This window comes from Lotus japonicus, chromosome 4 (assembly GCF_012489685.1).
Source record: "Lotus japonicus ecotype B-129 chromosome 4, LjGifu_v1.2".
NCBI classification, from domain to species: Eukaryota; Viridiplantae; Streptophyta; class Magnoliopsida; order Fabales; family Fabaceae; genus Lotus; species Lotus japonicus.
Genome location: NC_080044.1, coordinates 21,508,369 through 21,580,457, shown reverse-complemented (window position 1 = coordinate 21,580,457; position 72,089 = coordinate 21,508,369). Strand labels below are relative to the sequence as shown.

The 72,089-nt window shown below is 37.5% G+C and overlaps 5 protein-coding genes across 5 annotated transcripts; 4 read left to right on the top strand and 1 right to left on the bottom strand.

Annotated features, from left to right (window-relative positions):
- Positions 1-5,138: 5,138 nt before the first annotated feature.
- LOC130712482 (AT-hook motif nuclear-localized protein 28-like) lies at positions 5,139-5,858 on the top strand. The gene has a single exon (XM_057562312.1). It carries the CDS (start codon positions 5,139-5,141, stop codon positions 5,856-5,858), a length of 720 nt encoding a protein of 239 aa, XP_057418295.1.
- Positions 5,859-20,706: 14,848 nt separating this feature from the next.
- On the top strand, positions 20,707-21,153 carry LOC130714755 (uncharacterized). The gene has a single exon (XM_057564703.1). The coding sequence runs from the start codon at positions 20,788-20,790 to the stop codon at positions 21,151-21,153; it is 366 nt and encodes a 121-aa protein (XP_057420686.1). The 5' UTR covers positions 20,707-20,787.
- A 15,537-nt stretch (positions 21,154-36,690) lies between these two features.
- Positions 36,691-43,104, top strand: LOC130714621 (N-acylphosphatidylethanolamine synthase). The gene is made up of 5 exons (XM_057564532.1): positions 36,691-36,981; positions 37,069-37,196; positions 39,360-39,445; positions 42,034-42,171; positions 42,440-43,104. The coding sequence occupies exons 1-5, from the start codon at positions 36,773-36,775 to the stop codon at positions 42,722-42,724; spliced, it is 846 nt and encodes a 281-aa protein (XP_057420515.1). The 5' UTR covers positions 36,691-36,772; the 3' UTR covers positions 42,725-43,104.
- Positions 43,105-50,359: 7,255 nt separating this feature from the next.
- On the top strand, positions 50,360-65,951 carry LOC130715072 (kinesin-like protein KIN-14I). The gene is made up of 24 exons (XM_057565071.1): positions 50,360-50,517; positions 50,972-51,166; positions 51,435-51,507; positions 51,662-51,793; positions 51,875-52,113; positions 52,238-52,565; positions 59,746-59,845; positions 59,936-60,117; positions 60,373-60,488; positions 60,639-60,741; positions 61,009-61,161; positions 61,269-61,415; positions 61,498-61,701; positions 62,264-62,428; positions 62,510-62,614; positions 62,727-62,867; positions 62,950-63,144; positions 63,253-63,379; positions 63,478-63,680; positions 63,791-63,973; positions 64,225-64,320; positions 64,645-64,842; positions 64,961-65,232; positions 65,463-65,951. The coding sequence occupies exons 2-24, from the start codon at positions 51,003-51,005 to the stop codon at positions 65,656-65,658; spliced, it is 3,822 nt and encodes a 1,273-aa protein (XP_057421054.1). The 5' UTR covers positions 50,360-50,517; positions 50,972-51,002; the 3' UTR covers positions 65,659-65,951.
- A 1,067-nt stretch (positions 65,952-67,018) lies between these two features.
- LOC130714412 (subtilisin-like serine-protease S) lies at positions 67,019-71,795 on the bottom strand. Its single transcript, XM_057564311.1, has 11 exons — positions 71,466-71,795; positions 71,282-71,376; positions 71,092-71,189; positions 70,825-70,983; positions 70,052-70,163; positions 69,414-69,945; positions 69,167-69,261; positions 68,827-69,069; positions 68,605-68,719; positions 68,124-68,307; positions 67,019-67,860 (listed from the first exon to the last, which is right to left on the bottom strand). The coding sequence occupies exons 1-11, from the start codon at positions 71,559-71,561 to the stop codon at positions 67,298-67,300; spliced, it is 2,292 nt and encodes a 763-aa protein (XP_057420294.1). The 5' UTR covers positions 71,562-71,795; the 3' UTR covers positions 67,019-67,297.
- Between the last annotated feature and the right edge of the window lie 294 nt (positions 71,796-72,089).

Sequence of the window (72,089 nt, the reverse complement as noted above, 5' to 3'; positions counted from 1 at the left end):
GGCGTCGGCGACGATGGTGTTGGTGGAAGTGATGGTGATGATGGTGGTGGTGGTGGCAATGGTGGTGGTGACGACGGTTGAGGGAGGTAGTTATGACGGTAGTGGTGGTGGTTGGTCATGGTGGTATGTAGTGGTGGTGGGTCATGGTCGTATATAATATTGGTAGCGATGACAATGACAGTTGAGGTGGTGGAGGTGGTGGTGGTAGTGGTGGTGAAAGGTGATGGTGAGGATGGTGGTGGCGGTCGCAGTGGTGGTAGGTGATGGTAGTGGTGATAGAGACGACGACAATGACAATGGGTGACAGTGGTGGCGGCGATGGTGGTGGTGGAGGAGGAGGTGGGGGAGGAGGCGACGATGGTGGTGGTGGTGGAGTGCGGTGGTGGAGAGTGGTGGTAGCAACGATGAAAGGTGGTGTGGTGGCGACTTATACATCATACTCTTAGCATGCCTTATCCTTCATCTATAGGGTGGATTAAATAATCCATCATTTTAATGTATAAGGGTGGATTGATGTATAAGTTTATACAATACAATGTTAGCACCAAACAATGAATAAGTCCATAATGTATTGTATAACCTTATTCTATTATGTCTAATATGGCGTGTCAAGCGAGCCCTTAATCATAATGTTGTCGTTGCCTCTGGACGACCACCAACCCTATGATTCCCAAAAGCCAAGTTATATGAGCTTCGATCATAACCATTGACTCCCCTCGAAGGGTTCAACCCTCTATGAGTTAACATCTACAAGCTCCTTAGGCTTATTCCTGGTATGATTCCCAAAAGCCAAGTTATATGAGCTTCGGTCATAACCATTGACTCCCCTCGAAGGGTTCAACCCTCTATGAGTTAACATCTACAAGCTCCTTAGGCTTATTCCTGGTCCCTTTAGGTCGCCCTCACTATGACCTCGATGTCGACGACACACGAGCAACAACCTTCTTTTTCTTCTTGGGCCCCCTCTTCTTGGTTTGACAGGCTTCGTAAGTGTCACGGAAAAACTTCCCTCAACGTCATTAGCACCTCGTTGTTGCATTAAAGGAGAACCTAATGCATCTTCACTATCGATACTCCTTACTAGTCGATCATGCAAACTGTCTTCTACTATTCCTTCAGTTTGCTCCCACTAGTTTCAACGATATAGCTGCTAATAAACCACCACCAGCATAAAAAGATATCAGGACACACCCTCTTAAAAAATATACTATTGTGGCCTACTTTTGCAATATGTCTAGTCCCTGCTTCTGTGATATGTCTGAAACCTGCTTCTATGTTATTGAAGCATGAGACACTCCATCGCTTGTGATCCCATGTTGCCCAAGGCTTCCTCAGCACATTTAATCCACTAATTCACAACATGAGGCCAGTAAAGATGTTGCGACTGCTACCCTTGAATATTCTGGAAATCATTCATTGATCAGACCCGCGTAATTGAAGCTTGTAGAAAAAGAGGCTGAGCAGTGCATGCAACTGGTACCTTAACAACCGGGATCCCATAATTTCCAAACGCGTTGACCCTATAAGCAGACCATTACCAATGCCCCCCATAATTTGAAAATTAGTCCTTCGCCATATCTTGCCTGAAATCACTCCTCAAATCCTTCATTTCCTTACCCAAAGCTGACTCCTAACAACAACCCCCCGATCTAACATATCGTCCATTAACCCTTGATTATTCCAAATCAGCTCTACTGCACCCTGTCCATCTCAACGTCCATTTCATCCACTTCGTGACAGCCATCACTGTTGATCCCATCCTTCCCTTTCATCTCCTCATCGTCCTCCAATCCCAACACCATGACGTTGCTAACCTGGTGATCTTGCTCTTAGTTTCCCTCATTGCGTTCTGAATCCTCCAAGTGATCATCATCGTCACTTGTGACAGAAACCGCTGTGCTCGCCGACCTCCTCCCTTGTCCTTGAAAATGTACAAAGAAAGGCACCTCCTTATCCACTACCATTGTGTATGGTTCAAATGAGTTCTCCCTCTAAGAAGAACATATAAGTTAATATGTTTTAATGATGACAAAAACAATGAAGACCATGACATAAAGCTATAAAGACCATAGCAGTGCTACGTGTAACATCCCTAAATCTCGAGGGTCACTTTAGTAACCTTTTCAAAAAATGTGGGTGAATTTTTGCCGGAATAAAAACATTTTTTAAATACAGTTAAGTGAATAATAGAAAGAATTACTGAATAACCTCATTTCATTAATAGTGGAAAATGTTTGAGTACACCAACTATTAAAGCAAAAGGGAAACTAATTCCTTAGCCTTGCTCGAGCTCATCTACACACGATGGCTTCAAGGAGGCGTCAAGCCCTAGAAACAAAACTCGACCTCACTGCTCCAAGTAGAGACTCAATTATCACACAACTTGAGCCCAACTCATAGTCTTCGAGATGCAGGAGTCTTCTCCATGGCATGGATAAGGTAGTCCTCTACCGAGGAGGGTGAATCTTGGTTGGGAGCCTCCTCGGTGATCCTATCAGTGTCATCCATGGAGAGTAGTGCAAATTGAGGTGAAGGATATGGAACCCTGAGAGTCCCGTGGTAGCAAGTGAGGATAAGGGATCTCCTCTGACATGTGCGCTCTCATCTCCGTACACGACCGGTGTAGATATAACGTCTTCGAACGTGATCAATATCCCAAGCCGCATCGTCGTCCATGTCGAGTAGGTACACAGTCTCATATCGGCTGATCGCACACATAACAAAACCCTAAACTCTTATCTCCAAACACGTACGCAGCAACTAGGTTTAGGTATTTTTATATAGCAGTTCTTCAACGAGCTTGAACAACCTAAGCGGCCATAACACAAACAGGAAGTAAATCTTTTCAAAACTGGTACCAAATCTTTTCAATTAAGATTTGAAAAAGGAGATATAAACTTCCACAATTCAAACCAAATCAAATCCTCTTCAGCAGATTTGATTACATTTGATAAATTTCCCAATAACACGTGGAAGCTCCTTCAACAACCCTATCTTGTTGATCACGCAAAACAATCTAAAGCTTCTATGCGTCACACACAGCAGCTCCGCAAGGACATATGTTGTACACAGATGACACAACATCTTGTCACACATCTTGATACATAAAATAACTTAGCTAAAATGTAGACAACTAAGAACATAGAAACAACATAAATAGTAATGAAAATGACAATGAATAACTATTTAACCTTGTTACTTTGCATAAAAAAATATTAATCTCATTATTAATGGATATATATATATATATGTATATATATATATATGGGTCTTTCTTTGAGTTTAATGTAATTATTGCTTTTATAAGTCATTGTTCTCATCTCTTTTATTTTTATGTTTTTTTTTCAACATTATATTTTTGTTATAGTATATACTTGTTATTATATATTAAAATTAGTAACTAGTTTTTTAAAATAAAACAAATCTTCTGATTAATATTTGAAATTAAAATAATATTAATTTTAATTTTAATATATGATAAATGGTTTTATAAGCAGTAATTAATATACAATATTATTAATGATTATATAAAATTTGTAAAGCTCAAGTCATGTTTTTAAAATTCCATTTTTATTAATATTTAAAATTTAAATAATATTAATTTTATTTTCAAATATGAGAAATATTATTTTAAAAATTAAAAATTAATATAATGATTAATATAAAAATAAATTAATAACTAATTAATTTTTTTCTTAATGTATAGGTCAAGTAAATTTTACTTGCACATATATTTATATGTATGTATATATATTTTATTTATTTATTTAAAAACTATTTACTAATATAATGATTTATATAAAAGTCTATTAAATAAATAATTAAATACTTTGATTAAGGTATAAGTCAAGTAAATTCTACACAGACACACACATATCTATATATATATATATATATATATATATATATATATATTATTTTTTGTTTTTGTTTTTATTTAAAATATTCAAACATTTGTAATTAATACTTATATTAAATAAAATTAATATTTAATTTTAAATATTTTTACAATTATTAATTAATACAATAAAATAAAGTACTATTAGTAACTAACTAATATTTTCATTAATCTGAATGTCAAGTCAATTTTAATTTACTTTTATTATTTTATTATTATTGTTTTTGTTTTAAGAAAATTCCTTAAGTTGTGATAAAAAATATTTAAAATATAAATAATAATTAATTTACTTCTAAATATGAGAAGGTGAAAATTTGAGAATTAATTAATTCAATATAATGATTAATATAAAAAACTATGAATATAGATATCTTTATTATTAATATAATATATTTGTTCTAAAAAAAATATAAAAAACTATGAATAAATAATATTGATATTAATTTATTAGTCATGCCAACTTTAATTTTATATAGATATTAATTTATTCAATTTTTTACCAAATCAAATGATATTAAATTCAAAAGATTGTTGATAAAAAAATTAAATCCAAAAGAAAAGATTGTATCCATCTTATCTACCATAACATGTGTTGTATGTTAGTTGTAACTTATTGGATTTATGTATTGAGACATAAAGATTTTAGCTTATCACACATTTTATATTTTGTTGCAAAATTTTGTGTGAGCTATAAATTTTACTACATACCGTCACGAATCAAACTCTAAAAATCTTACTTGAAATGAGATAAATTGTGCATGTGAGTGAAAGTAAAAAAAATACATAAAGTTAAAAGAGTAGAAAAATAATTTTTTTGGTACAATTAATTATTCAACAAAAAAGTACAAATTTACTTTTTAATTCATTAACTATATATTGACCATGTATTAATAAAGCTTACGATAATGTCTAATATTTTATATTATTTATTTTTCTAAATTTAATTTAAATCAATTATGATGTGATAAGTTGATGATATATAATTAGATGTCTATATAAATTCCAAGACCAATATAAACATTTGTTAAGTTTTTTCTTTTTATAATAATAATATTATAATAATTAGTATCTTAACTTCCACGTAAAATTTAATTACATAAATCATTAAACTTTTTCTATTTATAATAATAATAATAATTCATTTTCAACATAAATAGTGGTTATGAGACTCTTATAAATTGTGGTGAATACAATAAGAACACTGCACAAGTAAATCTTACTTTCTTTCTCTTAGACAACAATGGTTGATAATGGTCGTGTACCGTGTATCTCCCCAACCTCTGAGAATGGCTCTTTAGAGCCCAAACAAAACCCTACACCACCCTCCCAACCACAACCACAACCCACCAATGAGAACCCTATCATTCTGGAGGAGGAAAACACTACACCACTCTCTAAGAGACCAAGGGGAAGGCCCTCTGGCTCTAAGAACAAGCCCAAATCACCAATCATTGACGACAACCTCCATACCGTCGTATTTCAAATCCCTCCTGGAAATGATATCATTGCTTGTCTCATCAACTTTGCACGCTGCCATCAAGTTAACCTCACTGTCCTTAGTGCTTCTGGCATTGTGTCAGACATTCATGTTCGCCATCCTCATGTTCTCTATGGCCCTTCTTTGATCTACCGCGGACTCCACTCAATGATTTCTCTAAATGGAACCTACATGAATTTTCAATTCCCTTCCATCACCAATGAACCTACCTATGAGAAGAACTTCACTATTAACCTTTCGGGGAGCCATGGTACAGTTTGTGCTGGGATTGTTGCAGGGAAGGTCATGGCTGCAGGTCCTGTAGTGGTCAACGCCTTAGTGTTTAAGAACTTTGGTTGCAGGGCATTCTGCAACGATGGAAACATGCTGATTGAGGAAGGCGGAGTGCTTTCTTGTTTTTTCAATGATCAAAATTCAAGCAGTTCTACTAGCTCAGTGGGCAGCAACACAAACAGTGCATAGGTCATTTCAACATGTCCATTTATGATGTTGTTGGTGCCAATTCAAACTTGTTGAAGTGAATTTGAGAGTTAATGTTTAATGTCAACTTCCATGTGTTATGTTGTTTTCATTATATGCGTTTTCTTTTTGTGTCTTGAGTCAAACAGTGATGAGCTTAATGTAAGGTTTCATATCTTTATCAAATGAGTTTTTTATGTTGGTTTTCATGTGCATGTAGTTTCGCTGTTTCTATGCCCTTGCAAATACTTGCTGATTTTAGTGGGATGGTTGAATTATTTTCCGTACTACAATGTTTATATTATTCAAAACATATATATATATATATATATATATATATGTATATGTGTGTGAGTATAAGTGCATGGTTAAAACATTAATTGTGAATGATATCACACTACACTTCTCTATTAACCTATCAACAAAGGACTTTTTTAGGTGAGCAAGGATTTAAAGACATTGCCAATCTAAAATAAACATAATCTATATTAAAAGTTTAAAATATTTTTAAATTAACATTAACAAAACTAAATTATTATTATTATTATTATTATTATTATTATTATTATTTTAATGTAATCTTCACATTTTCACTCAATTACCTCGCTTCTAATATGCGGAAGAAAACATGAGTTGATAATCTCAAGTTCAATGTATAATAATTTCTTAGTTAAAATAGGTTATTCATTTGTAAGATGATATTAGATATATGATGATCCGAGGGTATTCTAATGTTTTCATGTGTATTTTTTTCATTTTTTTGGTCGATTCTCACTACCGAATCGATTTCTCCAAAGGCTAAAGAAAGTATTAAGCCTGCTCCAAAAATGTTGTGAGAAAGAGGATATGTTGGTTTAGGAAAACTATCACTTTTGGTTCATGAAGAGGCGGCCCCTCCGCATCCAAGACCAAGACGAATTCTTCAGAAGGTTTGACTCTTAAGCTTTTCTTTTGATGTTGCTTCTTTGAAAAAGATTTTCGACTTGGATAGAACTTGTAGCTCTATTTCTTGTCTCTGAAAATCTTCATGTTCTCCTTTTATACTGCAAAAGCTTCTTGGATAGGTTGAAAGTCGTTAGAACGTGTAGAGTGTCTTGAGTACTAGCTGTTGGATCAAACGGTCTTCTTGTCAGGTGCATTAAATGCACCGTGTCCTTTGCTGAGGCAAAATGCTACTAAATTTATATTTTCATATGGTAGGTAAAATGAGCAGTAGCGTTCCAATCCTTTACTGAAGAGAAAGGGGAAAATCTGATGGTGACAACATTGTACTTGTTTCCTCATCCAAAGTGCTTTTTGATATATCACGTGATCCTTTGCACTTGACTTTCTCTTTCAACAATGTTAGGGAGCTTTCAATTTGAATGTGTCGCTCTTTCTTTAGATATTACTTCATCCTTTGAGATAGACGATGTAGATCTTCTTTAATCACGATCTTCTCAGACAATCTGTCAGCTTGAATGTATCTTGCACGGTTCTGGTTGTGATGCTCCGACTCTTCTTCTTTCTTCAATCATTCTCCTCTTCTCTTTATCAAACAACTTTGCAGATTTGACTTTTCATTTGCTCGAGTCATATTTATAGCTTTGACCTTTCTTATCTTTTTTGGACTGCCATCTATCTTGATCAGTCTTCTCTGCTCTTGTTTAGATAATCTGGTTAATTTGGCTTTATTTGCTCGTATAGTCTACCTTTAACGTCTTCATGCTTAGCCTTGCTAGCATCTTCTAGTATAGTCTTGTTATCATCAGACGATGGGGATGTGAAGCGTACAGATTAATTCCTGAAATGTAGTTAACATGAAAACATAACAAATTCACTTATGCTATTGAAAATTGTTATCATTCAAAATATGATAGACGATGTATTCAGTGTTTGAATTCAACAAGTTGGATAGATGGTAATGCTTATTATTGTATGTTATTCTGCTATCTATTTTTATTTCTTTCCTAATTTGTTTAGTTTTGTGATATATTTTGGCTGTACCACATTCATCAAAGAGAGACGACCATCTCTCTAGGTTTCACGTACAACCCTTTAGATCGTTCTATTCGTGCTTGAAAAACGACCCCGCTCCTCATTCTCAATCTGGCGGTCCCTCTCCTAGTGATCAAGGAGTTGCTTCTTTTTTTCTTTTTCTTGTGCTCAACCCATATAGATAGAGGCGCCTATCAAAAAGATACTCCGAAGGATTCAGGATCGAGGTACCATTAGCCGAAGAAGACCCTAACTAATCATTATTATCATTAATTTTCTAAAACAGTTAGAGATTTGTTATGCTTTAGCTCACCTTTGTTGTTAAGATAGATTTTGATTTAAAAGGAGCATATCTTTGATGCCTAAAAATGCAAGAAAATTCTTATTTATACGATTTTTTCATGTGACACCCACAACTAATCATATATGTTTTGCCTCAATTATTTTATATATTATGTTAATTTAAATGACATGATCTCTTGCCTTGGTTGGTCGTGTGTTTTAACACTGCTGAAAATTTCAATAATGTTTGTTTGGTATGTTGTATAGTATACGACCTGCTAGTTTAAAGCCTCATATTATTAGGTCCGATAAAAATTTAATACTATACATTGTTTGGTCATATACTATATAGCTTTTCATTGCATTTAAATTTACATAAATCTATATTTTGTAAAATATTGCACACTACACACAAGAAAGGTGGGGGTTGAATTGTGCCCTTCAAAAACGTAAAGATCCAAACAATAGTTGATGAATAGACGATGATCTATGTCGTTTGGTGCAGCGGAAAACAAGAGTAAATGAAAGAGACAATCACACACAAGCTTTTATCCTGCTTTACCCCCCATAATGATAGAGTTACGTCCAGTCTTGGTGTAAACTGATATTTCACTAAGAGCGAGTTCCAAGGACTCCTCTTTACATGTATTCTTCAGTTTGCCTCCTCAGGCAATGTTCTATCCAAGAACATAAAGATGAAGTATAGTACCTAGAGTAAAGGGATTGCAATGTGAGAATCTAGAGAGAGAGTGCGTAACCGCTTAGAGAGAGAGTATAACTGAATTTCAAGTTTGTTATTTCTCAAATGAGCTAAGAGTCCTTTGCAATTGGTACCCGCCCCCTATTTATAGGCTTGAGGTTGGGCTTAGCGTCCTTAACCGTCCTTAGTGGGCCAGTTGGGCCTCTTGGGGGAGGCCCAACTCCTTGGCTCGCGCCCCGCCTTGGGGTAAGCGCCCCTGGGGTCTCGCCCAGTCTACAAATCCACAAGACACCGAGCTCGAAGCATGAGAGCTAAGAGTGTCTTAAAACAACTGAGGCGACAGACGTAAGAAAAACTAGCTAATGCCAAAGCCTAGTGTCCAAGAACGTTTACCAACATGACATCGTAAGTAAAGCTAAAGCTACTTTCTGATTCTTTTTACGAGCCCCTCCGAGTCCTCGAGTCCACAGGTAGACTCGTGGCGACGGTGCTTGGTTCTCTCGCCCGGCTCTAGCTGCAATCGATGTAAGTCACGGTGGCTTGACGCGTGTAGGCCACTTGTAACGTGCTGAAGAAGTGCGAAGGTCAGTCAATCTGCAGAATCCCAACCGCTGCCCTCGAAACGTCCCCTCAAATCATGATAAAGCCTGTTAATTTGAATTTTAAACCAATGAGCTTCAACTGTTGTAACTTCCCATTTAATGTGCCGCTCCCACTTCCCAAAAATCCCTCAACTGAAATCATTCCTCTGCCATCATGGTGCACGATTCTCCACATTCTTCCCACGTCCATTAGCAACCACCCACAAAATTCCCCCACGCGTCTCCCTTCGTCGACCACCCCCTTCCTATAAGGACGTTATTTCCTCACCCTTCGCTTCTTTTACAGCCTCAACTCCTAGCCACCCTCTTCGCTCAAAAAGGCCCTTCGACAAATTACTACTCCGGCACCGACGACGCTCCTCGTGCCTCCCCCCACTCCGGTGAGTCTCTAGAACCTCAAAAGTCGTTTTCATTTCTTCCTTTTCACCCCAAACTTTGTGCTTTCCCCAAATGGCATCAAGACGCCGAACCAGGAGCTCCTCCTCTGGCGCTACCGTCGCTACCCCTCTATGATTCATTCCTCCGGTCGACCTTCCCTCTCCTGGGGGAATCCCTCTTGACGAGGAGGACATTACCACTTTCCGACTTAAGACCTGGGAATCTTTACCACCCCCCGCCCTTAGGGGTCTTCCGGCAGAAACGACTCCTAACCAGCCGTCTTCCTTTGTGCAGTGGAAATCAGTTTGTGACCTCTCTTCGAGGTCCGGTGGTTTTTGCCACGAGAAGTCCCTCGACAACATTCTTCACTACGGCGGCTGCTCGGCTTCCGAGCGTCCTTGGCTTCGCCGCCCTCACCGTGACGTGAAAGACCCTCATTTTTTCTATGTGCACGAGTACATGTTCACCAATTTGGGGATTCGGTTTCCCCTTTCCCCCTTTATCTGCTCCGTGCTACACAGCGTAAACGTCGCCCCGTCTCAACTTCACCCTAACAGCTGGGCCTTCCTTCGGTGCTTCGAAATCCTCTACGACGCAATCCAACAAGAGTCAGAACCCTCTCATTTCTTTTACTTCTATGGTGTGGCCATCCAGTCATCGCCTCTTCGCAGTTGGGTCTCCCTGGTAGCCAGACCCAACCGCCAGCGCTTCAACCCCCTTTGGGCTACCGTTACGGATGACCTCGCCCGTGGGTATTTCAAAATCGTGGTGACCCACAAGTATCCCGAAGTCTTCACTTTAAGGGACGGCACCGCCCGCTTCCCTTTGTATTGGACCAAGAGGCGTCCCAGATAGTCGACCCGCCTGAGGGTTCTCTAACTCCCGAAGACAAGACTATTATCAGCTTCCTTGCCAGGCTCCCAGTCTTAGACTGCGCCCGAGTGAATGGTAAAGCCAAGATTTCACCAACTTCTGCCTATTTAGGTTTCCCGTCCTTCCCACGATTTGTTCCTTGCCCTTCACCCATTTTATAATCTCTTTAATCATGCTGACTTTTCTTTGTTGCTGCTTGATTCAGGGAAAATGAATTTTACCAGTGCAGACCTCTTGGCTGCTTTCGAGGAGAAGAAAGACGACTCATTTCCCCCCCGTGTCAACTTGAAAGGCGACAAGACCCCGTCCCCTTCTCAGTTAGGGGGCGAGGTCAGGAAACAGGCGTCTCAGAGTCCCGACAAAGAGGTCTCTCAACCGTCTCCCAAGAGGCAACACAGCTCAACCACCGTTTCTCCTACTGGCGGGGGGAATGTCCCGACATCCGCCTCCAGCGAGCCCGGCGGACCTTCCGAGACAGTTTCGGCTCCTTCATTTGACGTACGGGGCGAGCCGGTTAACAGGGGCTCCGCCGGCAGGACTGTTGCCTTGCCGCTCGCCGGGCAAAGCTCAAATCCATCCGCGGGTCCAGCGCAGTCGCCGCCCCCAGGTCACAAGCCACTCCAACCCCTGGTTCCTGGTAACCCGGGAATGCCAATTACCGTCTCCTTCACGCCGTGCAAGCTGCGAGAATGGATGATGTGGTTCAAAGGCAGGGCTTATACAGAGTGTCTGAGGGTGCTTTGGCGACACTGCTCCACACCTACCACCGCTACAAGCGGGTCATCAAAGATTCCGAAGTTTTGCGGCAAGAGGTGGCTCGCCTTCACGCCCTTAACTCTAAATCTGCTGAGGAGCGCAAGGTACTCCTGGCCAAACTAGCTTCTCAAGAGGCCGCCTTGGTTGAGCAAATCAAGCGGTCTGAGATTAGCCTGGAATTCCGAAACAAGAAGATCTCGGAATTGGAGAACATGATGGAGAAGTGCAAACAAGAAGCGCAGCTGGAGTCCGACTCAAAGGAAGACTTGCTCGTCTCCAAAGACCAAACCATCTCCTCCCTGAGTGCGGAACTTGAGACCCTCCGTGCGGAAATGGTTAAGAAAGACGAGGCTTTGATCGCCACAAAAAACCAAGCTCAATCTGACGCAACAGCACTTGAAGAGAAACTGAGATCAGAGGCGGTGACAGCTGCCGTCTTTGAACGTGGTCGCGGCTTCTTTCTTGCCAAGAAGGCCCAAATTCAGTGTCTCAACTCCCAGCTGGATCTTAGCCCCATGGGGGCGTTCAAGAAGGTCACCTCTGCAGGATTGGTTGGTCCCGAGGATCCTCCGGGTTTTCTAGCCGAGCATTTCCTGGGCGATGAAGATGTGGAGCAAGACAGAAAACATTAATATCCCTTAGATTAGATATGTAATAGCAATTTATTATTATTATTTTGAAGGACAACGCTTTGCAATCCTTTTGTCTTCTTTTAACGGGAACAATTGTTTTGATCGCCCCTTTTTCCCCTTTTTGCGCATCGCCTCTCCATGTTTTGCTGCTTGTTTTGATGTGCCTCTCACCCAGTCCAGGCAAGAGTATTCTTTTACAACTGCCTCTCTAGGCATTGAGTATCATCACCTCTCCAGGCCAAGTATTATTTCAGAACTGACTCTCCAGGCATTGACTACTCTTAAAGCCTCTCCAGGAAAAGTATTCTTTCAGCACTGCCTCTCCAGGCATTGAGTACTCATTATCCCTGCCTCTCCAGGCAGACCAAGTATTCTTTGTCCTTTCCTCTCCAAGCAGAACAAGTATTCTTTGTCCCTGCCTCTCTAAGCAGCTGAGTATTCTTTGTCCATTTCTCTCTAGGTAGAACAAATATTCTTTGTCCCTGCCTCTTCAGGCAGTTGTTAAGTATTTGAAGGACTTCTCCTTAGAAAGATCACTTCTACTACTTTACAATCTCTTCTCAATAAGAGGGATAATAGTGATATGAAGCACTAAGAATGACAAAGTATTATAGAATTACTTTATGTTCTTTTACAATAAAGAAAAAAAAATATCTCCTAAGTGCGTTTCTCCTTGTTGCAGATGTTGATGATGATGTCTTCTTTTGAGCTCAAGCCTCAAGACTTTTCTTCAGACGATAGGAATATGTTCTTGAGAGCACGTCTGGAAATACTGAATTGGGTTAGGATATTCTGATTGAATCCCAATTCAGATTTCTAAATGTATGGTGTTTGGACTTGGAAAAGCCAACTTGTGAAATATGGGTATCTATTGACGATTTTAGTGACTATCAGTAATGCCCAGTATTCTTGTAGTGTACACATAACATAGTCTTGTACCCCGTACAATTTAAAATAAATTCATGTGATGTTCTACAATAACGACGTGTGTCACCCAATTTTGATTGTTTTAGTTTCACGGAGGGTATATGTACCACAAACCTTTACCCCATAATATTTAAAAGGCTTAATTGCAACTTTGGTCCCTGACGTTTATCAATTTCACGATTTTAGTCCCCCACCTAATTTAATTACACAGATGGTCCCTGACTTTGCTGGTCGTCTGCAATGTTGGTCCTGCCATTTATTTGTTAACGGAGGAGGCTTACGTGAATGTCCAATTGGAGAGAGAAAGAAGGATTGAAGAGAGAGGAAGCATGCGAGTTGCACGTGAGACCTGCAACGGTCATCTTCTACCTTCTTCCTCCTTAAAAAACAGAGCACCGTGAGGAAGATGTTTCGAAGCTTGAGATTGAGCGAAAAGGGAAGAGATAAAGAATGAACGAATCCCTGGAGGCAAGGAAGAAGATTGAATCAGTTGCTGGTCTCTTTCTCTCTCCAATTCGACTTCCACATCAGCTAAGTGACCATCCACTAAACCTTCTCCATTAACAAATAAACGGTAGGACCAACGTTGCAGACGACCAGCTAAGTCAGGGACTATCCGTGTAATTAAATTAGGTGGGAGATTAAAATCGTGAAATTGGTAAACGTCAGGGACCAAAGTTGCAATTAAGCCTATTTAAAATGATTCATACGCTCTACAACGATGATGTGCGTGACCCACCTTTTGTTGATGGAGTTTCACAAGGGTACATGCATGTATCACTGTCTTTTACTTCTAACAATTTAAAATAAATTCACATGACGATGTGTGTGACCTACCTTTGATAGTTGTAATTTTGCGAGGGGACATGTACCACAGTCTATTACTTCCATACAATTAAATAAAGTATATCTCAAATATTTTAAAATAATCTATATTTCCTATTAATTACATTTTAAATTTAGAACTACGCATGCATTTAATTCTCTTAAAGAGATACATAAAAGCAGTGATTTATATTCCGTCAGAAACCTGAAAATCACAATTAAAATTTCAATATGCCTTGAATTTTCTCTTGAGAGATATGTGGGAGCGACGATATATATCTGGTTAGCCACCCGAATAAAAAATTTAATTTAAAAACTTTATAACTACGTAAGTCTTGAATTCTCACGTGGAAATATGTAGGAGTGAGGATTTTCCCTTCAAGCACCTTAATAAAAAAACAAGGGTTCAATATGTTTTTGGTCTTTTAAAAATAAAAAATTAATGGTTTTCACCCTGGTAAAACTTTTTCTTGAAATACATCTTTAGTTTTTAGAATACACATGCTTGCATTCCTAAAAAAACCAATACCCAAACAAAAATTAATTTCGAAGGACCAACTATTTTTTTAATAATTTTTAGTCTTTGAATTCTGGTTTTAGTCTCTCCTAAGGACCCAAACATATGTATTTTCAAAAATTGGGGATGTATTTCAAAGACTTTTTTGGAATAAGCATGCTTGCATTCCTAAAAAGACCAATACCCAAACAAAAAGTAATTTCGAAGGACCAACTATTTTTTAATAATTATTAGTCCTTGAATTTTGGTTTTAGTCTCTCCTAAGGATACAAACATATGTATTTTCAAAAATTGGGATGTATTTCAAAGATTTTTTTGAGGGACCAAAATCAATAATTCATGATTTTGTAGGAACAAAAACATATTTAATCCAAAAAATAATTTAAAAGTGTAGAACAACACAAGGCTAGTCTGGAGCTTCATTACACCATAAACTTAAGGCGTTGAAGCAGAAAATTAAAAATTGGAAGGGGGCCAGGCCCATGTGGTTTGCGATAGAATTAACCAGCTTGAAAATGAGTTACATCAAGGTGACAAAAACACTGCATTCTTCCACAAAATTCAAAAGTCAGGAGGGCCAAGGAGAATATTTCCAAGCTGAATGTGGGAAATCAGGTTATTGATGATGCCAAGGAAATTAAGGAAGCAATATTCAATCATTTTAGATCCTTTTTCACCCGTAGAACCAAGACAAGACCAATATTATCCTGCCACCTTTTACCCAAGCTGAATGAGAGAGATAGAAAAGAGCTGGAAGAAGGATTTTCGGTCGAGGATATATGGGTTGTGGTAAGGGATATTTATGGTAGCAAAGCGCCTGGGCTGTGGTAACGGATTCAATTTATAGTGCTTCAAGGATTTTTTGCCGCTGGTTAAAGATGATGTGATTGCTCTGTTTGCTGATTTCCATGATTCTGGGAAGGTTGCTCGGGGAATAAATGCAGCATTCATAACTTTGATACCAAAACAGGATGAGGGTAATTCCCTTTCTGACTTCTGTCCCATTAGTCTGATAGGGAGCACTTACAAGCTAATTGAAAAAGTCCTAGCTGCTAGATTACAAAGAGTGATGACGAAGCTAATCTCATGCAACCAGTTTGTGTTTGTTACGGGGAGACAAATTGTTGACGGAATTGCAATTGCGAATGAAGTTGCTGACCTTTTTTCGAGAAGAAGAGAGGATGAGTTATTACTTTAAATAGATTTCTCCAAAGCGTATGACTAGGTTGATAGGGATTTTCGGATAGATATTCTTCATGAGATGAACTTTGGAACCAAATGGATGAAAAATTTCATTTCCACAACGTCACTGGCTGTACTCGTAAATGGCTCCCCAACTGAATTTTTTGCCATTGAGAAAGGCCTTAGACAGGGGACCCTTTGTCCCCGCTACTTTTCAACATATGTGCCAACAGTCTATCATGTCTCCTCAATCAATTTTTAGATGAAGATAAATTCAGCGGCATCAGGATAGGTCAGAATTTTGCAATTAACCATCTACAATTCGCAGATGATACCATCTTGTTCTGTGACAATAATGAGCAGTAGCTGGAGAATTTATGCAACATACTGGTTTCACTTTTGTTTGCATCGGGATTAAAGGTCAAATATGCAAAGTCCATGCTGATTGGCTGTAACGTACCAGATGGGGATATGAGGAGGTTAGCTGAGCAATATGGATGGAGTATAGTCTCATTACCTATCCATTACTTTGGTGCCCCTCTTGGGGGTAATCCAAGGAAATTGGATTTATGGAAGTATGTACTTGACTAGCTTAGAACTCGATCAAGAAATTGAAACTCGAAGTTAATCACTCTTAGTGGTAGGCTTGTGATCCTCAAATCAATCTTATGTTCAATCTCAATTTTCCCTATGTCAGTCTTCAAAGCCCCTAAAGGGGTCATTAATGAGATTGAAAAATTGCTTCGGGCTTTCCTTTGGGGAAAGGATAGCGGAAGGAACAAAATTAATTGGATTGGCTGGGATCAAGTGTGCAAGAATAAGGAAGTGGGAGGCCTTGGCTTGGGCTTCTTAGAATGGAGAAACAAAGCTTTGCTTTTGAAATGGGCATGGAAATTTGGCACTGATATAGAGAGTCTATGGAGAAGGGTTGTAATTGCGAAACGTAATCTCGAAGAATCATCACTATTTTTTCACAAAGCAAATGCACCAGCTGGTGGATGGTCCAAATTGATGGGAGACATTTTTAAAGTTTTATCTGATGATGATATGATCTCTTTGAGTTTCAGGAATAGCTTGTTGGTGATAATAGGTGATGGAAAGCACACCAATTTATGGAATGACTCTTGGGCTACAAATGAGCCGTTGAACATATCTTTTCCTAGAATTTTCGCAATCTGTGAACACAAAGAGGTGACAGTGGCTAATGTTGGAAAATTTGAAGGTGGAAAATGGCAGTGGAATCTCTCAGTTCGAAGGCGGTATTTTGACTGGGAGGGAGATATCTATGAGGAATTTAACAGAACAATAAACGGGGTAACGCCATCAGCAAATGATCATCATTCCATTGCGAGGTTTTGAATCAGAGTGGGAGTTTAAGTGTAAGGCCCTGACTTTAATAAGTATTGTATTACTATTTGAGATAAATAATGAATGTGAAGTTTAGTGAATAATGAGTTTTGTTTGATTGATTATGTGATGTGATGAAGGTTACTTGATGGCCAAGGTATAAGGTTTTGGCCGTGTAGTGAAGAGAAAAGAGAAGTGAATGTTTGTCTTGAATTTATCTTTGATTTATTTGGAAAAGATTGAGTTTTAGAATGAGGGAAGAGGATTAGATTATTTATGTATTTATTTAATTCATTTTTATTTAGTAAAAGATGGAATAATTGAATTAAATTCAATTAAGTTTGTGAAGGGAAAGAAAATAGGGTTTTGGAACCCAAGATGATGAGTGTGGCCGCCGGCCACCTTGGGTGAATAGGAGAGGGTTTTCGCTTGATTTTATTTCTGATTAATGGTAATTAATGAGATTAATTAGGTTGTCTTGGGCTTGGGCTTGGGCTTGAAAGAAAGAAAAAAAACCTGATTCTAGTGTGTGTGTGTGAGGGTAGCCGCGGCTACTAAAGGAGGTGAGGGATGAATCCTTATTTTTTTCACACAAGCTGATCTTAGAGAGAAAATTTCTTCTATTTTCCTTAGCACTTCAGAAGAGAGAAATAAAAGAAAAGAAAAGAAAAGAAGAGAAAAGGGTGAGAAAAGGAGAGAAAGAGGCGTGAGAGAGAGAGAGAAGAAGAGAGTGAGGCCGAGAGAGAAAGAGAGAGATCAAGGGAGAAGGAAGGAGATCAAGCAAGGGCAGAGAGGAGCAGCAAGGAGTTGTCTCTTCATTCATCACCTTTTCATCATCCTTTCATACCAAAAACTAGAGGTGAGGGCAGATCTGGTCTTGGGTAGAGTCTAGGCAAATTCTTTGATGAAAAACCTATGATTTTATGTGAAAATATGCAATTCTGGGTGGGTTATGATATGGGAAATTATTTGCATGATAAAAGGCTTTCTTATGCATGAACAAGGTGAAATGTTTCTGTTTTTGATCATGCCTTTATGTGTTGCCATGAATCCTTATTGATCACATGAGAAAAGTTGCCATTTTCCCACTATGTTGCTAGATTTGTCTTGAATTACATAACATATATTGGATCTGGATTTTTTATGAGACTTGATGATGAAACCCTACTGGAATTAGGCTAGAGAAAAATTGATCCAACAAGATCAAAGATTTGGAAAACCCTAGCCTAAGTCATGGTCACGGCCGAACCTATTTGTTGTTACATTGTTGTCTGCATTTTGTCAAAAACAACCTGATGTCGAAGCAGATGCCTTGACATCTGATTTCGTGAAGCTAGGACATCAGTCCTTTGCTTGGAACGTGATGTGGGCCCTTGAAGATTTTATGAAGATATGTTTTTATAGTTACTTGAGGGTCAAGTAGCTGTTTCATAAGGGTTTTATTTGTGGGTTGTTATTTGTTGAAACAATCTTTGTTAAAAGATTTGTTTATATCTTTACTTTTGAAAAACAAAACAATATCTTGGAGATTCAGTTTTGATTTGTTTTGTTGTTGCAATCTGTTACTTCAACCCAAGCAAACCCTAGTGCTTTTGCTGCTGCTGCTGAAGTATATAAAAAGGGATGAATACCTAAAGCTTGAAGACCACCGAAGCTAATAGAGAGAGATCAAGTGTTTTAGGGTTGTTCATTGTTCTTTGTCCTTGTTTCTTGTGAACAAACTTTGCTCCCTTATTCTATAAAGCAAAGTTGTGTTCTGTGTTCTTTGATTCTTCAAACTCTGATTGTTGATTGTTTGTTACCAATCACTGTGGCAGTGATTGAGGGAAAGTGAGAGGGGCTCTCATACTTAGGTTAAGATACTAACTAGAAATACACTGGGTAGATTAGGAAGTGAACTATGAAATGTGGTGTTCATGAGTGTCTGTAATTCCTGAATCTTGAGATAGTGGATTTCCTATCTTTGGGTGAAAACCCTCCAGACGTAGGTGAAAGTTTTTCACTGAACTGGGTTAACAATTATTGTGTCCTGTTTACTTCTGTTTTTTAAAGTTTTTGTTGTTACTGTTAGTCAGTTGTCGAACCGGTTGTCCCAGCATCGCGTTCGACATCTGTCTTGTGCGAGAACCGTAATTACAATTGGCATTAGAGCAGACACCCTATTCTGTTGGGTGAGCTCCAAGAAATATATACTGTTCTCAAGGACAGCATTATGGATGGAAGAAGATCAATTTATATGCCACCAATTTTGGATGGTACTAATTATGTCTATTGGAAGGCTCGAATGATGGTGTTTCTCAAATCTATGGACAGTATAACATGGAAAGCAATAGTCAAGGGGTGGAAACATCCTATGATAGCATCCACAACTGAATTGAATCCTGAAGATAAGTGGACAAAGAAAGAAGATGACGAAGCTCTTGGAAACTCCAAAGCCTTGAATGTTATTTTTAAGGGAGTTGACAAAAATATGTTCAGGTTAATCAACACATGTACTGTGGCTAAAGAAGCACGGGAGATTCTCAAGACTGCCCATGAAAGAACATCAAGAGTTCGTATGTCAAAACTTCAGCTTCTTACAACTCAGTTTGAAACTATGAAGATGAATGAGGATGAATCCATATATGAGTTTCACATGCGTATAAGGGATCTAGCCAACTCTTCTTTTGCCCTAGGGGAACCCATGTCTGAAGAAAAGTTAGCAAGAAAGATTCTCAGGTCTCTTCCCAAGAGGTTTGATATGAAGGTAACTGCCATTGAAGAAGCTCAAGACATCAGTAACATCAAGGTTGATGAACTCATTGGTTCCTTGCAAACCTTTGAGATGTCTCTTAATGGTAGATCTGAGAAGAAGGCGAAGAGTATAACTTTTGTGTCCAACACTGAAGATGATGAAGATCAGAGGGAGAAGGATACTGATGCAAGTATTGCATAAGCTATATCATTACTTAACAAAGTGTTGAAGAGTTTGGGCAGAACGTCAAATACAAATGTCCTGGACAATGTGTCGGACAATGTGAAGAATATTGAATTTCAACTCAAAGTTAAACATGAGAATGATACAACCAAGGCTATTCATGTAAAGGCTCTCATTGGGAAGTGCTATTCTGATGCTGAGTCAAGTGATGGTGATTAGGAAGAACTAGTTGAAACCTACAAATTGTTGCTGGCTAAGTGGGAGGAATCATGAACGTATGGTGAGAAAATGAGAAAAGAAGTCAAGGATTTGGTTGCTGAGAAGAAGCAACTTCAGAGTAATAACTCCAGCTTGCAAGAAGAAGTCAAGATCGTCAGCAAGTTGCGTGAGGAGAATGAGAAGCTTCAGAGCACTAATGCTAGTTTGCAAGAAGAAGTAAAGAACGTCAATAATCTACTTGTCGAAAGGAAGCAACTTCTAATCATCAATGGTAGCTTACAAGAGGAAGTTACTCTTTTGAACTCCAAGCTTGAAGGTATGACAAAGTCTATTCGTATGATGGATAATAGTACTAATGTGTTAGAGGAGATTCTGGAAGTTGGGAAAACAGTTGGAGATATGGAAGGGATAGGCTTCACCTACAAGAATGCAAATAAGTGTGCTTCATCTGAAAAGAAAACTAAGCAACCAATGTCAGACCCAATGTCGCATCATTCTGTACGACATGTGTACCCTTAGTTCAGAAAATCCAAGAAATCTACTTGGAGATGTCATCACTGTGGCAAACTTGGTCATATAAGGCCCTACTGTTACAAGCTATATGGATATCCTTAGTCTCATGATCAACCAAGGACTAATCCACAAGTAGCTCCAGCAAGGGAAGAGTGGAAATCTAAAGAAGGAGTTAGAGTCAAGTTCTTCGGCGAGGAAGAGATGTCTCCACAACCATCTAGGGTGAATAGATCATATTCAAAGGATGTTGCTCTTCTTAAATCTCAGAGTTCTGGTGTAGATGTTATGAAGGAGTGGAGGAAGAATTTTGTTGCTGCAAGTTCTCTTGAAGTCTCAAATGCACCAGCAACTGTTCATGCAAGCATAAGTGAATCTGTAAGTGCAGATCCTAATGCTATTGTGCCTAGTGTGAGTCATGAGATATCAGTTGAATCTGTTTCTGTTCCCAATGTTGAACCTCATGTTGAGACATTAGTTGAGATTACTTCAGATGTGAATATGGAACCCTCTGCTGGAAATCCAAACCCCATTGTTGACACATCAGAACTTGATCTTCAAATCCAACAATCTACCTTGGGTTCTGAACCATCTAAAGGTTGTAAGAAGTCAGTTATTGAAAATGTCCATGAATTGTTGTCATTCTGGTCTTAGAAGTGATGGTTTGTTTATGTTGTGCACCCTTTGCCAAATTTGTGTTAAAAAGGGGGAGTAGTTTGTGGTGAAGAATCTGTGTTGTTTCTATTGCATGTTTGTTTTCTGTTGGTAGCTTTGGTATGTAATAAGTTGAAGACTCTTTCAAGACAAGGCAAGTAACTGGTTGTGTAGTACTCCAAGCTGCTACTGTTTTATGTTCAAGTTGCTACTGGTTTATTGGTTTGCATTTGTTGGTTAGTTAGTGTGTTTTTGCTGCTCTATTCTTTGTTCCAACTATGACTTTTGGAGTATGATTGTTGTTGGTATGGATGCATCATTTGAGGAGGAGTTCTGCTGCTAAGGGGGAGCTTTGGTTCTCTATGTTTACCCTCTCTGATTCTCAAGTTGTTTTAGACAAAATTTGACAAAGGGGGAGATTGTTGTTACATTGTTATCTGCATTTTGTCAAAAACAACCTGATGTCGAAGCAGATGCCTTGACATCTGATTTCGTGAAGCTAGGACATCAGTCATTTGCTTGGAACGTGATGTGGGCCCTTGAAGATTTTATGAAGATATGTTTTTATAGTTACTTGAGGATCAAGTAGCTGTTCCAGAAGAGTTTTATTTGTGGATTGTTATTTTTTGAAACAATCTTTGTTAAAAGATTTGTTTCTATCTTTACTTTTGAAAAACAAAACAATATCTTGGAGATTCAGTTTTGATTTGTTTTGTTGGTTCATTCTGTTACTTCAACCCAAGCAAACCCTAGTGCCTTTGCTGTTGCTGCTGAAGTATATAAAAAGGGATGAAGACCTAAAGCTTGAAGACCACCGAAGCTAATAGAGAGAGATCAAGTGTTTTAGGGTTGTTCATTGTTCTTTGTCCTTGTTTCTTGTGAACAAACTTTGCTCCCTGATTCTATAAAGCAAAGTTGTGTTCTGTGTTCTTTGATTCTTCAAACTCTGATTGTTGATTGTTTGTTACCAATCACTGTGGCAGTGATCGAGGGAAAGTGAGAAGGGCTCTCATACTTAGGTTAAGATACTAAGTAGAAATACACTGGGTAGATTAGGAAGTGAACTATGAACTGTGGTGTTCATGAGTGTCTGTAATTCCTGAATCTTGAGATAGTGGATTTCCTTTCTTTGGGTGAAAACCCTCCGGACGTAGGTGAAAGTTTTTCACTGAACTGGGTTAACAATTACTGTGTCCTGTTTAATTCTGTTTTTTAAAGTTTCTGTTGTTACTGTTAGTCAGTTGTCGAACCGGTTGTCCCAGCATCGCGTTCGACATCTGTCCTGTGCGAGAACCGTAATTACACTATTTTTAGGGTTTTCGGCGGATTTTTCTTATGCTTCTTGATCCATGAAATAGCTTGATGTTTTGGTATTGGATTTTGTATGATAAATATGAGAACATTTATATGTGAAAAATGTTGTTGTTTGGTCGAACCCAATGCTCCCTAGGGTTAGGCGTTTGAACTTGTTTATGTGATGGGAGATGTTTGATAAATTTTCTGTTTTGGCAAGGTTGGGGAAAACCCTAATAATATGCTATGCATGAAGGTTATTGGTATACTTATATATTATCATTTTAGTAGCCAACTATAGTGATGCGATCTTTGCTTGCAAGTAGTGAATGAGATGGTTATAGTGCTAGGGTATATGTTATGGACCATGAGAACGATGGTGCCGTTAGAGACAAACGGTTACTTGCACACGAGGGAGAAACTTTATGGATTGACTGTGTGGTCTCAATGGGATTAACCCTGACAGAGTCATGGGTTAGGGATTGACTGTGTGGTCTCCCCGAGAAATGTGGGTTGACTGTGTGGTCCCCTCGAGATTGTTCATCTGCGGATGATCGTGATTGGCCAAGGTGAATGTGGTGGTTGTGTGATGGTGAGGTCGTTAGCCTAACTGAACTATTAGATTGCTAACTGAGATATGAATATGTATAGTCCTTGTTTATTCATGTGATAATATTATGTGATTACCTGTTTTACTTGCGAGTATTGTATAGGATCTGACCCTCTATTATCTGTTATTTATTTATTCTGGGGGGGGCAGATGGTGCTGACGAAGAGTTCGGTGTATTCTTGGACACTGAAACTCCACGATGAGGACAATGACGACGCCTGGGTGGTCGACTCGCGCCAGGTGCGTCATATTTATGTCGGCAAGGCTACGATCACGGGACGCGACAACAGAGGAGTAGTCATCCAGACTCTGGAAATGGAACATGGGAGGGTGAAGGTGTCTTTTGCACCCCCTCGTTTCTATTTCCCTATGGACGCGGGATCCAGGACATCTTCTGCACAAGTATCTGAGGAGGAGCTAGATCCTTCGGAGGATATGGAGATCGCTTTGGGGAAGCCATTGGCAGCCCAGTGCACCATCGGTACCAGTTCCGGAGGCCGCTCCCATCGAGCAGAAGGCTAAGGAACAGGAAAGGCCGCGGAAGAAGCTGAGGGTATTCTTTGATCGATCGGTGCCCTATGAAGTAGATGAAGATGAAGAGGAAGAGTGGTCCGAGTGACTTTACTTTACTGTTGGGTTGAGTGATCGTTAGCATCGTACTTATTTAGTTTTCTTACTTTGGATTTTATTTCCTTTTTGGACAGTTGTTATCATACTTTGAGGATCTATTTTACGGTTATCTTTATTACGACATGATTTTCACTTAACGTTGAGGTTATGACTATCTTTTATTCCGCAAGCGTTTTGGTTAAGTTTTCAAGAGTTTCGCAATAATAGAACTTTTGTCATTAATTCAAGATTAATAATTGAATCGACGAAAACTCTTTACGAAAATTGGTTAATTGGTTACTGTGTGACACTCAAGAAATCGGAGCGTTACATTAAGCGTGAAGGAAGCTTGTAGGTGGGTAGAAGATCAAGTATTTCAAAAAGATTGGCAGGTTCATAAGGCTATTACCAAATTGATTCCTCCTAAGGTTGGCTTGTTTGTGTGGAAAGCATAGCGAAACAAGATAGCTTCCAAAGCTAATCTTATGGCAAGAGGAATGGACCTGACTGGACAGGATTTATGCGTGTTCTATAACCAGGTATGCGAGACTCCTTCTCATCTTTTGCTTCATTGTAAATTTATATGGAACTTGTGGGTGTCAATAGCAAATCGGGAAGGTTTATTTTAGGCGATTCCCAACTCCCTAAATGGTTTGTTATTGGAATGGGATCACTTACCAAAATCCTCCGATGGAACTCTATGGAGCCTCATCCCGTTTGCTCTGATATGGTCTGTGTGGATTGAACGAAATGGAATCTGTTTTAATAACAAAACTTTGAACCTTGAGAACATATGGGAGATGCAACGTACTCCTAAAGATAGGATGGTGGACCAAAGCATTGAATTCACAATGCTCATACAGTTTGGAGCAATTTTCCAGAGACTTTATGAACATTAGATTACCGACGCAAGGAAAAAATATGCGGAATGCATCGTGGACCCTTCCAGAAGCAGTCTAACGCCCCGACTTTTGGCGGTTACCATAGTAACCTGCTAAAATAAATATGCAATGTTTTCCAAAATGATTTATAAAAGCGAGTATTATTTTTTCTTCTCAAAGTATTTCCAAAACATGTCATGCCTACACCAAACTATAATCAAATTACATCTAGCCTTAAACAAGGCAAGTACCCGAAGGTAAGGACGAAAAAAACAACCTACAGAACCTAACAAGTAGAAACAGATTCAGTAAAGAATCTATTATGCAATGACACCATCAATCCGACATACTCCCTAAGATCTCCACATCGGGGAACCGCAGGAAAGCAAAGCACCGGAACCTACCCGAAAACCTCAAATATAACTTCCTAAAAACATTATGCAAGCTTTAACCAATAATGGTAAGCTCTTTATCCCAAGACTCTAGCCCTACATCCGACTCTATTCTTCGAGTCTTCCACAGTTCTTTAAGTCCTCATCTCCGGCTCGCACAAAGGTTAAACTCCATCGAAGATTCTCCACCGCCTAATAGCGTTAAGCGCCCAAACAGCAAGTAGCAAGCAGAAAAGGTTAACTCCATACAATTACCACACATAAAAGAGAAAATCATGATATTCAAACTTAAGTGCATAACATGGCACATAAGCTAGAAACTTAATTCAAGGTATATGACGACAAATATCCAACAACATAAAATTAAAGCAGATATCAACAACATAGAATTAATTCAGATATCAGCAACATAATAATATAGATTTAAATCAAGTATCAACAACCACACCAATATAGAATAAAATCAAATGATAATAACCTCAACAATATATAATCAAATCAGATGACAATAACCTCAACAATATAGATCAACTCAGATATCAATAAAACCAATATAAGTGCCCTGTAGTACAACTATGTGTTACTATCAAGACGGGTCAAATCAAAGCGTCTCGCAAGACGGGTAGTCACCTGGAACAAAAACCATTTATCTGCCACTAAATAACGCCCCGAAGGCCACTTAGTATGCCACAAAGGCCCCATAGTACGCCACACAGGCCCCACACCACGACACAAGGCCCACACAGGCCCCACATCACGGCACAAGGCCCTCACAGTACAATCTAATAACGCATATGCACTTATATCAACACAACATATAGTTAGCTACTTAGCACATACATAGCATGTGATTCAGCCTAACATCAACCATCGCAACAATCAAAAAATTTACAACAAATATCAGCTGAAGCCCTAGAACATATTTGGCAAAAGCCTCAGAACCATCAACATAAGCAAGTATACAACATAATAATACATGTCAACATTTCAATCAATTGTCAATCAAATTAAACACTTTCATCTCAAACGCAAGCAGTGCGAATAAAGCATGCAAGACTCAAATGACGCTTCTAAAACCGAGTTACCCTTACCTTTCATTTCTCCATCCAAGCTCGCCATCGCAATTCGATCCAAAAGCAGTTCACGAACTCAGCAAGTTCTCAGGGGCATCCTCCTCCGTTGTGAAACCTCACCGCTTGCTCTAAAACCTCTTTCCTCAGCTCAACTCATTCCAAACCTGAAGCAAAGTATCATTGCTTAGTCGCTAAAAAACAATACAAACTAATAACACTAAACAAAACCGGAAGAAGTTCTCGAAGCTTAAGAGTTCGACATTTATGCACGAATGGGCAACATGACATCTGTTAGCTAAAACACTCATAACTCGAGCTATAGAACTCAGAACGACAAGAAACCAAAGCCAAATTTCAATAACTGAGAGAGCTACGATATAGGTCATGCCATACAGACCCAAAAATTATTTTCGGACACGGTATAGCTCCAACAAGCTTTGGCCACAGCCAAAAGCAAGGGTTCCCAAAATTTTTCTTCGATCTAATAATATTTCTAGGTATTCTTAGGTAATATCTAGGGTAGGGAAACACCCGGAACAATCACGGGAGCTAAAACTAGAATATGGGCTTTTTGGTCCAATAAAATTGTCCGAAAACTCAAAGTCGATATTTTTTGAAACAGATTTTGAATAGCGATAAAAAATGCCTTTAATAACAACTAATCTCAAAGACACTAAGCAAGATCAAGACGTTTTGAATCAAAAAGCAAAGGTGGAGTATAAATGGGTTTTTGGTTCAGATTTCAGATCTACGGCGACTCGGTGAAAATTCGAGCGCACGGATCATGAATATAACATGTTGGGTTAGTAGGGAAGGTATTTGAAAAGAAAAATCGAGCTATCAGACATTTTGACACTTTGCTCCAAACTTTGAGCACAGAAAGACATGGAAAAACCTAACAGAAAGAAGAAACAGAAGTAAGATTAAGCATCCTTACCTCTGCACCTACGTGTAGCTTCAGAAATCAGGACGATCTGGCAAGAAATAAAGATTCGGCTCCATTCCCTCTCTCTCTCTAGAACCCCACGGCCACACTAGCATAAAGAGGAGGTTTTGGTGATTTTCACCTTTTATAGGAGAGAGAAAATGAGGAAAAAGAAAGATTTCTAGGGTCTGGTCATTTTGGTACTTTCATCTGCTGATTTTCAGTAAGTATTCGGCGAAAGAATGTCGAAACTTATTTTGAGGCGCATTCAAATGAAGGAAAGGATTTAAACACAGTATGAATCAAAAAACGCCCAAAACTACTTTTTGCAATGGACGTCGGATGAAGAAACTTCCTTCTGGAAAAAAGATTGCAAACGTCGAAAGAAATGAGGCAACGCGGATGGAAACTTCGTTAGAAGCTCCGAATAGAAAAACTCTTTATTCAAGGTCTTAATTAAAGTCCCTGAGAAAATAAAGTCTAGCTTTGACGGACTTCTGGGAAGCAAAACCTAACGTGCGTACAGTCCAGGGTTTTGTATCGAAACACTGGTCATGGGAAAAATACCTAGAGGTTCTTATTCTTCCTTCAATTCTAAAATTCTCTTAAACAGTGCTCTAGGAGCGGATATAGCCTTTTTCGGACACTCTCAACCTTAGTCGGGTGAGAATATGGCTCATGCTATCACTCAAAATGACTATAGTATCATCCTTAATTATCATATAAATAATATTCCTGACTCGCAATAGGGTTCGAGTCAGAAGAATAACATAAAATAATAGAATATAAACACCCAATAATTTAATATGACGAAAATAAATAAATAATCTAGTTATTTATTTTGAGGTCTTACAAGCAGAAATTTGGAAGGTGAATGTTGATGGAGCTGCAAGGGGAAGCCCGGGTATTTGTGGAATTGGAGGAACTCTCAGGAATGCTAGAAATGAAGTCAAGGGGTTCTTCTCCAAAAACATGGGGATTGGCTTCGCGATTGAAGTTGAAACTAGGGCAATTCTTGAGGCCTTGTCATTATGCCAGCAACATTGTATCCAAAATATTATCATTGAACGTGACTCTTCTTTAGTCGTCGGTTGGATAAATTGCAGAAGGAATAGACCGTGGAAGCTGTCTGGTGTGCTTAATCAGATTGATATTCTTATCCCCCTGGTTAATTGCATGGAGATTAGGCACAAATGTCGCGAAGCAAACACTGCCGCGGACGCTTTAGCTAAGTGTGGTTCCAATACTACAAGGCCTCTACGCTATCTCAATAGCTCCATTGATGCTTAACGCCACTGGATATGGAGTTGCAATGTAGTCCAATGGAATTATGATATGGGTTTGGCATTGCCATGAAAATCAATCTGCGTTGGGACATGCTTCGGTGCATTACAGAAGACATGAAATTATGCTGGAGTTACAAATGAAGATATGTGCTAATTACTCAAACTGGAAATGTTTTCATTTGCATAGATGTGTAGGTTTAAGAAGTTATTCAGCAACTGCTAAGTGTTTAATCCCAGTAAATGTTAAGTGCCTTTTTTGGTGTTGGCTCTTGTATGAGTACTCTTTTTCCTCCCTAGGTTTTTTCCCACTAGATTTTTCCTAGGAAGGTTTTAATGAGGCTCGTTCATGAGTCTCTCTAGTCACCAAAATAGCACAAGGGTCTTTAGAGCAATTAGCTTGGGTTTGGTTTGGGGTTGGCTCCTTGTCTTGTTTTTTTACTCAACCTACATGAGAGGATTGTTCTCATGATTCTAAATTTTCAATAAAATCTAATTTCTTTCTAAAAAAAGAATTATTAAAATCTTCACAACTAACTTAAAGTCTTAGGATATATGTATTAGGAGTGCTTGAATCAACTTTTCACTTTTCCCTATGCATAAATCAACTTCTAAATTTAAACTGATTTTCGCAAGGTAAATCTTTCAAATAAGTTTTTCAATGTTTTTCTTGAACTAAATAAATGTTGGTAGCGAAATCTATTTTATCTTAAAAATTTAGCAATGGTCATGACAATCCACTTTCCCTTTTTACTAGGGGTGAGCACCGGTCGGTTACGGCCGGATTCGGGCTCAAAATCTCCCAACCGACCAAAACCGAGGGCATGATATTGAGGACCGATTCCGCCCAAACACAGCTTCGGTTTGGCGGGTCTCGGGTAAAGCGAGTACATGGGTCAGTCGGGTGGGTTCGATCGAATCTATAGGAGATGAGTTTCTCAAACCTTTACCCAGAAATTGTTCAATTAAAACGAAAAAAGAAGTAGATGATGGCAGATTGGACGGTGCCATGGTGTTAAGATGCGAGGTTCATGACGTTTCAACCCTCTCCAGCACCAACTGCGGCGATGCAATGGTTTTCCTCCGGTAAGCTTCAACTACACAGATCTACTGCAGTGTTGTAATGGTTTAGTTCATCTGGTGAGCATCATCAACTGCACCGTTTTAAGTTTTAACACTCCATCCATGATCGATCCTCTACTTGGTCTTCATTATCAACTGATCTACCTCAAGTTCTCTCACAACATCCCCATCTTCTTCCTTGTTTCCATGGTATTCAACTTGTTATGTGGTATTCAACTGGTTGCTCCCACTGAAATAAACCACCGCCACCGTATGCAACAAAGTGGGTTTTTGACTTTTTGTTTCCTAATATATGGATTCTAGGTTCGGCCTACCTTAAAAAAAAAAGGTTTAGCCTCCAATATTAATTATTAGGTGGGGGGATTTTTAATTCTTTAGCAATTAAAAAGAGTTAATTGGACATTTGAAAAGACAAGGCTGCAACTCTGCAGAGGTAGTCTTGGAATATGGAAAGCTGTTGCGTGTGTCCTTAATTTGTGACAGTGTGCTACTGCTAGTGTGAGACAGCTGTAGGTTACAAATTTAAATTTTTATAGTAGTATCGTATTAGTATAGTATTTCTTGGGCGGGTTCGGTTCCGATGGATTTAGTTTTCTAAATCCGAACCCGCCCGTGTAAACCCATAGGGAACCGAGATAGTGACCCGTGTAACTGTGAACCCGTTTTGGACCGCCCGTTTGCATGTGGTTGGGCTCGGTTAAACCGAGTCCGGTTCGGACCGGTTTTTTTGAGCAGCCCTACTTTTTACTACATTTGCCTCATATTTTCTCCACTCCCCTAGGTCCACCAACTATGTTCTTGATTGGAGTGTGTACCGCTTGATTTTTGATTGACTTGACGATTTGACCTTAATCTATTAGATGAACTTGCATCAATAGAAAGGTTTAGGAATTCTCACACGGTTTTTCTCTTCTCTCCCGAGTAGAGTTCTTCGATCGTAGAAATTTGAATTTTAAGATTAATTTGAGTTTAAGTCATTAACTTGGGATTAACTAGGTACAATGTCTTTCATGTTGCATACACTAAACACTGACATATCGACTTATAGACCAAACAAACTCATTGGGGGCCACGTAAGCAAACCCAATTGAAAAAAATTGACGTCTAACTAACAAGTATATCTATTTCTCTGGTTTTTCTTGAAGCTTATGTAACACCCCGATTTCGGTGGCGTCACTTTAGTAACCAACAATAAACTTAATGCGGAAAAACGTGAATATATTTTTTTTTTTGTCGATAATGCAAACAAGACTGAAATAAATAAACCCAAATGCGAAAGACAACAGAACTAATATACAATATATATAACAGCCCCCGCTGTAAGTAGCAACCTCGTCACGAGTAACCTCCAGTGACGGAAAGTAGAAAGTGTAGCGCCCGTAGGCAATATATACAAACCAACAGGAAAGGTTAAGTGTCCGCAACACAACCTTCAAAAATGAGAATAAGTTGGCCCAATGGCCTGAAAGAAGACCTCCTAAGTCCAACCAACTCTCTGTGATTCCCGTAAGGAAACCACACAAAAAGCTATAGGCGGGAAACTACCCTGTCCCCAAGGTAACAAATGACAGTCAGAGCTAAGACTCTACTCCTACACTAATCCTATCTCGAGGAGCTCACACCAGCACTCCAAACTATGTGCTAGCATGATCGTCGTCTGAATCAGAATCCAGAACGACCAAGTCTATATACACTACCCGTCCTCCTCTCGCAACCGCGATGCGCTCCGGTGCTGGACTCACGGGCTTAGGGCCCGATCCATGATCATCTATAACAGCAACGGTGGGTGAACTGGACTCTGCAGAAGCCCCTCCCACCGGCTCCTCCTCTGAGGGATCCTCCTCATCCGAAGATAACGGTGGTGGTGGTGGTCCTCCTACTCCTGGTCCGCAATGCACACCAGGTGGCAAGTTGAAACTGACAATGCATCTCCACAGCACTCCTGACGTCAAGTATCCTACCCTATCTACATGGTCCTCCATGATCCGCCCCGAGTACGTCGCTCGATGGCTAGCGGGGTCAACCACCCACGAACCGGGGTCGTCCTGGTCTATCATCTCGTATCTAATCCCCCCGAAGGGTGGACCATTGTGAACCAGTCCGCTATGGACATCTGACAAAAGGCGTTGTCCGCCAAATCACACACAGAAGACGCGAAGGTCAACTCCAAAGAATTATGTAGATAATAAACCCAATAGGTACAGATAAGAGATAGCCACTTAGGCTTATAGTTAGAGATAACATCCTAGGGTTGCATACTCCACAATGAATGTAAACAACGGTAATAACAAATAGCATGCATCAAATAGGATTAACAAGTATCAATCACACACAGCAACTAAGTCAGTATGCATGTTGCATGAAATGATATGGCGGTTAACCCAGTTAACCAAATGCATTCCGGAAGGGATGGACATCAAACAGATCAGCCCTAACACCAGCCACGGTGGGACCATTTCGGCCCGCGTGCCTCTTACACCAACAACAACGGTAGTCAGATCAGCAGTAAACCCGAAGGTCTGCCATTTCGGTCTGCTACTAAGAGTCGCCTACAAGCGCTCTTACGCGGAAATCCGGTCTTATGACCATTTTGGAATCCACCGAGGTCCGAATTCCGTCTCGTGTTAATACCTCATTAATGTTGCATGAATGCAGGATGATTAGTCAAACAACGTCTCCGACCTCACTCGACACGTCGCCACGTGTTCTAGCTAAATTAATGTCTCTAAAAGCTTACCCTAAGGTAACAGTCGATTCTGCGACAAAAGACACTTCTTCACAACAACACATAACTCATGATGATCTCCAAATCATCCGACTCATCTCCATCCGATGATCACAACTGCTCAACGAGCAAAGAGTATCACATACTCGGAAACTACCTGTTTCCCGGACTTATCCCCCGGATAGCCCAACAACACAACTGCTCCCAGAGCACAAGAGTATCAACATACTCAGAACTTACCAATCTCCTCAACACTTGGATCCGACGACACTTCTCGTTTTCCAAAACTAAGATTTGACTCCTAAGCTTTCCTTCGAGATTATTATCATCATTAAAAGGTTTAAAGGTTGTTTAATGTCTTATGAGTTTTCTTTACAAAATAATATCCTTTTAGTCTTATCGCAAATCTTATGAGTTTTCAAACATCCCATAATCCTAATTAACTCCCCGAGAATGTCTCGATCCATTACAACCATAACAAGGCCCGAATCTCATTCGTCCTATCAACTTTCCCCAAAATCTCAAAATAAAATCGGCATGACCTGCCCGCTATTCTCACTACTCAGAATCACAGATATGAGTGAAAGACATAGTTAAATCAACACAGCCAACATACATGTCATATATCAACACATTCTAGAATAATCACGTAGCACTTAGCATATAAAACATGCATCACACATCCTAGATTACCCACATAGCACATAACATGTAAGTCAATCTCAAAAACAGTCAGTAGATGAATCATCTACATTGTTAGCCGAAGCCTCAGAAAACACTTTTCCAATCAAACACAAACAAGTGCATAAACAGTAAATCAATGTCGAAAGCATCGACCCTAAGCATTAACTAAAGATTCAGTGAGTAGCCCTCACCTGCAGATTCTCCAGGGTTCTCCTCGAAAGTTCCTACTCAATCGATGCCTTGCTCCTCAGGAAAATCCTCAAAAGCACCTTTAGAGTAAAACCACAGAATTCCATCAAAAACTATCAGAAACTCAGTAATCAATACTCACTAAGACTACACGAAGTAGTACATACTCCGAGGTACGATAAACTAGCGCGAAAGGACAAGTTTTTGAAAAAGAAATTTTCCTCCTCCCCCCTTAGGGTGCTCGGCCACTATTGGTAATTAGGTGGGTCGATTTTTCTTCGATCAAACTTGGTTCCTAGGTTATTATTAGTCGTAACTAAGGGTATTCTAAACTCGGAAAAATTATCGGATCGAAAACTGTCGCAGGGGTATTTTGGTCAATATTTTTAGCTCAGAAATTCAAAACTGAAATTTCGAAAAGTAAATTGGATGGGGACGTCACCAACGACGTTTATGACAACTAATCCTACTAGCACTAAGCTAAGGCGATAGTTTTCAGCCCAAAGGACGAAGCTTTGCCCCAAAATGGGTATTTTAAGCAGAATTGAAACTCGACGGTAGTTTTTCGAGAATCGGCGGAGTATTATTCGCTAAACATACTAAGAAGAACGTAGGGAAGATGTTTAGATAGAAAAATGAAGTATTCAGGATAGTTTTGCAAAAACCTCAAAACTATGAGCACAGAAAGACATAGTGAAAAGCTATGGAAAAGACGATCAGAGGTAAGGATTAGCGACTATACCTCGGTACCTTGAAGTAGCAACTGTTTAATCAACGATCAAGCAAGAAATGAAGAAAATCTCTTCTTCCTCTTCCTTCAATGAAGCTCGCGGCCTTGGAGAGAAAATGGTGGAGTTTTGTGATTTTTTCTCATTTCTTGGCTATATATAGAGGTTGGAAAAACGCGGGAAAATGAAAGTTTCGCGATTCCGATTTTTCCGGCTTCATTCTCCGTGAATTCTAAGATAGGTTTTGGCGACATAATTCCAAAACTCAAAAGAGGTTTCCTTGTATTTTAGGTGACTAATGCAAAGTCGGTGTAAAACTATTTTACCCGATAAGTTACTTTTTGCATTGAATGTCGGAAGAGAAAACTTCCTTCTAAAGAAAGGTTGAAATCATCAAGAGAAATGGGTGTACGCGTGTGGAATCTTCATTTGAAGCTCCGAATAGAAAAAGTCTTCATCGTCGGTTGATTTTAGGGTTTTTGAACTATCAGGGTTTTAGTTTCGGCAAACTTCCGAGGATTGGAATCGGACGTTCGTAGATCCTAGGGTTTCGCCTCGAAACGATTGTCGTATAAGGAATAAGAGAAGTTCTAACATTTCTCTGAAGATTTTTGGAATTAATTTCCATCGTGACTCTAAGTGTAAACGAGCTATTTGCTTGGGTTTCTGCCCTAGGTTTAAGCGATTATCAATCGTGTTATAACTTTTATCGACTTCGATACACTCCTTAGACTTTTCCTGAACTTTCTCCTTCATAAATTTATTTCATTTAGTAAACTCTTGTTCAGGTTTTCCCTTCACGATACGTCAAGCCTAATCGTAAATGGAAATCTCTTCCACTTATTCTAAGCTTAAAAACTTGGGTCTTACACGATTTCAATCCCTGATCTTCAAAACGAGCGATTTGAATCCTAACATTTTCAATTTGTGCAAATCAGGTCTCTTCGTCTGATTTCCGTCAATTAGATAACGGAAAAGGCTGAGATGACATTTTTATTAAGAAAAAATTATTAATTTTATTCCACTTAAGCATTAATTTTTTTACCCTTTTTTTTCCATACTTCTCCTTCTTCTTCAGCTGATAAAAAAAAAATCTCTTTCTTCTTCAAGCTTCATCAATCCCTCTTCTCCTCCATCTTCACCAACTTCCTCTTCAACCACAAAAGCCCCAAACTCAATCCCTCATCCTCTCCTCCCTCCTCCCTCTTCACCACTGCAAAATCCAGAAGCAGAATAATATAGAAGACCCAAAACCCAAAAAACGTTTTACTGAGTGAAAAAACCCAGAATGAAAAAATCCAGAAATACAACTTCAACCCAGATCCCTCCTCATCTCTGCCCAGAATTGATCTTACTCCTCCCTCGACAGCAGAACCACCACCACGACACCATCTCCTCTGCGAGAACCCCCAACCTCCGAGCACCACCGCCGATGAGGTCGACCCCTCCATGTTCGCCGCGGGCCAGAGAGCACATCCCGTTGGGAACCACCGCGCCATCGGTCACCAAGCCTCAACCCAGATCTGCATCGCACTGCCTCAAGGCCACTGTAGCCCGACCATCGCTCTGCACCGTGTACCACACCATGAGGGACTTCTCGTGGAGGATCTTGGGCCGGATTTGGTGGACCGAATTTGGTGAATCCAAGGTTTTCCATGTGCTCACCCCTTTCCATTGGCTAGTAAGCCTTAATCCTCACAAGAGGTTGCAGCCTTGGAATTGGGAATTTTAGGTGAGAGGGAGGGAGAAGATGAAGCGGAACGGTGGTGGTGGGGTTGATTTGTGGATTTTGGGTTTTTTTTTTTTACAGTATTTAATTTTAAGTTTTTATATATGTTTTAGTTTCCCTTTTATTTATTTATTACTTACATGGCATTCAAGTGGAGCCCAATGTCAGATCCACATCATTTAATGAGTGGCACATATGCAATTTCTGTTATCTATTTGACGGAAATCAGATGGAGGACCTAATTTGCACAAATTGAAAATGTTAGGATTCAAATCGCTCGTTTTAAAGATCAGGGATTGAAATCGCACAATCATGATACTTAATGGATCAAAAGTGCAATTAAGCCTAGTTATTTTTTTCGTTTGGTTTGATTTGTATTGTCTTTGTACTCTATTCTCACTTAGTAGAGTTTGTTCCTAAGCCTTTTTATTATATTTATATAATGACTTTTTTTTTTCAAAAAAATATAGGAATAAAATGTAGGGGTGTAACCAGATCGGATTGGTTCGGATTTTGAGTGTTTAAATGTCCGAACCAATCAAACATGCTCGGTTTGGGTTGGTTCGGATTTCATAATTTTTACTTTTAAACCTGAACCAAACCAACCCGATTTCAATCGGATTGATTCGGTTCGGATGGTCGGATTTGAAATAACAAATATTATTTGGAAATATGCATGAAAATTATTCTAAAAACGTGAAAAATTATAAAAAATGTTAAAAAATTCAACATTTTTAAAGAACAGAACATTAAATAATAATATAATTCATATAATCCAAATAAAACTAATATCTCTAACACAAATATAAATATGTAATGTAATGGGCTGAAAGTGTTTGAGTTAAATATAAAAAAAATTAAATTACTTGGGTTGGTTCAAATTGATCGGTTTTTCAATCTCTAAATCCGATACCGAACTGATGGTGATCGGATTCAGTAAAAAAAATCCGAACCAAACCAATGATCAAATCCAATCCAACCAACCATGATGTGTTCAATTCGGATCGGTTTGATCGGATTCGCAGATCGGACCATACCCACTTAAACCCCTAATAAAATAGATCATTTTAAAGTAGAGGACCCAATTACACGACAATGAAAAATGATCGAACAAAAGTGCAATTAAGCCAAAATTAAACAAAGAATAATGATTTGTTGACACCTCAAAAATGAGGTGGAATGAAATGGAGGAAGAGAGAGATAGGAAGAAATGAAAAAAGTAAGAGAGAGAAAATAAAATATGTGATAAATGATAAGAGGAGAGAGATAGAGATAAAAATAAGTAGAAATGAAGTGTATAAAAAAGGAGGTGTGTATATATCATTGTTGTTAAACAAAAGTTTTGAGGAAAAAATCAAATAAAAGCCGCCTTTTTAGTTTACGTTCGCAAGACAGCTACCAACCTCGCCGGGGAAATGGGGCGGACGATGGAATGGGCGGCGAGGGCGGGGCACTTGCGAGGCATACCCAGAAAAATGGTGATAGCGGCGGTGGGATCCTTCGCCAAAACGGTGTCGTCTCTTCTCAACACCACCACAGTTCACAACGCCGACACTCTCCTCCGCCTCGTCCGCTCCAGACCCGCCGGCGTCCCCCTCATCACCGTCAGCAATCACATGTCCACGTTAGCCCCACCTCACTCTCTCTCTTCTTGCATTCTGAATTGATTTTTTCCCTCAATTGATTTTGATTATTATTTGAACTTGTGCAGTTTAGATGATCCAATTATGTGGGGTTTCAAGGGTTTTCCCATCTTTGATACGAAGTTAGCTCGATGGGTTCTCACTGCTGAAGATATATGTTTCAAGAATGCGGTCTATTCCTATGTTTTTCGGGTTGGTAAGTCAAATGTAGCATCCACCATTGTAATTCAACTTGCAATTCTTGTTTTTTTTTTTTTTGTATAAGTAAGATATTGAAATTCGCAATTTTTCGATTTGATTGAATTTGATTCATTATGTATTGTACTGGTATATTGCACATTTGCACTTAGCATTTAGACATGTCTTTCGCAATTTGTTGGCTTGCTTGAATTTGATTTATTATTTGTGGTACTGGTATTTTGCACTTAGCAGTTAGACATGCCTTTGTGGTTTCTTTTTCTTGTTGCATTCCGGGAACGTAGTGGAGTAGCTTCCCTAGGTACTGAACATTATTGGTGAATTAATGGAGTGTGTTTTTTAGAGGAGTGTTAGCAAGGCCTGTTTTTGAAGAACAAAATAAGTTGACAATTGAAAGCATCAAGATAGGTACTTCAACCACTGACGGAAGAAAAGGGTCTGACTGGTTTGATAAAATGTTTCCTGATTTCTTTAACATTTACAAATAGGTATATTGTAGACTTCAACTGGGTTGTGTTCTCCCTAAACTTTGGGGTCATAAGCTGAGACGGGTAAATCTCCAAGCTCATGTCCTGGATTAGCTTTAGAGTGAATATGCCCCAGGTGTTGGTCCAAAGTCCCCTTATAAAGGCTTACTTTGTCCCTTTGGTTGCTAGGGGTTTTCAAAGGGTTTCATAGCATATTGATGATATTAATTGGGCGTCAGGATTAGTTATTAATTGGGACGACCCCATTAACTCAGGTGGGAGTTATAGCTGCCCTCATTTACTGTGGAAGAGTTATGGTGTGCGCATGACTCCTCTGTTCCGGGGGTGGGGTGGTACATCGGCCTAGGCTGGGTCTGAGGCCACTAAGGTTGGAGCGTACAGGTTGTGCATGAATTTTACAAATAATGAGGTGTGTTATTTACCATACATGGGTATTAATTGAATGATAAATCAGTGTCTAATTGAAGAAGTACAGCAATGTAAGTAGGAAATTTGCTTCGTACTTATGAGTATTTTTCTTTATAAAAATGTTACCTTATTTTCATTTTGTTTCTTGTTTTAAAGTTTTACATAGTAAATTTGGAAAACAACAACAACCAAAATGTTGTTTTCATTGGTCGTACATTGCTATTGTTATGAAAACTGAAAATGAAGTAAACATAGGGTGGCATTTTTAAAATTATTGGTGGCCCTAATACTTTAAATTGGAAGCTCACCTTAAGCTGAAAAGTGTTTCTCTTGTTGTTTATGAACTTACAACGACCAGAAATAGTGGGTTGGTTTATTTTATGAGTTCATGTTCTGATTTTATTGTACGTATATTTTATTTTTGGATGATAGAATGATTCATTATGGAAAGATAGTACAAAATTGGAGGATCAGGTAGGTTTAAGAGAAAACAACAGAGGAAAGAGAGAAAAAAGAGAAGACATCAACTCAAAATTGCGATCTAGTACACCCTCACAAGTCTGACATGGGAAACCCCTTAAAAACTCATGAGCAAAATTCCATAATGAAGTTAAGATAACTTACCTATACCATAAAAGTTGCTGAAAAAGAACTTACTACTAATAGTTATGGAATTACATTCCAGCTGAAGTTATTACCCATTCTACTCCCAAAACCTTTGTAGGTATTAAAAAACACTTGATGTTCTAAATTTGTCAATGGGCAAAGTAGGACTGGGCACTGAGTTACTTCTAGGATAAGGAAAGAATGCATGGCTAGATAATTTATCTGAAGAGGGAATATCGCTTGTAGTGCTGTGACAAAAAATGGCTATTGGCATGTCCAACCTTTGAATACTTGGTAAAATTGATTTTGAGTAAAAAAAGTGAACAAATTCGTCAGAACGTCTTTGAATACAACAAATATTTGAAATTAGGGGCATTGTGAATGTAATTGCATATAGATACTAGATAGTCCCTGTCCAATCACATTGCAGTGGTTGAGATAAAGTTCTTTTGTGTTTTGTCTATAATTCAGGAGTACTTCATCTCACAAGACAATCAAAATTTGACCTAATTGGAAGGCTTATAATATAATGATCTACGATATGCATGTTGTGTGATTCAGAGCTTATTAATTTTGCATCAAATATACTGGAAGGTTTTCTATTTGTTTTTTTGTAGGGTATTGTTGATTTTGTGTTTCTAAAATGGTAACTTGCACAGGGAAATGCATACCTATCACAAGAGGCGGTGGAATTTATCAAGAGCACATGAACGAGGCTCTGGAGCGCTTAAAGGATGGAGAATGGGTATCTATGTAACATCTAATCTTTTTCCCTCTACTCAAGCTTAACCCTTTTATAATGATATTTAGGCTACCTTATGTCACATGTTGATTATTATGACCCTCTAGTGATGTTAGGAATTCATTTCCTCTTCTTTTTTTCCATGGTTCTTGATGTTAAATGGGTTACATACTTTCCAAATTACGTCTTATGTGGTAGACAAATTGTTTCATGGGCCAAAGGTTTGGAAGGGAAGGTATACACAAATAGGCTCAAGAAGTAATAGGGCTGGGCCTATTGGGTGTTAGTTGCTGAGTAGCTCCTGAAACTCTGAAAGGCGTAGGAATGAGAATGATTATTCAAGGGTTAGTTTATCATCATCATCTAAACCTTTTTCCACTAGACGGGGTCGGCTATACAAACCAGCTTTACATCATATACTTTGTGATATATAAAGATTTCAGATAGATTATTTACCTATAAGTCCCTCTTAATTACTTGAACTATAGTGTTCCTAGGTCTCTCCTCTGCTACTTCTAACTAGTAACTACTAGATTCTCTTCCATCTGGTCAGCCGTCCTAAATAGATGCTTTAATTGGTTTTCTCCATACATGCCTAAACCACCTAAGATGAAACTCTACTATCGTTTCTAATATGGGAGCTATCCTAAGTTTCTCTCTAACAGTATTTCCAATTTCATCATATCTTAGGTAATCGCTCACATTTGGACATTCTGATCTCTGCTGCTATGTGGTAGAATTTGCTTCTCTTCCCTTTGATCTACAAATTGGTTCATGCATCTAGAACTTGTACTTTTGTGTTTTGATTTGCTTCTGTTTGCCATGGAAATTGTCCAAGGGTAGTGTATCAGAAGAAAGGAGAGATTAAAGTTGCACTGTTGCAAAGAAAATAATAAATGGTGCACAGTTAAAAAAGGAAGTTTTTAATGGACATTATTGGAAAAATAACCTACAGGTTAAGAAAAGCAATAAAATGCCCACTTCACATTTTTCTTAAACAGAAAATAAATATAGAAGATAAAAATTACCTTTTGAATGAATAATTAATCAATTTTAATAAGACAGTATTAGTTAAATTCTTATTTAAAAGTGAGATAAAAATTAGTGTTGAGAATTGTACCCTCAACCTATTTAATAACGTATCGGGAAAGAGAAAACACTAATAATAAATAAGAAGTGATACAAAACAATATAATGAGGTGACAAATTATCGTTAAAACACGTAATGTACTATTTAAAATATACAGCATACCCAATATACCCCCAGCATACCATAAATTCTTAAAGTGTTGCGTACCAGATAGCCACAGTGAAGAGGATTGCATATCGTATGTCTACTGATTAGTTAGAGGAGAAAGTGAGTGATTATTCTCTTGTTCAGCTGTAGGCCGAAGGCAGAACGGTAATCTGTAGGAGCTTTGGCAAAGTGTTAGCACTAACATCTCCTACACACTGTTATATTTTATTCTTATGTAATCCTTTTCTGCTGCTTTGAAGCTTATGCAATATATGACAGAATATCCTTTTGTTTTTTACTCTTCATTGTTGGGTTGGGTTCCTATCATTTTCCTATGAATTATTCAGTGGATTGGCATGTCATGGTAGTAACTTGCGGGTTATGATCTAAATACTTGAAGACAAAGTTAATTTCATCCATTTCCTTACATTTCAAAACTAAATTCTAGGATGGGGTTTTTAGGTAGGTTTCCTTGGTTTAAAGTTTAAACTAAAGTTGTTTTTTGAAATGTGGACGAATCATGTAGCCGTAGATGCTGCTACCCCATCACTCCATAGTCCATAATTGCAGCTGGCATCAGCCTGCAATGTTGTCAGGTGTATATGCAGCATATAATTTTTTTTGTGTGGGAATGATTGGTAGTTAGCAAGCTGATTCTAAGGCTTCTTAGGTGTTCTTTGGATTGGGAAGCACTCTTCATTTTATATTTGCTATATGTGATTCTGTTTTTAGTTTTTCAATTTTTTACATTGGAGATCATATCTTAAAACCCAATCTCCGTGGTGATTCCTAGACACCAAAGATCTAGCAACCATTCTCTGCTATAGATAATAAGATCTAACTGAAATTTGTTTTATTTCATTTTCATGCTATGCTTGACGCATTTATGGCTTGAATTGAAGAATAATTTCAATGTAGATTGATGGGTGCTTTTCTTTTTATTTGATTATTGAAGATGATCTTCCCTTTGCATCACTGGTTAAGAAGTGTTCCTTTATATGAAAAGAAAATTATGAGAAGAGAAGTCACCGTGGTTTAGTCAAAGCACTGAAACTGCTTTAGCACCTCCTGCTTTGGATGAAATCTTAAACTAATATATTAACATTTTTCTTTAAGCCAAGTTAAGCCTAAACATTCTTATTTTGTGCAAAAAACTTGTCCTTCTACACTTGATCTCCATGTGCAATTCTTGTGGAGGTACATCATCAATTATCAATAGGTATATCACAGCCACATGAGAACTAGTTTTAGAAGTTTTCTAAATCTTCTGCTTTAATGATATAGATACTGCTCTTGTACCTAAATGGATACTAGAAAAAGAACTGATTTATCATTTATGACTTTGCTATGGCAGCTGCATACTTTCCCAGAAGGAAAAGTGCATCAAGAAGATGCACCTATAAATCGATTGAAGTGGGGTACTGCTAGTCTAATTGTTCGTGCACCTACAACTCCAATTGTGTTGCCAATTATTCATCATGGTTTTCAAGAGGTAACTCTCAGAATTTCTCTTTCCTTATAAAATTTATCTTCCATCCTTCTCAGCTTGTTTTCTAAACCATTGTTTCAGCATATAACTTTTAGTTTATCTTGTCTGATGGAGTAAGAAAGCATCTAATATTAAGCCGTGTGAATAAGCCCTTATGCGATAAGCGCTTATGGTCACAAGTGTGTAATTAAGCTGTTTGCTCAAACGCTTTGTTATTTAAAGTTGTTTGTTTATTCTGGTTATTAATGCTAGGTTCTACTTATATTTCCAGGTGATGCCAGAGAAGTTTATGTTTGGTAAACGGCCTCCTGTACCATTATGTAATAAGAAAATTAACATGATCATTGGTGATCCTATTGAATTTGACCTTCCAGCAATGAGTGAAATGGCTATTGCAGAGTCTCGTAATGGGCCATTCCCTACTCTCGGGTGGCCCAGCACTTCTAATGGCTTGGATGAAGCAGCACAGAGATATCTTTACACTTCAATCTCAGAGCAAATCCGTGCTGCCATGGAGAGATTAAGGTGCTTTGGTAAATGTATTCTGAAGTCATAGGCTCATACCTACCTAAACTTGTTCTAATGTCTTGAGTTTATTGATTGTATCATTCTTTGTCATTGTAGTTGATGTTGAGAGAGAGGCCTTAAGATTCTTATAGTGCATTTAGAATACATACTCAGGTTTAGGCTAGGAGATAAATCCCAGTTAGTAATTTTGGACAGTTTATTTACAAAATAGAAACCTTCATGAATTTTGATCCTTTGCATTTTAGTAGTGCTCATGTCATGTAGGAGAGATGGAAAGTAAATACCTGGGATTCGCATTTCAGGTAGGGGCATAAGTCAAGTAGGCCCTCTTTGTTCATTTCTTTACGTGTAATTTACAATAATCCATGGTTTTATATGATGTGTCATATCCTCCTTGTTGTTTGTTCACATGGTACTGGCCCCATTTCTTTTGCTACCTTTTGTGGTCCAGAACAGCCCTCTTGTTCTCCTTCTTAATTACAACAAAGAGAGTACAAGGGCAGCATCATTCCCTCAGTGTTCTGCTAGCAGAAAAGATAGAATTGGGGCCATCAGGCTGCAAATCTGGTACGAATACTAATTGTCTACAATGACAACAACAATAGTCTAATTCCACTTAATGAAGTCGGTTATATGGATCACCTCATGCCATTGTGCTCAATCAAAAACCAAATTGTGTTGAATATTATTGACCATGAGGTCGCTTATAACAATATCTTCCATGTCTTTTCTGGTCTGTCTACCCCCCTCTTCACATGACTAAGAACCATGCTCTCGACTCTTTTCGTTGGTGTCTTCAAAGGTTTTCTTTATACATGCCTTAACATATTTTCATTATCTTCTCCTCGATTCTAGTGTGGTTCACTTGTCCATCTTAACATTCTCATTTTTTGTTACTCAAACTTTTTTCACATGTCTAGTTAAAGTCTAACATTTGCTACCATGGAGGATATCATGTCCTATAACAATTCTAGAAAACTTTCCTTTGAGCTTGGTAGGTGTTTTGTGCTAACAAATTGTCCATGGTGCTTTTCTCCACTTTAACTACTCACCTTGAGTTTGTGTGCAACATCTTTGGCATGTCCAACTTAATTCCTAGTAACTTTTGACCAGTTTTTCCATATCTTGATCGGTTTGGTTGTAAAATGATTTGATAGGAATGACCAGACCGACCATATATCCTTTTTCCGGTTGAACTGTTTGGATCATCTGGTCTGATCTGGTTTTGATAAGACTGGTTCTTACTGCTAAAAAAAAATCGTGATACATTTTGGCTTCCTTGAATAAATTGCAAGTCTTTCTCAAACACTGAAACACCAATGAAAGGTTGGAGCTATCTACTTCTGGAGTTATACTTGCTTAGGTGCTGCATCAAATAGAGCATTTTACTTTTTACTTATTAGCATCACCCAAATGCTTATCACAAGTCACGCCTATTAGTTATATGCTCTTGTTTTGTGATATACAAATTGAAATGGGAAACCTAACCACATATGTGCTAGCATTACACCTTGAATCTGGCATGATTTTGTCCATAATCATCTATGTGGATCTTGTATAAATGACAATTGATATGTAGAATTAGATAAAAATAAATTATTCATAGAAGGCATATTACTATAATTGTGAAAAATTTCCAACCTAAACTCAAACACAAGCTTGTAAGACAAAATATGGATCAAACCAATCCTTAAATGCAACAAATTGAGGTAGCCCTTTTAACTAAACATTTCTCTTTCTAGAATGATAATCAAAATGTATGTATGAACCGTTTGTTCATTGACAAAAAAGGGTTTTATAAAATCTGATTGATGACTACCTCCCTGTTTTCAAATGGAAGTCATAATCATTTCAATTAGTGCAATTTTCATTAACCAAATCAATAATTCTCGAAGTCGTTACCAAAAGTTGCTTTTGCCAGCAACTATTGATTACTCCAATCAAGTTCAGCTTTTTTTAGGCGTTTATTATTACTATTGGTCCACTCAATTGAAGAGTGCAGTTTGCTCCCCAACTTTCTCATGCTCGTCTTAATTGCCAATAAGACCATTCTTGCTAGCATTGCTCTGGTTGTTGGTGTAGAGTAGCTTCAAAGGATGACTTTTATAATTTTTTTGTGTACCACTGATTTATGACAGACACTTAGATACTTGCATCTGCGTGTGCTAAACCGCAAGTGTCTAAGTCTCTGCAAGAAATCAGTAGTACATGAATCTACACTACCAATTTCTATGGTATGAACAATGAAATATTAAGTAAAAGTTGCTCTTCTCGTGAATGTTATAAGTTCACAGTAATTAAATCCATGTTTTCTTTCTCATTTTGTGGTACCAAGAAACTCTGTTTTTTAGCTGTATGAATTCCACAGGCCTGGTCGGCAACGTTGGCAATTTATACTTCTGCGTGTAGTATAAGAAACCGTAAGCAATTAATCTCTTGCTTTTTTTTTTGAAGGGAATCTCTTGCATTTCTTTAAAAGTGGAGATTGTGAGAAAAAAAGTAGTAGTGATTACTTTAGCATTTAAATTGACATGTTGTTTTCTACAAGCTGTTGTGATGTGGAAGTTAATAATTTTATATTTTTCATTTTCTAAAAAAAAAAACTTCACAAGATGAATCAAATTTTTTGTTGAACAAGATGAATCAAATTAATCATTTAGAAAAATCACTACCATATCTCGAGGCAGATTAGTCACGTAGGACCCCTTTCCCCCGTTGAGACTGGTGGCCAAAGAACCAAAAAAAAATCTATAAATGATTAATGTTATTATAATTAAAACTCACTAATTAAAATATAATTTTAATAAAAATTGCGAAAATCTCAATTTTCTCTCTCTTTAAATCCTAATCTCATATTTTACAAAATCATTCTAAATCTATGAAAATTTCACAAACTTTTTAACTAAGCTCTTAAAACTTTATTAAATATCAAATCCACTGTAAATCTTAAAATCTTTTTTTAATGTAAATCTTAAAATATTTGAAAAATAATGAAGAGATCATGATTTTATATTTTAATGCATATGAGAAATGAGAGATGATGGACCAATTTTTTTTAATTTTCAGAAGTAAAGAGATTTGATTAGCCTGAAAAAAATTAGGGGAACCAAAATCACACATTATCAAAACTAAGAGGAAAAAAATGCAATTAAGTTTTTTTTTTGTTTTGTTCAATCCCTCATTTTATTAATGTCGATAACTCTAAAGTAGGGAGTATGAGGAATCCAGTGGAAAATTAAGAATTTTAAAACTAGACTTAAATATTATTCTTATCACCTGCATTAAAAATATCTTTTACGTGCTATTCGTCTATATCTATTATTGTCTGTTTTCGTTTTGTTTTTCATATTTATTTTTAGCTATCTCATTTGCTCATGCAGGTAACTCAATAATAAAAAAAAAAATTATATTTTGTACCTCACGCACAACCCCACGATTTTATTTGGTCGAAAACAGCCCCACTAAATTGAAATCATGTGCTATGTTATGAAAAAAAAAAAATGGGACGGTTTTTTTCCTCTTTTACATTGTTTGCTTGCTGCTGGGTAAAGAAGTTATGAGACAGGTAGGTGGCGTGATGACCATTGAACAGTTTATCCAGAATCAACAATTTGGCATAAAAGCTTAGAAATGTGAGATTTTTAAAACTAATAAAATAAAAGATATATGCTTTTAGTCCCTAAAAAATAGGTGAATTAGATTAAGTCCCTCTCTAAAAGATTCATAAACTTTAGTCTCAACGTTAATGAAATTGTTTTCGCAACGACATAGGGATTCCAAATTTAGGGTTAGTGTAGTCGTTTCTTAGTAAAAGAGAGAACATGTCTTATTGAATCAGGGTCTAGCGTTTTATAGTGAAGTTAAACTCTAATCCTAAGCTATTATATACATTATGGGCTACCTAATAGGCCGCACGTTAAGTCTGATCCAAACTCACAGGCTAGCCCTGATCCTAAGAGGAGAGACTTGCCCCGTAGTCTATCCAAAAGGCTGAGGTGCCAACCTTAGGCAGGGGCGTATCTAGTATTTTTCTGTTGGGGGCGAAATAAAATACCAGAACTTTTTTTACCAATGAATAGTATATATATATATATATATATATTTCAAATCATAAAAAATTTATTTAAATTAAACTCTTCATTTTTTCATGGTACTAAATTTATCTATTATTGTATCAACATTGATCTTTTCAGCAATTTCCCACTCAATATATACAACGAATAAATTTCTGAAAATGTCATCTTCAAGATCTTGTTGCGAATCCGAGTCTTAACAACTTTCATTGCAGAAAAAACTCGCTCTGTAGATGTTGTTGAAACATAATGCGTTACAACAAGACGTATCAATCTGTCAACAAGTGGAAACATTGTTGCTTTTACAGTTTCAACTAATCTTTGGTAAAACTCTAATAACTGGACAACTTTCCTAAATTATGATCTCCGGAAACATCTAAATGATAATGTCTTAATTGAAACGAAAAATTCATTTTTTCCAGATCGGAAAAATCGTCTGATTTTGATCGATGGACAAATCTTTGGGGGAACGAGATTAAAGATAGAAAAAATTTCTTCCAAAAATAACATATAGTAGCCACGTTTTTTAAATTCTCCGGGGGGGCGATTGCTCCTGCCAGCCCCCGCTGGATGCACCACTGACTTTAGGGTATGCCGCCCTAGCCAATCCATAAATAAATGAAGTTAGTGCATGCGGTGTATTTTGTGGTGGTTAGTTAAACCCCACTAGTACATTTTGTAACCCTTAAAAACAACACTGGTCCACAAAAACTACCACAAAAGAAACGATAGGAACTATTTACACATATTTCATCAAAGTTGGAGATGAAAAATTATGAATTTTTTTGAAGAACTAAATTCAGTTCATCCCAATTTTAATTTTATACATACCGAAATTAAATTTAACCCCAAAAGAAATTATTTGGTATTAGCGGTAAGTCGGTAACCTCTATATTTTAAATTTTTTTTATGCCACGTGAGGATTCCTTCACTAAGGCAATTCGTTTTACCTACATTATTAATGTATTATTGGTTCAAAGTCAATATCAATATTATAAAATATTTTAATTTATTTTAAAGTTAAAATCAATTCAATCATAGAAAAAGTTATTGCGAGTAACTAATATCATAATAGTAATTCTTATTCCCAACCCCTCTCATCTACTTCTACCTCCCTTTTTTATACACACTTGAAAGTGGGATGTTAACGCACTTAAAAGGGGAAGGTGGAATTAGATGGGGTGAAAGAAACAATTACCTATCATAATTTTGAAGGAAAAAATTACATGGTGTTGATACTTACACTTCTATATTTTGTCACTAAAACCTGCAGTGACAAATTAAGATGTTTGTTAGTATATGATGTCTATACCCATGGTTTAAGTTTCGTCACTAAAAACTATAGTTACGGTAACAGCCATCTGTAGGTATGTCATACTTATAGCTACGGTTAGTAATTTGTCTGTTGGTATATAATGGTTATACCCAAGCTTTTCATATCTGTCACTAAAAGTGTCAGTTGGTATATGACAATTTTTTTTAGTGAAACTGATCCAAGCATATTATCATGGTAGTAGCTTTCAACATCAAAGAGATTACAGATTTTTCTTTGTGGGATACTGCCATGAAAAATGCACAACACAGAACTTCAAATGGAGAGAGAATTTTCAAAGAAAACTAACATGGCAGGCACACATGAGAGTGATAATTGTTTGTAAAATTAGGACATCACAGACTACAGAATATACTGTGATTTTGGGTTTAGAGTTTTAAATTAAGTCTTGAAAGAAAGATATACATAGAAGTAGAAGGAATCAAGGGACCCATGAAGGGTGCAGTGTCAAAATCCAACGACATGGGCATGGCCCTCACCATTTGGAAGGAAGGAGGATGTTGGTGCTGACTACTGGACTGTCCGGTTCGTGCTGGCAACACCCTTCAGCTGAAAAGTCATCACTCTGATCGAACGAATCTTCGCAGGGACAGAAGGAGCACAAAAGTTGTGGGTCCAAAGGTTACCCTGCTTCAAAATATGTACACATGATTTCTGGTTTATGCATGCACTCGTGGATATATATACACATGATTTCTGGTTTATGCATTTCAGGTAGTAATTTATTTATTTTTAAACAATTAACAGAAAAATATGTACACATGATTCAAAATAATGTTGAGTTCAGCATCAATTTCCACCTCAAATGTGCATACATGTGAAGAGAAATAAGTGATATGATATGTGATGTGTTCCGGAATGAATACTCAAGAATGGTATAAGCCCTAAACCCTAGCAGAGCAAGGGTGAGGTAATAGGCTAATCCTCTTAGATAAAATGTCAATAGGTCCTTTATAATGATGTCAAAGTTCCCTTTTAAAGGGCTAGTACATTATTGAACCCTATATCTTAGGCTAATTGGTCTAGTTGAGCCCTAACGCTCTCGGCCCAACCCCTATACATAAAGTGACCGCTCTCGATGATCAACGCTATATGAGGTCCTAATCTTGCTAAGTCTTCTCTCTCGCCAATGACTTACGGTCTCGATTGACCCGGGTGAGCCCCTCTAGGGAGCGAGGGTCCTGCTCATTCCATGATATGACAGGAAATGCAGAGAGATGATGAAAAATGAGTGGAAATAAGATGAGCGAGAAAGTGAATTGTAAATGTATCATTACTCCTGAGATAAATCGTGTTGAGACCATTCACGTCAAGTATTGTTATGCAAATCAATTTTCTTTAAAGGGAAATTGCACTCACATCTTCTGAAGTTTATCATTATTGAGTGCTATAATGATATAAATCTTAAATGACATCAATACAATAAATAAATATTGAGGGAGGTTAGCGCAATGTTCACAATAAAATAAGGATGTCGGTGCCTTATTAAATAATAGAGAGATGTCAGTGAAACAATGACATACCTATGGAAAAGTCAGGTAGTTTAGTCATGGTGTCGTGACGCCGCGATGAATTCCTTAATCGTGAGGGGTTCCTTTTGATTTCAAATCAGGACTTCTTCGCCCTTTCGGGTGTGTGTGTGTGTGTGGGGGGGGGGTTATAGGTTTTTGGAGTTTTTTTTGTAGTAGCTGAGTTTTTTTCTTCTAATTTTTGTTGGCTTATAACATTTTGAGAGGGGTTGTTTATAATCATTATATCTATTTATTTTAATTAAAATATATATATATTTAATTTTCTAAAAAATTTATAAGCTACTTAGTGTAGCTTTTAAAAAAGTTTCCAAGTCCTTTAAAAAAAAGTTTCAGGTACCAAAATAAATTTATCTATCAAACACTTTAAATAAAAATTTTAAATTAATTAAATAATGAGTGTCAAATAAATTTTAAGCTAATCGAAAAGAACTACCAAAAGCACTACCTATCTATTTTTAAAAAAAACGTATAGCACTCATGTATTTGAAATTTAAAAAAATTTGCATTTGTCCAATCGGTATCACCGTTTGGCCTAAATTGGTTTCCATGAAACCAAAATAGACGGTTAATTATGACTTAATAAAAAGAATTAAGTTATGATTAATTTCATGCCACATAAGGTAAAGGCACTCCTCAAATTCTCAACCTGCTTTTGCTTTTTTATTCTCAGTGAAAAAAGGGGCAAAATCAAAAGATAATAATTACTACAATTCACAAAATCTTTGGATTTAGTCATTTACATGGTTTTCTCTCATTGCAAGCAAAATTGGACTGTCACTGACTCATTCACCCTCACTCTCAGATCTCCCTCTTATTACAACCTTTTCTTTTCAGACACCATTGTTGTTGCCACTTTCCTCTCACTTCAAATGCTGCTACAAAGGTTCCATTTAATTTCATTTGTTTTTCCTTTTTCAGCTCTCATTTTCTTTGGTCATTGCATCTCTCTTTCAATGCAATAGTGGGGTTTTTCCCAGTAAAATTCATGTGCCTGCAAGTCCTTGGTTCCTCAAAGCTTCTCACTTTTGCCGATCTTGTGCTTCCTAGTTCGATATTTGAAGCATTTTGCTTCCTCTGTTTGTATATTTTGTGAATTTGACTGATGGGGTTTCCTCCTAGCCGTTTTTCTATGCATTCCCACCCTTATTTCCTTTCTGTTTGATGATTTCATTGGTTTTATGTTTGGAGAGGATTTTTCAGTTTTCAAGAACAATCAACTTATGCTGTGCTTTTATTTTATGAGCTTTTTGGGTTCTTACATATCAGAAATGCTCAAAATAAATGGTTGCTATTTTTCAAAAACTGTGTTCTTTTGACTTATGTTTGTTGTTGTTTAGGTACACTAATTTGAAATGATCTCAAAGTGAAATGACCATCGATATGCTTCCATCCATGGCTCAAAATGGAAATGCTAGGACAAGCAGATCTTCATTTAGCTCTAGCAATGGGAATGAGGGTACCCCTGAGAACAACTGTGCTTCTGTTAGCAATGCTGATGGCTATGATAGTGATAACTCCAACTATGCATCACCGTGAGTAACAACAGTCTTTCTTTTAGATATGTTTTGGAATGTTTAAAATGATGGTATGCATTTTAGTGTTTAAAAAACTTTATTTGGCTCAAATCTTGAATTCTGTTCTTGTTATAATGTCACTCTTACTCTTTCCAACATGAATTTCGCCTTTTCCTTTGAACTGAGGGACTAGTTTTACAAGAAAGTGATAATTAATTTCGCCTTTTCCCATGTGGAAGTGCAACATTCTCCAGTTTGTAACTTGGTATTTGGTTTGTTTTTGCAGCACGCCATCAACTCTGTCAATGGCGGTTCCCGCAGAACTAGCTGGAGCTGTACCCTTGATTGACAGATTCCAGGTAAGTATTTAAAAAAAATAAATAAATACTAGATATAAATATAGTTTTCTAAAATAATATTGCTTCCCTGTCAGTTTAGTGTGTTAATGATAATTTTTAGTTTCTTGCCTTATGTACATTGTCACCAAGTTTACATCAATGTTGTTTTACACAGGTGGATGTATTTTTAAAATTAATGCATAAACAAATTCAATCTGCTGGGAAACGTGGATTTTTTTCTAAAAGATCTGTAGGTCCCCAAGCTCGAGAGAAATATACATTTGAGGACATGCTTTGTTTTCAAAAGGTAATCAAATCCAATACCAAATTTTTTTGTTACATTGAAATATTTTTTACCTATGAAGAGTTAACACACTGATTCCTGTAGGATCCGATACCAACTTCATTGCTTAAGATTGATGGTGATTCAGTAAGCCGGGCAACCAAGTTATTCCAGATAATTTTGAAATATATGGGAATTGATCCATCTGATCGTGTAGTGCCAGTAAGCTTAGATGAACGAGTTGAGCTCGTAGGTAAACTATACAAGCAAAGTTTGAAACGTTCAGAACTCCGAGATGAACTTTTTGTTCAGATATCAAAACAGACAAGAAATAACCCTGAGAGGCATGTCACTTTTAGATTAAGTACTTTGTTATTTGCTTCATCTTTTCTTGGCCTTTAATCACTGAAGCAATATCCACTGGGGTTTCTGTACTCTTGACTAATATCTATCCTGTCTAAAAAACAGGCAATACTTGATCAAAGCATGGGAGCTTATGTATTTATGTTCGTCCTCCATGCCTCCTAGTAAAGATATTGGGGTTTATCTATCAGAATACATTCATAGCATAGCACATGGTGTGGCTACTGATCCCGAGATCCAAGCCCTTGCATTAAATACATTAAATGCTTTGAAGCGTTCTGTCAAGGCTGGTCCAAGACATATAATACCTGGGCGAGAGGAGATTGAAGCTCTGTTGAATGGGAGAAAGCTTACAACTATAGTGTTCTTCCTGGATGAAACTTTTGAAGAAATCACATATGACATGTCAACAACAGTTTCTGATGCTGTTGAGGTTCTTTTAAACTCATAGGCTTCTATTTGAAATTGCATGCATTTTTAACTACTTGAAATATATAGAATATATTATGGAAAATTGAAAACTTATGTAGGTAAAATGAGAAATAGATAGGAGACTATGAATGTCTTGAATCAAAGTGATTAGGAGAGGTAAGAGAAAAAATTGTCTCTTGAAAGAATATACTTAACCTAATGAAGGTGATATACATATATATCCAATTTCAGACCTTTTGTAGTTAAGGCTTTTAGTTGCTTTGAATCTACAACTTTAATAAGACTTCGAGGCTTGACCTAGCAAAAGGGTATTACTTTAAGATTATTATTATTGATAGCAATATGAAATACCTTCATATTTACAATTAAGCAAGTTTTGTGAAGGTTCTGGAAGAATATCCACTAAAATTTTCATTTACATCTCTAAGTTTTATATCAGGGTTCATTGTTTCAACTAGCAAGTTATTTTTTGGTGCTTGTTTAGATTTTTAAGAATGATATAATTCAATAAAGTGAACCGAAGCTATCTGTCAGTGGTTATTACTTATCACTTGTTTGTGACTTACTACTTCAATAATGTTTACACTCAATAAGATGAATAAAGCTATAGGCTATTGGTTATTACTTCTTTGTGACTTCTCTTCTGCAAGTCCTTTATAGGATTGGTAGGCTTTTATAAGCTGAACTGATATATTATCTTAAGGAAAATGAATACCTATGAAGCACCGATTCTGACACGACACGACACGACATTGACACCTCGAAACGGCTAACCTCTAAAAAGTAGGACACTGAGACATTCCTTATATATATCCACACTCTCTAAGTAAAGACAAGTTAGTCTCTAGAAAACATAAAAACAATTTTGTAAGCTCTATGACAAGAGTTTCACAAAAAAATTACTAAGGTACCGTTTCACAAAGTAGCCACTTTGTCCAAAAAAGGAGCTAATCTATCTACTGGTTTTCGCCTCCCTCTTAATGATATCATTGAAAAGTATAGCCTTCAGCTCTGGTTTAACAAGTGACAAATTAACAATTTCTTTCATGGTTTGACTCTTAAAAAATAATTTTTTTAAAATATATAAGTCTCCTAGAGGTGTCCAGCCAAGAAGACGTGTTGGATCAAGTGTCTGAGCTGCAAAAATATAGTTTTTCATTCAGACACCGCGAAGAAGGGTTTGATATGTGTCATGTCAGTGTTGTACGGGTGTTGGTGTCCAACACCGGGACACTCCATATTGTAGAGTGTCCGTGCTGCATAGCTTGGTACCTAATTGTAATACCAATGAAGTCCATAAATAGCTGTCTGTTCTTTCATATATTTTTATGTTGTCAGAGTGATAAGGAAATAACTAATTATGTACACAATCTCCTAATAAGAGAATAAATCTCCTAATACTGAATATAATCTTCTAATAATAATTCTTATATTAATTCCTTATTTACAACACCCCCCTCAAGCTGGTGAATGAATATCTATCATTCCCAGCTTGCAAGTAAGCTCTCGAAACCGCTCCAAGGGAAGTCCTTTGGTGAGCACATCAGCCAACTGAAGTCCTGAGGGGACATACTGTGTAGATATTAGACCACTATCCAATTTCTCTTTGATGAAGTGCCGGTCTATCTCTATGTGCTTTGTTCTGTCGTGTTGGACTGGATTATGAGCAATACTAATGGCAGATTTATTATCACAGAAGAGTCTCATGGGAGCTTCATACTTTATTTTCAAATCATCCAGTATGATCTTCATCCACAACAGTTCACAAACTCCTTGAGCCATGGCTCTAAACTCTGCCTCTGCGCTTGATCTGGCAACTACATTCTGCTTCTTGCTCCTCCATGTAACTAAATTTCCACCCAAGAACATACAATATCCTGTAGTGGATCTCCTGTCAACAATTGACCCTGCATAATCTGCATCAGTATAAACCTCCATAGACAACTGCTCACTCTTCTTGAACAGCAGACCTCTCCCTGGACTTGCCTTCAGATACTGCAAGATTCTATCCACAGCCTGTAAGTGTCTCTCCTGTGGGTCATGCATGAATTGACTGACAACACTAACAGGATAAGCTATGTCAGGCCTAGTGTGAGATAGATAAATGAGCTTCCCCACAAGTCTCTGATATTGAGCCTTATCAACCCTAAGGTCCTCCTCACTACTTCCAATCTTGTGGTTTTGCTCTATAGGCACTCCAATGGGCTTACAACCCAATTTACCAGTCTCTTTGAGAAGATCAAGGACATACTTTCTTTGAGATATGAAAATCCCTTGCTTCGAGTATGCCACCTCCATACCTAGGAAATATTTCAGTTTTCCAAGATCCTTCATTTCAAATTGGGCTGCCAACTGTTTCCTCAGATTCTGCTTCTCAAGTTCATCATTACCTGCAATGATCATATCGTCTACATAGACTAACAGAAGAGTGAGTTTACCATTTTGAGTATGTTTGATAAAGAGGGTATGATCACCTTGGCTTTGTTTATAACCCAGAGACACCATAGCATTAGTGAATCTCCCAAACCAAGCTCGGGGTGACTGTTTGAGCCCATATAGGGCCTTCTTCAGTTTGCACACCTTATTTCTTCCTGAAGTAGGGTCATACCCCGGTGGAATCTCCATATACACCTCTTCCTCCAAATCTCCATGCAAGAAAGCATTTTTAACATCAAACTGTTGCAACTCCCAATCAAAATGAGCTGCTAAGGAAAGAATGATCCTTACAGTGTTCATTTTTGCTACCGGAGCAAATGTCTCTTCATAATCAATTCCATAGGTCTGGGTGTATCCCTTTGCAACTAGCCTCGCCTTATACCTGTCAAGTGTGCCATCAGATCGGTACTTCACGGTATAAATCCACCTGCAACCTACTGTCCTCTTGTCATTTGGCTTCTCAACAATCTCCCAAGTTCCATTTTTGTCCAGTGCATGCATCTCTTCATTCATGGCTTGAATCCAATTCTTATCTTTTAATGCTTCTTGTACTGATGTAGGGACTCTAATAGAGTCAATAGCTGAAATAAAACTCTGATGCTGCACAGAAAGATTTTGAGTAGACACAAACTGGGATATAGGGTACTTGGCACAAGAACGTTTTCCTTTTCGTAAGGCAATAGGTAAGTCATCAAGGTTATGCTCATAGGAATTACTAGGCTCAGGGTTCGCAACACTTACCTCAGGATCAGACGGTTGGACTTGTTGTTGGATCAGGACGGGTTTTACTTTCCGTTGGTACTTTATCCTGAACCTGTCAACATTATTCTGATCTGGTACTACTTCAGAACCATTGTCATCATTCTCATCTGGTACTAGTTCAGGACCATTGTCATCATTCTGATTTGGTACTAGTTCAGGACCATTGTCATCATCATCACTGTCCTCAGTGATAGGAATAGAGGAAGGCATCAAGGGATCCTGTAGAAGAGGAATAACAGACAATTCTGGAGACTCAACTTCCTGAGTATTCCCCCCCTGAAGCTGAGGATTGGGATAAAAAGACTCTGATTCTTGAAAAGTAACATCCATGGATATATAGACACGACGACTAGGAGGATGATAACACTTGTAGCCCTTTTTATCTGAGGCATATCCTATAAAGATGCACTTAATAGCCCGAGGATCTAACTTACCCCGATGATGACCGTGAACATGGACAAAGGCGGAACAACCAAATACACGACTTTGAAGACCTGACTTAATGGGCACAGACGGAAAGAAGCTAGTCATAACCTGCACAGGACTAACACTAGATAAAACCCTAGAAGGTAACCTATTAATTAAATAAGCAGCAGTCAAGACAGCTTCCCCCCAATAAAACTTAGGAACATTCATTTGAAAGAGTAAAGCTCGAGTGATTTCAAGAAGATGACGATTTTTCCTTTCAGCAACCCCATTTTGTTGTGGGGTGTCAACACAAGTCAACTCATGAACCACACCATTTTTTGTAAGAAATTCAGAAAAATTCTTGTTAACATACTCTTTCCCATTGTCTGACCTTAACCTCTTAATAGGTTTCCCAAACTGTGTTCTAATCATGTGGAAAAAGTTAACAAATAATTGAAACACCTCAGACTTATCTTTCATAAGAAAAACCCACGTAATCCGAGTACAATCATCAATAAAAGTAACAAACCATTTTGCACCAGAAACATTAGAAATGGACGAAGGTCCCCACACATCAGAGTGAACAAGATCAAAAGGTTGAGCACATTTATTATTACTAGGAAGAAAAGTTGAACGATGATGCTTAGAAAACTGACAAACATCACAATGAAAAGATTCAACTGACACTTTTGAAAATAAATGGGGAAACATGGTCCTAAGAATACTAAAAGGAGGATGCCCAAGACGCTTGTGCTGCAACCATATTTGAGAAGTATTCCAGGACTCTGAACTCGTCTGATGACACTTGCTTTCCTCGTGCCGCAGACAGTATAACCCGTCCTGTTCCTTAGCAATCCCAATTATCTGTCCCGTGGCAAGATCCTGAAAAACACCATGTGAGTGGAAAAAGGTTACAGCACAGTTCAAGTCTCGAGTGAGTTTATGGATGGACAAAAGATTGTTAGAAAGCTTTGGGACATGAAGCACATGCTTCAAGGGAAGAGATGGACTAAGGTGAATATTACCACATCCCGTAATCTGGTTTTGGGATCCATTAGCAACAGTGATATAGTGTTTTTCAGGGTAAGTGGAATAAGAAGATAAATGTGAGGGGTGAGGTGTCATATGATCTGTAGCACCAGAGTCAATAATCCAGTCATTTTCAGTACTCAAAGCATTAAGAGATAAGAAGGTAGAACTCTTACCAGTCATTGTGAGAGAACAAGAACCAGAGGGCTTACTCAATGAGTCCATAAAAGCTCTCAGACGCTCCAATTCTGCTTTGCTAAGGCTAGGGACATCTTCTGCTGGTGGTACAGGTGGGACTTCACCATCATTTTCCATGTCAGAAGTTGTGTGATTTGCGCGCCTCTGTGGAGCACCTTTGGACCCCCTCATACGTCTAAGGACGTTTTCCCTTCCATAAAGTTTGAAACAGTACTCTTTGGTGTGACCAGACCTCTTACAGTAAGTGCAACGATCATCACGGTTGAAGAGATCATCACGGTTGAAGCGATCATCACGGTTGGGGCGATCATCACGGTTAGGGTGTCCGGAAGAGGTGGATCCTTTTATGGGACCCTTTCCAGAGGCTAAGGCTGAACCATCAACTGATTTGTCTTCCACCATCACTGTCCTCCTAGTTTCTTCACCACGAACTATAAAGAACACCTCTGAGAGAGAGAAGGGAGTTGCTCTTTACCCAAAACTTGGACCCGAATCGGATCAAATTCAGAGTTAAGCCCAGAGAGAAACTTAAAGATTCGCGCTTTTTCAATAAATTTATTCAATGTTGTGGAGTCAGCATCACATTTCATCTTCAGATTTTGATACTGATCTAATTCAATCCATAGACCATTCAAGGTCCCATAGTAATCTGTCACGGAGAGAGTTCCTTGCTTAGAATTGAAAACTTTATTTTCCAATTCATAACAAGCTGAGAGATCTTGTTTCTTAGAATATGCCTGTGACAGATTATTCCAAATCTCCTTAGCAGTAGGGAAAAACATATAATTCCGGCTAATTTCCGGAATCATGGAGTACCAAAACCAGGTCATAATAAGAGAATTCTCTTCACGCCATGTGTCATATTGTGGATCAGTTTCAGCAGGGGCTTTTTCTTCAATATAAATGATTTTCTTGCGACTTATGAGAGTGTGACGGATGAGCTCAGACCATTGGAGGTAGTTGCGCCCATCCAAGCGAAAGGAACCTTGTAATACCGGGAGATCTTTGTGGGTCAAAGGTGGAAGAGAGACTTTCACTCCAGAAGTGAGTTTCTCCTTAGGTATGGGAATCTCGTCTCCAGACATACTGAGAGATGTTACTGTAGAAGGGAAACAAGAGGAAAAATAACAGAAACAGAGAAGATTGCACTCTCCTTGAATGGAAGAACCAAAGGCTTCTCAAGAAAAAACACCAACAAAGTGAGGAAACGACCCTCAGAACAAGACCAAAAGGCACGGGGAACCCTCTCTGTGCAATCGGAGTAACGAACAGAGGATGGCAGGCCGGTGATGAAGAGCACAGGCCTCCAAACGGTATAAGCCAACAGTGGCAAAACAGGAAACGTTACCAGATAAAAGGGCCGTAATAAGACGGCTAGGGTTTTTTTCGCAGAAGCAGAACTCCCAAGATCGGGAGCTCTGATACCAACTTGAAAGTAGGAGAAATTGTATTATTACTTCTTAATCAGAATACAAAGGGTAATTACATTATATAGAAGAAGACTAATCCTAAATAAGGAAATAACTAATTATGTACACAATCTCCTAATAAGAGAATAAATCTCCTAATACTGAATATAATCTTCTAATAATAATTCTTATATTAATTCCTTATTTACAACAGATAAGTTGCTAAAAGGTTTTGGATTGCATCAGTTTAATAGTCTTCTGGGCTAACTTCATGGCTTCCTGCACTTGTTGTGATTATGATCTTATCTTTACCTTCAGAGGAAATTTAGAGAAATGGAATGATCAGCTAATGTTAATTAGGTTCCTTGTATCAACTAAGTTGTGAAACTGCATTGTTTTCTTGGATTTTATGGTATTATGGTTCATAAACTATATTGTACTTTATTTATGAATATTTGGTTTTTCTGTCTGATTTTGATGATAATTGGTAGAGTGGTTCACTTGATGAATTTTACTTCAGCTTCTATCAATAAGAAGAAATTTTTTTCACCAGCAGCATCCATTTAATTACAATTCCTCCTTAAAATGTTTTCCATGGATATGCTCTGCTTTTCTACACAATCCTACTGCTTTCTTGTGTTACACATTGGCAGTTCCAGTTTTCCAAACATCATAAAATTGCTCATTATCTGTTGTTTCTTTTACTTAATGCATCTTTTCATCGCACTACATATGTAGTTGCTGCTAGATTGACTTATTTTGTTCTTCAACAAATTGTTTGATGAACAACATTTTTGATATTTAAGTTTATGTTTTAAAAGGATGCTATATCACATTATTCTGTCTTCTTCTATTTGAAGTTCACGATACACGCAATTTCTTGTTTCTACACTTTCAAGTTTGTATCCTTTCAGTACTTACTCAACATTCTTACTCCAGGAACTTGCAGGCCTCATTAAACTGTCAACGTACTCTAGCTTTAGTCTGTTTGAATGTCGTAAAGTTGTTACCGGCTCCAAATCATCTGATCCTGGGAATGGCATGTTTTTTTTCCTCTCCTTGATTGATATTCTATAAGCTAGCATTTCATTTGTCTAATACTCTAATGGCTCATTTTATTGCTACACAGAGGAGTATATTGGGTTAGATGATAACAAATATATTGGGGATCTCCTGGCGGAATTTAAAGCAGCAAAAGATCGAAGTAAGGGAGAAGTTTTGCACTGTAAACTGATATTCAAGAAAAAGTTATTTCGCGAGTCAGATGAAGCTGTGACAGAACCAATGTTTGTGCAGTTGTCCTATGTACAAGTATGCCATTTCATTATGAAACGTTGCAAATGATTAAAAGCATGTTTAATTTATGTATGAAGCTACAATTACCTTCAGCTTCAAGTTCTTAGATTTATTGGCGCTTGATGTGCAGTTCTATTTGCAAGTGTCTTATGTGCAACTATATCTTTAAATTTTGAAATCTTACAAGTAATTGAAACCATATCTCGTTGCATTTGAAGCCACAATTACCTCCAATTTATATATTTGTTGATGCTGGATGCGTTGTTACAGTTGCAACACGATTATATTTTGGGTAATTATCCAATTGGAAGGGATGATGCTTCTCAGCTTTCTGCATTACAAATCTTGGCTGAGATTGGATTTGTTAGCACACCTGAAACTGGCAGGTAAGTGATTTCCAATGTTCACTTTGCAATTAACTATCTTTTAACAATATTTAGAGTCATTTAAATTTTGTGGTCGTGACTCGTGAGTGAACTTGTCAATTGCTATTTATTGTACTGTGACTTGACTGATTGATATTTTGTAATTCTCAGTAACTGGAATTCACTTTTAGAGCGCTTCCTTCCTAGACAAATTTCGATGACACGAGCTAAACGTGAATGGGAGTGTGATATTCTTTCTCGTTATCATTCAATGGTATGGGAAGGCTGTCTATTAGATTGTCTTTGACCCCTTCAATTACTAATAAGTCATTGTTTTCAATTATTTTCAAATATTGATTATTTTAGTTTGAGTTCAATTATTTTCAAGCTATCATTTTACATGTCAGTCATTTTTCAGTGTTGTGTTTGTTTTAAATATGAAACTTGATATTTGTTTCTAGCATATTCTTTTTAATTGATGAATATAAACCCGTAAGTTTCTTTTTTTCCCCTTGATAAAGATGTTCTTAACTTTTAATAGGTGCATATGACAAAAGATGATGCAAGACAACAATTTCTGCGTATATTAAGAGCGCTTCCTTATGGGAATTCTGTTTTCTTCAATGTTCGCAAGATTGATGATCCTATTGGACTCCTGCCTGGACGAATAATATTGGGAATTAATAAAAGAGGGGTATGCTTAAATAGACTAATAAATTGGTTAAATAATATCATTATTAAATTGTAACAAAATGGATTGTGCTTTTAATTGTATTCTTTTTCTTAATCAATTGTGTATAGATTCATTTTTTCCGTCCAGTTCCTAAAGAATATTTGCACTCAGCTGAGTTGAGAGACATAATGCAATTTGGAAGCAGCAATACTGCAGTCTTTTTCAAAATGCGAGTGGCAAGTGTTCTTCACATATTCCAGTTTGAAACCAAGCAGGTATAACACCTGTTAACATCACACAAACCATTCTTATTTTGAAATTATTTTTCCTCACTAGAATTGTATCACTTTGTTGTAGGGAGAAGAAATTTGCATAGCTCTTCAGACACATATAAATGATGTAATCATGCGCCGCTATTCAAAAGCACGGTCTGCCAGTGGAGGTGGTTCTTTGAATGGAGATGTTTCTAATAATTTTAAGCCTCCTAATTTAGAATTATATGAGAAGCGTATTCAAGATCTATCAAAACTTGCTGAAGAATCTCAAAGAAATGCTGATGAAGTAAGTCTAAGCTTCTAACGTTTAATATATTATGTTATGCAAGTTGTACAACAAACGCCAAACTAAAACATTAAACCTCCAAAAAAAATTCATGGCTTTTTGCATTGTAAACAAAACCATAAAACATGTTTGCTTCAGCTAGTCAAAGATTAAGGTTGCTACTAAGGCGAGTTTAGGTAAACAACTTGAATAAGTGCTCATGGCAATAAACACTTATGACATAAGCACTTATTCATAATTTTATTTGAGAAACTTATTGAAATAAGCTCAATAGAGATTATAGGTAAGTTTGAGTGCTTATTCATAAGCTAATATGAGAAATTTATTGAAATAAAGTAAGTTTGAAAGAGCTATTTTATAAGATTAACCAAATACCTGCGTGAGTGTTTATGTTATAAGATAAAGTCAAATACGCTCTTTCAAACATACCCTAATTGTCTTTGGGTATAATTTAGAGGCTTGTTGGTTGTCAGTGTAAATAGAAAATGTTTGTTTACATATCATATCATATGTCTAATGCATGTGTTTCATTAGAGTTATAATTTTATTTTATCTTGAGTAGTTGCTTAAAGAATTGCGTGAGAAGCAAGGAAAAGAAGAGAAAATGCAAGACGAATTGGAGGGTTTAAAGAAATCCTTAAAAGCTGATAAGCAAAATCTTGAGGTAGTGGCAAGTGACTGTGACAGGCTTAGATCATTATGCAATGAAAAAGATGAGGCACTACAGGTAAAGGTCTTGATTTCATGAAATGAGTCTTGTTTGGTCTTTACGTTATTGACATATCTTACTAATCATGCAATCTTCCAGGCTGCAATTCAAGAGAAAAGGAATATGGAAGCAAGGATGGCCAAGTTGAGTAATGTGGTCATAGAGAACTCTGCCAAAGAGGGTCTTATTGGAGAAAATAACCAAGTAAGATATTCTATAAAACTGTTATTCACGTACACAGCATCTTTTTTTTTTTATTCATGTTGCTGATTTTACTTCTAATGTATAAATTATGGACTTCGAATGGTACCAATAGGTGCTACAAAAGCTTAAATATGAGCTAAAACATTGTAAAGATGAGCTGCATTCTGCTGAAGAAACTATCAAAGCCTTGACAAGTGAAAAAATGGTTTTGGAACAGAAGCTATCTGCACTTGAGAAGAGAAATGCTGAAGAGGTATGATCAAGTTCAAAAATCATTATTTGAAATTAGAAAGCCATAAGTTTAAGATGATGATGGTGGTTGTAATGCATTGCAGAGTAGTTCTCTTCAACGGAAACTGGAGCAAGAACGCAGAGCTGTGAAGTCTGAAGTGTTTGATCTACAAAGAAAGCTAGAAGGGTGCAGAGAAGAATTAATGTCTGCTAAGTCTACTATTTCAGTCAAGGACTCTGAGTTGGCTGCATTGCAGAATAATTTAAAGGAACTAGACGAATTGCGAGAAATGAAAGAGGTTTCGATGCTCTTATCTCGTTTATTTCTCTGCTTCCATTGCATAATAACAAATAGAGGTTTCAATATATTATTTAGTTTCACATTTTTTGTTTTTCTTTTGATTTAGGACATTGATAGGAAGAATGAACAGACAGCTGCCATATTGAAGATGCAAGGGGCTCAACTAGCTGAAATGGAAGTTCTTTATAAGGAAGAACAAGTTTTAAGGAAGCGTTACTTTAATATAATAGAAGGTTGGTAAAAGAAACTATGTGATCATGTCTATGTGATTGTGTTTGATAAACATACATGACTGACAAATATTCAACTATGGAACTTGGTTTTACTTTAGACATGAAAGGCAAGATCAGAGTTTACTGTCGACTAAGACCTCTTAGTGGAAAAGAGATTGCTGAGAAAGAAAGAGAAGCTATTATTGCGTTCGATGAGTTCACTGTTGAATATCAATGGAGGGATGATAAGCCAAAGCAGTACATATATGATCGTGTTTTTGGTGGGGATGCAACTCAAGAAAGTGTATTTGAGGATACGAGGGTAAGTCTTAGTATAGCAACTTATAGATCATAGTCATGTGTTTCTCATGGGAACATATATTTAATCCTTTCTTATACTCATCACTAATCTCTTTTTTATTTGCACTGCAGTATTTGGTGCAATCTGCTATAGACGGTTATAATGTCTGTATATTCGCTTACGGTCAAACTGGCTCTGGAAAGACATATACAATCTATGGAAGTGAAGACAACACTGGACTTACCCCTCGCGCAATTGCAGAACTTTTTAGAATTTTAAGGAGAGATAATAACAAGTATTCCTTTTCCTTAAAGGTAATATATCAGTTCAGCTTGGTAATTGTCATGCCGTTAGTCGTATCAAGTGTATTATTATTAACATTTAATAGGTTAAATGATTAAAGAATTTAATTTGAAAGCTTTATTTATATGAAAAAGCACACTGCTCTTTTCCAATTGTTTTTTTTTTGTTTGTGTTGCTGAGTGATGTTCACCACAACAGATGTTAGGAGTTCTACAAAACATTGCTTCTTGTCATATGTTGATTTCTTGAGTCAATGATGCAGGCATACATGGTGGAATTATATCAAGATACCCTTATAGATCTTTTGTTGCCCAAGAATGCAAAGCATTTAAAATTGGATATCAAGAAGGATTCGACGGTAATACCCTCTCTATGTTGCCATTATGAATTTCCTTTGGTAAACAAGATATATTTTGTTATCTAGAAGGATTTAAAGGTGTTTATCTGGATGTTTAAATTTGATTTCTCAGTTGAAAAGTCCCCTCCCTGTTTGGTTTTTTAGAATTTTTTGTGTTACTTAACCATGCTTTCTAGCAATTGCTGAGGTAAGGGTGCTTTTGCAAACATTTTGAAACAAGTTTTGAAAATTATGGAACCTGTGGTGGACTTGCAAACTTTTTTATACTACTTGTTGCTCGTAATCATCTTGATAATAGTTTCATTTTTAATTATTTGATGCTAGGGAATGGTTGTTGTGGAAAACGTAACAGTTATGCCGGTTTCTACAATTGAAGAGTTGAATGATATAATAAGAAGGGGATCTGAACGGCGGCATATATCGGGGACCCAAATGAATGAAGAAAGTTCAAGATCTCATCTTATTCTATCAATTGTAATTGAAAGTACCAACCTTCAAAGCCAGACAGTTGCAAGGGGAAAGGTAGCTTTTAGTTACATTTATTTCCTTTGAACAACAGTTGTATATAAACCTTGATTGTTTCTTGAGCTCAACTGCGTTGTGGATGTTCACTCATTATATGTTGGATATAATTTTACAGTTGAGTTTTGTGGATCTTGCTGGTTCAGAAAGAGTGAAAAAGTCAGGTTCCAAAGGGAGTCAACTGAAGGAAGCACAAAGCATCAACAAATCATTATCAGCACTTGGAGATGTTATAAGTGCTTTGTCTTCTGGTGGTCAACACATACCTTACAGGAATCACAAGTTAACTATGTTGATGAGTGATTCACTTGGTGGTAATGCCAAAACTCTCATGTTTGTGAATGTTTCTCCAGTAGAATCAAGCTTGGATGAGACACATAACTCTCTTATGTATGTCTCTTTTTCTCTGTTATGCTCATGTTCTTCTATTAATATTTTTTGAACATGAAAACGGTTAACTTTCATATATTAAAGCATGTTTGGATCAGCTTCTCTAACTTCATAATCAATTCTGAAACTTAGAAGTTACTCAGAGAAGCTTCTTCCCAGAATTGACTCCATAATCAATTGTAGAAGGATTTCCAAATATGTTAACAATATTCCTGTTTATTCTTATGTAGGTATGCATCACGAGTGAGATCAATTATAAATGACCCTAGCAAAAATGTTGCTTCAAAAGAGATAGCGCGACTGAAGAAGTTGGTTTCTTATTGGAAGCAGCAAGCAGGTAGAGGACTTGAGAATGAAGATTTAGAAGAAATACAAGATGAACGATCATCTGAAGAGAGGACAGAGAGTCGTGGTAGCTCTAGGTAATTTGGAGCTCACCATTACACTGCATTGACCATATGCATAATTTTCTTTTTGGAATGTTTCATCACCAGCCTCTTTGATCAAACAAGCTGAAGAGATTGTATTATTTTTTGGTCAATGTTGTACTTTTTAGAGGGATCTAGGATGTATAGTTGAATTTTATGTATATATAATTAATCCTTTTGACTCGTGCACATATAAAATATATACAATCTGCACAAAAATTTCACTGTCTTCAATATGCGTAAGTATTTATGAAACATTGAATAATGTGGCTTCAAAAACACATTACTTTTCATGAGTTCTTAAATGGGGGTATTGGGGATCAGTTGCTTCTATTTGTTTAAGCTTTTGTGCTTCTTGTATATCCATAATACTTTGTCGAACAAAACAACTCATACATAATGGCTATTTAATCTAACCTAGATGGTATAAAATAAAATATATTTTAATAAAAATAGCCTTGTCCATCCATACTTGAGATGTCATGAAAGTGAAATTTATGTGAAAATTCATATTATAATGTTATTTTTTTCCTATGGCCAAATGCTGTTTTGGTTCAACATGGACCTTGTGCAAGGAGGTTTATGGGCTTGGGGATGCGTATACGAGCACAACTTTTGGCACCATCCAGTTCTTATCCCCACCATCTTTGTGTGGAAATTTCAAATATGCCCTTAAAAATGCACAACACTTCTATCAAGACATATTAAGTTTACAAGGTTCCGAAATTATTAAGTACAAACTAGATTCTGGTAACTAGTGTCCGAAGTGTAAATTTAAAAAGGATAAAATTACAGACCTAAGAGAGACTGAAGATGAAGTGATGAGAATGAGAACCTTCTTTGCATTAGTTCCAGCCCTAAGAGAGATTGAAGATGAAGTGATGACCCATGAAGATTAGAAGATTGCTATAATGGATCAGCTTGTTGTGTTGGAACTTGGAAGGCCTCATTGATCCTTCAAAGATGCACTCATAGGGTTGGCCATTATCTTCTGATCATGGTACCCATATGTTGTTATATTAAATGGAAAATACAAGTCCATGCTTGGTTTCTTTTGTATTTCATTAAGGAACTTTGAGGACAAAACATTTTTAGACAAGAATGAGTTGAAATTCAAACCCTCTATTACTGATGTCCAGAGTTCAGTCAGAATTACTTTTTTGTCATAAGGATTGCTTGTCGTTCGTATTCAGAAAGAAGTTTTTACCATCTGAATTTTTAGGTTATATTTTGCTGTGCTGGACCACATTTACCAAAATCCTAGAATTTTGAAGAGCTTCCAGTTTCCATTATGAAATGGATCATTTCAACTACCAGCAAATTTGAGCTACCATTATCTAATCTAATAGTTTGTAGCATAAACAAAACTGGGATTAGCCAAATTCTTTTCCGGTCAAAGTAATGGAGTAGTAGTATGTTGCAACAACGGACAAATAGTATCGACTTTCAAAATAATTTCAGGGCTTAAATCTATCATCTCTTTGGATCCTACTTTTTGTAACTGCTGTTGCACTCCAAGCATATAACTTTGGCAGTGATCACCTAATTTGCCTCAGGATTTCAGTATGAATGGTTTATTCTAGTGACTATAAGGTTCTCAAAGCTCTTAAAACGAATATAGATATTTACAGGTTTTGCTATCTGACCAAACCATGTTTTCCCGGTACAACCTTAACAACCAAAGGACTTGTGACTCGCAATCTTCTATTCGTCCACGACAAGAACCCGAATGCATATCCTTTTGAGGGAGAAGTTACTTTGAAATTCACAGTGAACTTCATTTTCTGCCCAACTAGTGTGAAGATTAACCGGTTCGGCACGACCGTGACATTCACACCAGGGGGAGAAGACACTACAGCTTTGTATACACTTTGTGCTTTTCCAACATTAGTCACAACCCGAGTAACTGAGAAGCTGTCTTTAAGCTTGGGAACTGCAATAGATGGATAGTTGAGGTCAGATGCAGTGTTGAATGCCCTATCACATGTGCTGTTGTCTCTAGTAACAAGATGGAGTGATCGTTGATCGTAACCAAGTGAACAGAGGAATGCAACAAAATCTGCTGGCTCAGAATCATAGATGAGACCAGGATCAAGAACTCTTGCAGGGTTCACAAACCCTGATCCATAATCAAATGCATTAGCTGTTCTTTGTTCTGGATCTGCACTGATGTGCCTGTGGTGCTTATCCAAAATTGTTGCTGCATAATGAATGTAACATGATTAGTTTCTTTAGAAAAAGTAGACAAGCCAATGAACTACAACATGTATCGTTTTCTTTCTTTTTATAGTGGAATTCTTACTAATGTTCAGTGTCTAGATTTATAAACATTAAGTGATGGTTGAACTTATCCTATTATGGAGCTTTATGTCAATTTGTTTAATTAAGAAGCATCTCGGACCATATTTTAATACATAGGTCTAAGGAAAATGATACTGATATCGCCTTATCCGTATGTATTACCAGTTGTCATGATGGCGGATTTGATAGCAGATGGAGACCATGAAGGATGGACAGCTTTGACTAAGGTTGCAATTCCAGTTACATGAGGACATGCCATGGAAGTTCCTGAGACAATGTTGAACATGTTTCCAGCTGCTGGAGACCAAGCTGCAAGGATATTTAATCCTGGAGCTGTGACATCAGGCTGCTTAGCAACAGCAACAATGGAGTGAGAACTCATAAATTACTGGGAGTGAATGGTCAACTTGGTCCCTGAAAGATTTCGCGCTAGCAAGTTAGTCATGGGATTAACTTGATTGACGTTTTACACATTCAGAGACTTTGAAACACTTCTTTCTTCCGATGACTAACTTGCCTGGCAAAATCTGAGGGACCAAGTTGACAATTCACTCAACTACAGGAATGAAGTATAAATAACAATGACCATTATAAAGAAGCCAAAGATTATGGAAATTTATTTTCATATTAATAAAAATATCACCTTCATAATTTCTGGGTTTAAAGCATTGGGGCCTTTAGAAGAAAATGATGCTACACGAGGTGCAGGCTGAGCTCCAAGTACTGTTTTTGCTCTGAATATCCTTGCAACAGGGTTACTGTTCAGCATATACCAGGCATGTCTTGTTAGACTTCAGAAAATGGCACTAAAAACAAAAGTTCTTTACAGTATTCACTTTTTTTCCCTCTCAAATATGAAACAAACCGTGTAGTCTTTATATAGGATAGAAGCTTTTCTCCTTTTTTCTTTCCAACAATAGCTGAAGGGATCATGAATGGGATAGCAACATCTTGATCTGTCTCATCAATGAGTATCATACCAACTCCACCAGCCTCTTTCACTATTTTGCTCTTTGCAACCTTTGACTCTGTTGAAGTCTCCACATGTCTACACACCAGAACCTTCCCTTTGGTCTTTGTTTTATTCAAAGAACTCTCCAGACAGTAACTACAAAAGCAAATACAAGAGAAAAAAATATACCTTAAAAACTCATCATTTTGCATTGACTTTTAGGTAGTCCTCACAATTAAGTACCTTGTTTCACCTGGATTGGTAAGGAGTAAAGTATCCTGCATAGGCTTGAGAGGCAGATATTATTCTTGTGGAGACATTCATTTCAAAGAGACTCAAACTTTCACCCTGTTCAATCAATCATAGAAAACTAATTAATGCCTCAAACTGCAGAAAATCTAACTACCCCAATAACTAATTTCAGGATAAAGGTAGGTCTAACCCGAATTCTAAGATAGCATCAGAGTCTATATTTTGAAAAGAAAATTAATAAGCTTTACCGTGATTCTAGCCCCATTTCCTAGTATGATATCAGAAGTGAACTCCCTATCTGTCGAGCTAGCAGCTACAGTGAGCATCCATGGTGCAAGGTTGGTAGCAGAACCAGCAAATCCTTCATTTCCAGCTGAAGCAACAACCATCACTCCACGTCTAGCAGAATGGAATGACCCAACAGAAATTGCATCATTGAAATAGTCTCCTTGGGGAGATTGAGCACCCAAAGAGAGAGACAAAATGTGAACCCCATCTCTTATGGCATCATCAAATGCAGCTAGCAAATCCACATCATAGCAACCTGAATCCCAGCATGTTTTGTACACAGCAATCCTAGCCATTGGTGCTCCTCCCCTGGCTCCTCCAGCTGCAAGTCCCTTGTAATTCATGTTCGCCACGTAGCGCCCAGCGGCTATGGAGGCTGTATGGCTCCCATGGCCAGTGCTGTCCCTTGGGGATCTGAAGGTGGAGACATTTGCATCTGATCCTTCCTCTGCTTCATATCCACTCATGTAGTATCTAGCTCCAATCACTTTCCTGCTCCATAAATTATTAACCAATGTAGATAAACCAAGTGAAAACTAATTCTCATGAAGTGAAAACAGACAAGGATAAGGTTTCAAGTTTCAATTCAACCACAAACCTGTTGCAAGATGAGGCATTGAATGCTTCCCCTGCTTGACAATGACCCTTCCACCCTGGTGGCACTGCCGGCATGTCAGTGTCACTGAAGCTTGGGGATTCCGGCCAAATTCCTGAATGAATAGTGATTATGAACAAAACTCAGACAAAATCCAAGTAATTTGAGGACTATCATACCAGTGGAGCACTTTCACTTCGCAGTGCCTAAACCATCTTTCACTTATACAATTGATTCTGAAGTCAAAATCAATTCTAGGAAGAAGCTTCCGTGAGTAGCTTCATGGTTTCAGAATTGATTCTGATGAAAGAGAAACTGGTCTAAACATGCTAAAAATTTGATATCTTGTGGTAATTGAGCTACCAACAAAACAGGAGATGAATAAAAACATTTGTCATATTCAGTTTTAACTCTAGAGAACATGATTTTTTAAGAATTTGAACACCATAAAGATGTAATTTGAAGTCAAATTTCCAGTTTTATTAGTCATACTTTCCTTAAGCTTACTACTGCTAAAATAAGAGAAATAAAGTGATAGAGTACTATTTGTTAGTGAAGTAATAAATGCAGTGTGAAAGTGGAAATTCTTCTGACTGAACCGATGAATAAATGCCATTGTGGGACTTATATGACTAAAACATGGGATAGAGGGATTGCTGCATAAATAGAAGCCATCAACTTATCCTAAAGGCTGAAACTTTACTATACATGGTGATGATGATGATGATGTTGTGCCTAAACGGCTAAACCATTTATTGCTGCATAGACTTACTAACCGGTATCAATGAAACCAATGATGATGTTTTCTTGGTTTCTGATGGAGTATCCCAGAGTCTCCATGGTTTGGTCGTCAAGAAGCCCCATGAAATCCCATGAATGAGTTGTGTGCAGCTTTCTTCTAGTATTGGGGAAAACAGAAACCACTCCTGGCATTTCTGGTCAAATTTCAACATTGATACAAGTCAAGCTACATTACTAGCATAATGTGCTAACACTAATTTGAACATTGAGAAGTTGGAAAAGGAAATGGAAAAGAAAATTACTAGAAATTTGGGAAGCCTGTTCATCATTGAGCTTGGCTGCAAATCCTCTGAAACCATGTCTGTAAGTATAAATATGAGAAGCTTGGGCTTGCTCAGTGCTGTAGAAACATTCCCAAAGTGAAATGAGAAAATCACTTTTCTAAGATAATGGGAGTTAAAAAAAAAATGAAAAAATGCTATTGACTCTGACCTTCCACTGTGAACAGAAGCAAGCATTTGATGATTTTCCTTCAAAATATCATCCGGGTGTTCACCAGTTTTGCTTCCCATGTACACTACATAAACCTGCAATCCAATCCAGATTCCACTTAAGAAACCCCAAAAACCAAGAAATAGCCATAACCAATAACCAAAATGCTAGACAAAAATGCTACCTTGGAAGCAAAGCAAAAGCTAACGTTTGCAACCAGCACACCAAGACACAAAAGATACCAAAGGGTGTTCCTCATAGCATAAGTAGAGGAAGACATTGGTAAAGTCTCAACCTTTGGTGACTAGAAGCAGTGTATTGGCATGTAGTGACAGTGCGGATAGGAAATGAGAACTGGGTTTTATAAGAGAGAGAGAGAGTGTGAGGGTGCAGACAAATGTCAAGGCAACCAATTCAGGATTTTGAGGGTGAAAATTAAATCTTTAAAGAAAGCCCAAATGGAAAAAGAGAAGGGAGAGAATCATGGTTGAGGTACTATATTGGTTGGTGTCATGTTAATATTCAACCAGGTTTTCATATAACAACAAAAAGAGATGGATGCAATGAGTAACATGGACTAGTAGTAGTGGTAGAAAATAAGTAGTAGCGCTAGTGGGTAAGGAATTGGATCCCCTTCATTAATTAATTTGGAAAAAATATGCACCATTCACTTTAACATTTTATTTCCAGGTTGATATTTATGAGATTCATATTTTTAGTAGATTTTACATAAATTTTAACTGACTAATATGAGTGTTAAAAAGAGAGTGTTAAAGTGAGTGTTGACAACACTCTTTTTGAGTGAAAT

Coding starts and splice junctions, on each gene's coding strand:
- LOC130714621 (XM_057564532.1), top strand. CDS start 36,773: ATGGGGCGGACGATGGAATGGGCGGCGAGGGCGGGGCACTTGCGAGGC. Junction 36,982..37,068: donor GTCAGCAATCACATGTCCAC/GTTAGCCCCACC, acceptor GAACTTGTGCAG/TTTAGATGATCCAATTATGT. Junction 42,172..42,439: donor TTCATCATGGTTTTCAAGAG/GTAACTCTCAGA, acceptor TTATATTTCCAG/GTGATGCCAGAGAAGTTTAT.
- LOC130714412 (XM_057564311.1), bottom strand. CDS start 71,561: ATGTCTTCCTCTACTTATGCTATGAGGAACACCCTTTGGTATCTTTTG. Junction 71,377..71,465: donor GCTTTTGCTTTGCTTCCAAG/GTAGCATTTTTG, acceptor ATTGGATTGCAG/GTTTATGTAGTGTACATGGG. Junction 71,190..71,281: donor GCTTCTGTTCACAGTGGAAG/GTCAGAGTCAAT, acceptor ATGTTTCTACAG/CACTGAGCAAGCCCAAGCTT.
- LOC130712482 (XM_057562312.1), top strand. CDS start 5,139: ATGGTTGATAATGGTCGTGTACCGTGTATCTCCCCAACCTCTGAGAAT.
- LOC130714755 (XM_057564703.1), top strand. CDS start 20,788: ATGAAGGAGTGGAGGAAGAATTTTGTTGCTGCAAGTTCTCTTGAAGTC.
- LOC130715072 (XM_057565071.1), top strand. CDS start 51,003: ATGACCATCGATATGCTTCCATCCATGGCTCAAAATGGAAATGCTAGG. Junction 52,114..52,237: donor ACAAGAAATAACCCTGAGAG/GCATGTCACTTT, acceptor TCTAAAAAACAG/GCAATACTTGATCAAAGCAT. Junction 62,868..62,949: donor AGAAGAGAAATGCTGAAGAG/GTATGATCAAGT, acceptor AATGCATTGCAG/AGTAGTTCTCTTCAACGGAA.